Source organism: Carcharhinus amblyrhynchos, chromosome 9 (assembly GCF_965287045.1).
Source record: "Carcharhinus amblyrhynchos chromosome 9, sCarAmb.v2.hapA, whole genome shotgun sequence".
NCBI lineage: Eukaryota > Metazoa > Chordata > Chondrichthyes > Carcharhiniformes > Carcharhinidae > Carcharhinus > Carcharhinus amblyrhynchos.
In genome coordinates, this window is record NC_137332.1 from 89,067,520 (window position 1) to 89,139,608 (window position 72,089).

At 43.8% G+C, this 72,089-nt stretch overlaps 1 protein-coding gene across 1 annotated transcript; it reads right to left on the minus strand.

Annotated features, from left to right (window-relative positions):
- Positions 1–22,958: 22,958 nt before the first annotated feature.
- LOC145348468 (uncharacterized) lies at positions 22,959–25,418 on the minus strand. The gene is made up of 3 exons (XM_080196653.1): positions 24,784–25,418; positions 24,381–24,537; positions 22,959–24,280 (listed from the first exon to the last, which is right to left on the minus strand). The coding sequence occupies exons 1-3, from the start codon at positions 25,159–25,161 to the stop codon at positions 23,097–23,099; spliced, it is 1,719 nt and encodes a 572-aa protein (XP_080052779.1). The 5' UTR covers positions 25,162–25,418; the 3' UTR covers positions 22,959–23,096.
- Positions 25,419–72,089: the final 46,671 nt, after the last annotated feature.

A 72,089-nucleotide genomic window follows, 5' to 3' on the forward strand; every position in this document is an offset into this window, starting at 1 on the left:
GAGAGGTTGAAGATGTCTGTGAATAGCCCCGCCAGCTGATTTGCGTAGGATCTGAGTGCTCATCCGGGCCAGTCGCTTTTCAAGGGTTGACCTTTGAGAAAGCTGCTCTGACACCTGCAATGGTGACTCCAGGTTCATCTAGGGCTTCCTCAGTGGAGGGCATGCTCTTGCTGATCTCTTGCTTAAAGCAGGCTTAGAACATATTGAGCTCATCAGGGAGGGGTGCGTTGGAGCTGGCAATTTTACATGCCTTCATCTTGTACCCTGTTATGTCTTGCAGACCTTGCCATAGTTGGCAGGGGTCGGTCTGGCTAGCCTGGGACTCTAGTTTGGTGCAGTACCGTATTTTGGCATCTTTGATGGATCTCCTTAGACCATGTCTGGCTTTCTTGTATCGAGCTTCAGCAAGCAGTGGATATCCATGTTCATCCATGGTTTCGGGTTGAGGAACACACGGATTTGCTTCGTTGTCACACAATCTTTCACACACATACTAATGAGGTGAATTACTGTTGTGGTGTATTTGTTCAGGCAGGTCACAGAGTTTTTAAGTACTGACCAGTTCTACCTTTACGATTCCTCAACTCTACCCACAGAGATTCTATGCCTTCTCGCTATCGATAGGAGTAGGCCATTCGGAACATTAATCCTGTTGCACAATCCAATAAGATCATGGATTATCTGAATCTGGCCTCAACTCTATTTTCCTGCCTGTTCCCCACCTCAATTCACTTGGCAATCAACATGTTGTTTAAGTTAGCCTTGAACGTATTCAATGATCCAGCTTCCACTGTTAACTAAGAGTGAAAATTCCAAACAAATTCCTCCTCATCTCAGTCTTAAATGGGAGATTCCATTTTTTAAACTGTACTGCTAGTTCCTGATTACTCCATCAGAGGAAACATCCTCTCAGGAGTTACCCTATGAAATAAATTTTCCCTCACTGTCTGATTTCACAGGCAATGTCCTCCGAGATGTCCAATCTAAAAGGCTCCTCTGTGACAGGTTAGACACTGTCCAATCTCACTAGCTCTAGCCTCCCCTAGTTATATATGGACTGATCTCACTGGCTATATTGTCTCACAGAAATATAGACATAGAAACATAGAAGATGGAGCAGGAGGAGACTTTTTGGCCTTTTGATCCTGCTTCAGCATTCATTACGATAATGGCTGATTGTCCAACTCAGTAGCTGAATCCTGCTTTTCCCCCATAATCTTTGCTCCCATTCACTAAGTGCTATATCTCACCGCCTCTTGGATACATTCAATATTTTGGCATCAACTACTTCCTGTGCTAATGAATTCCACAGGCTCACTACTCTTTGGGTGAAGAAATGTCTCCTCACCTCTGTCCTAAATGCTCTACCCTGAATCCTCAGACTGTGACCCCTGGTTCTGGATTCCCCCACCATTGGGAACATCCCCCCTGCATCTACCCTGTCTAGTCCTGTTAGAATTTTATAAATCTCTGAGATTCCCCCCTCATTTGCCTAAACTCCAGCAAAAACAATCCTAACCGAGTCAATCTCTCCTCATACATCAGTTCTGCCATCCTTGGAATCAGCTCCCCTGCACTCCCTCGAGAGCAAGAATATCCTTCCTTAGAAAAGGAGACCAAAACTGCTCACCAAGGCCCTGTATAATTGCAAAACAACATCCCTACTTCTGTACTCATAACCTCTCGCAATGAAGGCCAACATGCTATTTGCCTTCTTTACCGCCTGCTGCACTTGTATGCTTACCTTCAGCAACTGGTGCACAAGGACACCCAGGTCCCATTGCACATTCCCCTGTCCCAATTTACAGCCATTCAGGTAATCTGTCTTCTTGTTTTTGCTCCCAAAGTGAAAAACCTCAGATCTATCCGAATTATACTGCATCTACCATTGATCTGCCCACACATCCAACCTGTCCAGATCATGCTGAAGGATCTCTGCATTCTCGTCAATTCATCCTTCCACCAAACTCAGTACCATCTTCAAATTTTGAGATGTTACATTTTGTTCCCTCATCCAAATCATTAATATATATTGTGAATGCCCCAGCACTGATCCCTGAGCATTCCACTTTGAAAAGGACACATTTGAAAAGGACACATTAATTCCCACTCTTTGTTTCCTCTCTGCCAACCAGTTTTCTATCCATCTCAATACACCTCCCCCAATCACATGCACTTTCATCTTGCATAATAATCTTACGCGTGGCTTTGTCAAACGCTTTCTGAAAGTCCAAATATACCACATCGACTGGCTCAACCTTGTCAACTCTATTTGTTCCATCTTAACCTTACACCTTACGTCTCGGGGTTACACAATGTCGCACGTTACTGACACCAGCCTCCCTGGGCTACAAACCGTATGATCCCACCAGTTCCACCTGTTAGACTCAAGAATTCGTCGACATCTCGTGATCAGGTACAAGCGTACAACTTTATTAGGAATTCTTTCTCTGTCTCTTACAAGGTGTTCACAGATGCTCTATTGTTCTCTCTTTTACAAGTATTATTGTACATCATCGGAGAAAACACCCATTCACATTCACTGATTAATTAAACACATCTGCAAAGGCGACTAACACTAATTGGTTCTGACCTCTGATCATGCACTGTTGGTGAGATAGTGGTCGCTGCCAGGTTTAGCTGATCATGAGCTGGGGATGTGCGCAACACATCTCAGCATCTTGTAACTTTGTAACATGCCCCAGTACTAGTGAAACCTGAAATCTTTGCAGGATTTATCACATGAGAATGTGTTACTACTGTTATGACGCGAGGTTGTTCCCCTTTTGACATAACACCAAATTCCCCAAAGAGGAATACCTTGCCTCGTAAACTGTTAAAAGTGTGTGGGAAGGTGAACTGTCCTTCAATACTGTTTAGTGGTTAACTAACAAATACCTGATACCCACTTCAAAATGAACATTTAACAATTTATTTATTTAACTAACGGGAAACTTTAACTAAATAAGTAACATTACCTAATAAAATAAGATTCTACTGGAATGCTGTTCAAATAAATTCATGAACCAAAAATATAATAGAATTCCATCACTCAAAAAAATACAACTGGGTTTTGTGGCTTTTGAAAACTTGAGTTCTTCTATGGATTCTCCCTGTCTGAGAGTTCTTTTTGAGTTGCTATCTTTTGCTGCTTAGATGGCACATTTTCTTCAGAGATATATACAGCTGGCAGGATGGAGAGCTGCTCTCTCTCCCTCTTGACTTGAGAGGTGGCAGTTGCTAACCCCTTTTTCCTCCCTGCACTTCTTTTATACCTGTGATGATTTGTCAATTTTCTTACAATAGGATGGCTCTGATTTTTCTCAGCACTATCAAATTCAAATCTTATAGGTTCTTGGTAGCCGAGTGCCTGCTTTAAATTGATTGGGTAAAATTCAAAACATTCAAATGCGTGAAGCCTGTTACCAAGGCAACCCTCATGTCTGGCCTTGAATGTGAATACAAATGTTTCAGTTTGGGTCTTTGGATGTACTTTGCATTTTAAACCACCAAGTACTAAAACAGAACACAAGCTTTTAAAGGGAACACACAATGTTTTGTCCCTCTCGCATCTTCTTTACATTCTTTACAACCCAACTTTGCAACAGTACAAATACATTGTGGAAAATGTTATAAAAATTATGAAGGAAAAATAAAACAGTTGGTTTCCCACATGCCCTTCTCCTGTGTTACACACTATTTAATCTCCTTGGCTACATTCAATCCCGGTTCACTACGGTTCGATTGCATTGGTGCTAATCGATTGATTTGGAGGGCAGTGGTATAATCAGACAAAGTCAGCATGGATTTACAAAAGAGCTGACAAATCTACTGGACTTTTTTGAGGATGTAACTAGTAGAATTAATCGAGAACGAGTGGATCTGGTTTATTTAGACTTTCAGAAGGCTTTTGACAAAATCTCACATAACAGACTACTATGTCAAATTAAAGCACATGGGATTGCAGGCAATGTCTTGAGATGGATAAGAAGCTGGTTAGCAGATAGGAAGCAAAGAGTTGGCATAAATGGGTCTTTTTCTGATTAGCAGTCAGTGACTAGTGGGGTTCTGCAGGGATCTGTGCTAGAACCCCAACTGTTCACATTATATATTAACGATTTGGAAGAGGGAACTGAATGTATTATCTCCAAATTTGCAGATGATATAAAGTTGGGTGGGAGGATGAGCGGTGAGGAGGATGCAGAGATGCTTCAGCGTGATTTGGACAGGTTGAGTATATGGGCATCTGCATAACAGATGCAATATAATGTAGATAAATGTGAGGTTATTCACTTTGGTAGCAATAATAGGAAGACAGATTATTACTTGAATGAGTGTACATTGAGAGGTGGATATACAACAAAACCTTGGAGTTCTTGTGCATCAGTCACTGAAAATAAGCTCACAGGTACAACAGGCAGTAGAGAGGGCAAATTATACGTTGGTCTTCATAGCAACAGGATTTGAGTATAGGAATAGGGATGTTTTGCTGCAACTGTATAGAGCATTGGTGAGGCCACATCTGGAGTGTTGTGTGCAGTTTTGCTGTCCTTTTCTGAAGAAGGATGTCCTTGCTATAGAGGGAATATAGCAAAGGTTTACATGGCTGACTCTTGGGATGGCATATCTATCATATGAGTAGAGACCAAGTTGGTCATATTCAATGGAATTTATTTCTAACAGGGTTAGACAGGGTAGAATCAGCAAGAATGTTCCCAATGGTGGGGGAATCCAGAACTAGGGGTCATAGGGTCAGCACAGTGGTTAGCAGGGCCCAGGTTTGAGAGTGGAGGATTCGATGCTAACTCAGCAGCATGTTCAACCAAATGGTCCATGAAGGCCCCTAAACAGAGACAGTTCCACCAATAACAGACCTGACGTTGAAATGGATATAACCAGTTTCATAATGGAGATAGAAGATGCACATGGGAGGATGATAAAAGACATTTAAACCAAAGAAATGGTAAAGGGATGGTGAATCACTGCTTCCAGTGCAATTCCCATATCATTTTAGTGAATTGCCCAAAAAGAAACCATGTCTTTGAAGCCACACATGAAACAGCTGTTATTTCAAGTGATAATTGGAAAGAATTTGAACATAAGAACATAAGAAATAGGAGCAGGAGTAGGCCATCTAGCCCTTCAAGCCTGCCCCGCCATTCAACAAGATCATGGCTGATCTGAAGTGGATCAGTTCCACTTTCCCGCTTTCTCCCCATAACCCTTAATTCCCTTGTCTATCAGAAATCTATCTACCGTGACTTAAATATATTCAACAAGGTAAGCTCCATCACTTCAATGGTCGGAGAATTCCAGAGATTCACCACCCTTTGAGTCAAGAAGTTCCTCCTCAACTCCGTTTTAAACTGCTCCCCCCCGCCCCCCCCTTATCTTGAGGCTGTGCCCTCTAGTTCTGCTATCCTTTCTAAGCGGGAAGAATCTCTCTACCTCTACCCTATCTAGCCCCTTCATTATCTTGTAAGTCTCTATAAGATCACCCCTCAGCCTTCTAAACTCTAATGAGTACAGGCCCAGTCTATTCAATTTCTCCTCAGAAGTTAACCCCCTCATCTCCGGTATCAGCCTGGTGAACCTTCTCTGTACTCCCTCCAAGGCTAATATATCCTTTCGCAAATACGGGGATCAAAACTGCACACAGTACTCCAGCTGCAGCCTCACCAGTGCCCTGTCCAGTTGCAGCAAGACCTCCCTGCTTTTATATTCTATCCCCCTCGCTATAAAGGCCAACATTCCATTCACCTTCTTAATCAACTGCTGCACCTGCAGACTGGGTTTTTGCGATTCGTGCACAAGGACCCCCAGGTCCCTCTGCACCGTAGCATGCTGCAGCTTTTCACCGTTTAAATAATAATCCCTCCTACCATTATTTCTACCAAAGAGGATAACTTCACATTTGCTAACTTTATACTCCATCTGCCAGGCTCTCGCCCACTCGCTCAGCCTATCCAGATCTCTCTGCAGAAGTTCCGCACCCTCCACACAATTTGCTTTTTCACTCATCATCGTGTCATCAGCAAATTTTGTCACCCTACACTCAGCCCCCTCCTCCAGATCGTCTATGTAAATGGTAAACAGTTGAGGCCCCAGCACCGATCCCTGTGGCACTCTACTAGTCACCAACTGCCAAGCAGAAAAGCACCCTTTGATTCCAACTCTCTGCTTCCTGTTAGATAACCAATCCTCAATCCATGCTAACACCTTACCCCCAACTCCGTGCACCCTAACCTTCTGCAGCAACCTTTTGTGAGGCACCTTATCGAATGCCTTCTGGAATTTGGGGTGTACATTGAGGTGTCAGGCAGAGGGCAGCGTGCGTGGTCCCATCGGTGGGTTTCAACAGAGAAACTTTTGCAAGATGGGACTTATAAAGCAAAGGTCAGATTAGTAGTAGCATGTGGGTATGAGGAAAATTTGGAGGGAGAGATATTTGGATTGATTCACCCAGTGGGGAAAGTGACACTGCAAAATTTTATCCCCATCCTAGCCCCTAATAATTGGAAATGTATAGTTGTTTGATATCAATGTAGCATTTCTGCAGCGCAAAACATTTCAAAGAAAAGTTTTTTTTGAAGCCAGGCAAACAGGCAGGTACTATACAGTTGTGGAAACTGAACAAATGTGTATACTGTTTGAGTGATACATCAAGGGTTTGATATTTTTCTGTATGATCCATACTGATGAAAACTAGCTGTGTCCAATTAAAACTGGATCCTGCAATGTTCTATTACAAGTCTGAAGGAAAAAAATCGCAGGAGTTTTCGTAATGCGTGTTGATGACCTTCTATGGGGTGGCACAGATGGACTTGAAAAGAGGGTGATTAATAGGTTCAAGATTAAATTTAAAATAAGGAGTGAAGCTTGGCCTTAATAATGCAAATCCGTGGTAATTGATGAATCAACAGGGATATCGAGACAGCATTGATTCCATTCCTGTAACCAGAAAAGAGCGGCACTCCCTTGGTTGAGGAAAAGGGGAACCAGCCAATGAAAATAAACTGAATTGCTGAGTACAAGACAGTTAAATTTGCTATGCCCGCAGGCAATACTGGATGGGAGCTATAATGTCCTAGAGTTATGTAATATTTGACGTGCTTCAGTCAGAGATCTTGCAGGCAAATAAGACTTTAAATAATCTGAAACTGGAGGAATGTGAATTAAATTCCTGGCACTGGAAGAACCAGGAGACATGAAGTTAATTGTGTTTACAGTACTTCATTATGTCAGTCCACCAGATGGATATTCGATCAGTGCCACTTTCATAACATTCTTGTGGTAATGAAGGAAAATGTTGCCTCTTGGCTAGGGAAACAAAGAAAATAAAAAGTGTGGTCAAAAGTACATTGGTGGCCAAACCCCAAGCTTTAATGGAGGCAATAGATTTGAGGGTATATCTGTCTGACACATTAGTAGAATTATTTCTTGAGGTAAGAAGATATCAAGAAAGAAGGTACCAATTGAATATTATGTGGTAATGTGTAACAGAAAAGTGACTGAGAACTGATTTGGCCAACATTAAACCAATTCTGGAAAACAAGAGGGTTTCAAAGCTAAACTGGGTTGGTGCAAATCTACAATTTATCCAACTGTTTTACTAAAAAGAGTGTGGGTACTGGAAAATTGTTGAGAATATTGAAGTGTGGTTACCTAAAATTAATTTGAAGATAAAGGGGAATCTGTTAAATTGTAAGCAATGATAAAAAACTGAGAGGGTCAATTGACAATCTGATGGAGATTGTGGACAGCATTTGTGGCACAGAGCATGGCCCAAGTGATGGTGTAATGAAGTTTCTTTCTTAAAACATTACTTAGTGAAATTAGTACTTTTATTGCTTGCTACTGGAGTATCCTTACTGTCTAATGAACAAATCCTTCCTGTGAAACATACTGACTGATTCCACTAGCTCCATCCTTCTCAGGTTACACACTAATTCATCTCCATCCAACCTGGGGTCTCATCTCACTGACTCCATCCACCCCAGGTTGCCCATAGTTCAAAATCCCCAGCTTACACTGTCTGATCTCACTGGTTCCATTCTCTTCAGGTTTCACACAATCCAATCTCTGGATCTGTTATCCTATTGAAATACATACAGTCTGATCTCACTGGCTCCATCTTCCCAGGTTTCATACTGTCCAATTTCTGGATCTGTGCTCCTCATAGAGGTTTACAGCATGGAAACAGGGCCTTCGGCCCAACTTTTCCATGCCATCCTGTTTTTTAAGCCACCAAACTAATCCCAGGAGCCCGCATTTGGCCCATATCCCTCTATATCCATCTTGCCCGGGATATAGGGGGATGTAAAAGGGATGTTGTGCTACTGATTAAGAAGCATATCATAGCTGTACTGCAGGACAACACCTCAGAATGCTCATACAGCGAGGCAATATGGGTAGAGCTCAGGAATAGGAAGGGTGTAGTCACAATGTCAAGGGCTTACTATAGGCCGCCCAACAGCCGGCGGGAGATAGAGGAACAGACATGTAGGCAGATTTTGGCAAGGTGTAAAAGTAACAGGGTTGTTGAGACTCACTTAATGCTAGGGGCGTGGATGAGGCAGAGTTTGTAAGGAGCATCCAGGAGGGCTTCTTGAAGCAGTATGTAGATAGTCCAATTAGGGAAGGGGCCAGACTGGACCTGGTACTGGGGAATGAGCCTGGCCAGGTGGTTGACAATTTAGTAGGGGAGCAGCTAGGGAACAGTGACCATAATTCAGAAAGCTTTAAGGTACTGATGGCTAAGGAAAAGTGTAGTCCTCAAGTTAAGGCCTGGGGGAAGACTAATTACAACAATATTAAGCAGAAACTGAAGAATGTAGATTAGGGGCAGATGTTTGAGGGCAAATCAACATCTGGCAATGTGAAGGGCTTTCAAGTGCAAGTTGATAAGGATTCAGGACTGGCACATTTCTGTAAGGATGAAGGGTATGGCATGCTTTGGGAACCTTGGATAACAAGAGATATTGTGAGCCTAGTCAAAGAGAAAAAGGACGCATTTGTCAAGGCTAGGATGGGATCATATGAAGCAAATGTATAATTTCTACAAATTAGAAGCTTAAGCAAGGAACAAGGTGGGCTAAAAGGGGTCAAGAAAAATCATTGGTCAGCAGGATTAAGGAAAATCCCAAGGCTTTTTATAGATATATAAAGAGCAATAGGGTAGCCAGGGAGAGGTTTGGCCCAGTCAAGGACAGGGGAGGGAATCTATGCATGAGCCAGAGAAAATGGACGCAGTATTAAATTAGTACTTTGTGTCAGTATTCACCAAAGAGAAGGACTTGGTGGATGATGACTCTGGAAAAGGGTTTGAGTCATGTTGAGATCAAAAAGAAGGTACTGGGGTTCTTGAGAAACATTAAGGTAGACAAGTCCCCAGGGCCTGATGGGATATACCCCAAAATACTGAGAGAGGCAAGGATGGAAATTGCTGGGGCCTTGAGAGAAATCTTTGTATCCTCACTGGCTACAGGGGAGTTCCCAGAGGATTGGAGAATAGCCAATGTTGTTCCTCTGTTTAAGAAAGGTAGCAAGAATAATCCAGGTAATTACACGCCAATGAGCCTTATGTCAGTGGTAGGGAAATTATTGGACAAGATTCTTCGAGACAGGATTTACTCCCACTTAGAAACAAGTGGACGTGTTAGCGAGAGGCAACATGGTTTTGTGAAGGGAAGGTCATGTCTCACTAACTTGATCGAGTTTCTTGAGGAAGTGACGAAGATGATTGATGAGGGTAGGGCAGTGGGTGTTGTCTACATGGACTTCAGTAAGGCCTTTGACAAGGACCCTCATGGCAGACAGCTGGAGAAGGTGAAGTCGCATGGGATCAGGGATGAGCTGGTAAGGTGGATACAGAATTGGCTTGGACAAAGAAGGTAGCAGTGGAAGGGTGCGTTTCTGAATGGAGGGCTGTGACAAGTGGCGTTCCTCAGGGATCAGCGCTAGGAACTTTGCTATTCGTAATATGTATAAATGATTTGGAAGAAAATGTAACTGGTTTGCTTAGTAAGTTTGCGGATGATACAAAGGGAGGATAGAGAAACAGAATTTTGTTTAGGAAGGAGATATAGGGAGAATGTTTCGGAGAGGAGGGAGAAATCGAGAATTGTTCAGAGAGGAGAAAGAAACAGAGTGAAGCTTTCCGGGAGGAGAGATTTAATCATAAATATATAAAGCCTGACGACACACCCTTCTTTGTGCCAGCTCCATTGGTTTCCATGGGGCTAGGGAAATGAAGAGTCCTTCCATTCCAAACATCCCATGACTGATTACTTCCCTATTTCATCAATCTCCCTAGCTATCACTGTTCACATTCTCCAGTGCTCTGACCAATGTTGTGGTACAAGTGTGTTCTAGCATCAAGGAACCACACCTCAGCTAACTTACAGGAGCAGAAATTGCCAGTCCCAAGTGTTTGATCTTCCATTCAATGAGATCATTGTTGATCCGTTACCAAACTTCATCTACTTGCCTTTTACTCCTAACCCATGATACATTAATTTAACATTAATCTACCAATCAGAATGACAAATGACCACATATACACTGTTCAGTTTGCACAAGATTATTACAAATTTTATGAACCACAAGTTTGTAGAATTTTTTTCTTCAACCTTCAATTAGTTCCACATTCTCCTCCTACCCTTCCCCCTCCTTGCCACTCACATATTTCCTCTCACCTACCATTCAACTGCATGTTAAACACTCAACCACTCTTTGGCATCAGTCTTCTCCACATTCCCACTTAGAGTCATAGAGGTTTGCAGCATGGAAACAGGCCTTTTGGCCCAACTTGTCCATGCTGCCTTTTTTTTTAAATCCCTAAATTAATCCCAATTGCCCGCATTTGGCCCATATCCCTCTATACCCATCGTATCCATGTAACTATCTAAATGCTTTTCAAAAGATGTACCCACCTCTACTACCTCTGGCAGCTTGTTCCAGACATTCACCACGCTCTGTGGGAAAAAATATTGCCCCTCTGGACACTTTTGTATCTGTCCCCTCTCACCTTAAACCGATGCCCTTTAGTTTTAGACTCCCCTACCTTTGGGAAAAGATATTGACTATCTACCTTGTCTATGCCCCTCATTATTTTATAGACCTCTATAAGGTCACCCCTCAGCCTCCTATGCTCCAGAGAAAAAAGTCCCAGTCTTTTCAGCCTCTCCTTATAACTCAATCCATCAAGTCTTGGTAGCATCCTATCAAAGGATATTATTAAACTCTTTCTAGTTTAATAATATCCTTTCGATAATACGGTGACCAGAATTGCACACACTTCTGCCAAGTTTGTACTCCTTGATTTGTCTCAGAGGCTTTAAGGTGACTTAGACAAGTTGAGAGAGTGGGCAAGTAGATGGCAGATGTAATATAATGTTGATAAATGTGAAGTTATCCACTTCGGACGGAAAAACAGAAGGGCAGAGTATTATTAAAATGGTGATAGTGGAAAGTGTTGTACCAAGGTATCTGGATATCTTTGCACACCAGTCACTCAAAACAATGAATATCTCTTGTATGATAAGTGAATCAAATTTAGTCTACATTTGTCATTATTTGCCATGAAAGGATAAGCATCCTCACTACCATTGAGTGGCACGGTGACACGGTGGTTAACATTGCTGCCTCACAGCACCAGGGACACAGGGTCAATTCCAGCCTCAAGTCATTGGCTGTGTGGAGTTTGCATGTTCTCCACATGCTTGCATGAGTTTCATAGAACATAGAATATAGAACATTACAGCGCAGAACAGGCCCTTCGGCCCACGATGTTGCGCCGACCAGTTACAAAAACAATGACCCACTAGCCTATACCAATCCCTTTTCGTCCATAAACCTATCCATAGATCTCTTAAACGCCCCCAAACTAGGCGCATTTACAACTGCAGCAGGCAGGGCATTCCAATCCCTCACCACCCGCTGGGTAAAGAACCTACCCCTGACATCCGTCCTGTAGCTACCCCCCCTTAATTTAAAGCCATGCCCCCTCGTGCTAGCTTTCTCCATCCGAGGAAAAAGGCTATCACTATCCACCCTATCTAAACCTCTAATCATCTTGTATGTTTCAATAAGATCCCCTCTTAGCCGCCTTCTTTCCAACGAAAACAACCCTAAATCCCTCAGTCTCTCCTCATAGGACCTCCCCACCATACCAGGCAACATCCTAGTAAACCTCCTCTGCACCCTCTCCAAAGCCTCCACATCCTTCTTGTAATGTGGGGACCAGAACTGCACACAGTACTCCAAGTGCGGCCGCACCAGAGTAGTGTACAGTTGCAACATGATGCTGCGACTCCTAAATTCAATCCCCCTACCAATAAACGCCAAGACACCGTACGCCTTCTTAACAACCTTATCTACTTGATTCCCAACTTTCAGGGATCTATGTACACATACACCTAGATCCCTCTGTTCATCCACACTATTCAAAGTCCTCCCGTTAGCCCTATACTCAACACATCTGTTGCTCCTACCAAAGTGAATTACCTCACACTTCTCCGCATTAAATTCCATCCGCCACCTCTCGGCCCAGCTCTGCAACCTATCTAAGTCTCCCTGCAGACTATGACACCCTTCCTCACAATCTACCACACCTCCGACTTTGGTGTCATCAGCAAATTTACTAATCCACCCAACTATACCCTCATCCAGATCATTAATAAAGATTACAAACAACAGTGGCCCCAAAACAGATCCCTGAGGCACACCACTCGTAACCGAACTCCATGATGAATATTTACCATCAACCACCACCCTCTGTCTCCTATCTGATAGCCAATTCCTGATCCAACTTCCTAGATTACCCACAATCCCATACATCTGCATTTTCTGCAGAAGCCTACCACGGTGAACCTTATCGAACGCCTTACTAAAATCCATATATACCACGTCAACTGCCTTGCCCCCATCCACCTCTTTGGTCACCTTCTCAAAAAACTCAATAAGGTTAGTAAGGCACGACCTACCTGCTACAAAACCATGCTGACTATTTCTAATCAATCTATTACACTCCAAATAACTATAAATCCTATCCCTAATAATTTTTTCTAAAACCTTGCCCACAACAGAAGTAAGACTCACCGGTCTATAATTCCCGGCAAAGTCTCTGTTCCCCTTCTTAAACAATGGGACAACATTCGCTATCCTCCAATCCTCCGGGACTATACCAGAGACCAATGGTCTTCAGGTTCTCTGGATTCCTCCCATAGTCCAAAGATGTGCAGGTTAGGTTAACAAGCCAATAACTTGCCCCTTGTCAGAGGAATCAGTAGGAAAAATATGTGGTGTTACAGGGATAAGGCCTGCTGTTGATTCATGTTGGATGGCACAAATGGCCTCCTTCTGAACTGCAGGGGTTTTATCACATAAATAATGTGACTACAAGAGTATGTCAGGTTCTATGAATCTTGTAGCATGTAATTCACCGGATTCATCAAAATCTGTTCACCATCTACAAAGCACAAGTCAGGAGTGTGAAGGAAGACAGTGCAGCTCCATCAGCACTCAAGAAGCTTCACGCCAAACAGGACAAAGAAGCTTGTTTGATTGTGACCACATTCAATTCCTCCACCATCGACAAACAATAACAGGCACGTGTATCATGTACAAGATGTCTCATCTCACTGGTATCATTCCCCACAGATTGCATAATGTCAAATCTCACTGGCTCCATCCTTCTAGGGTTACATGCTGTTTCATCTCACTGGATCCATCCTACCAGGGTTACACAGTCTGATTTTAATGGCTCATTCCTCCCCAAGTTACACTCTAATTGATTGCACTAAGTCCATCCTTTCCAGGTTGGACACTGTCTGATCTCACCGGCACATCCTCTCTGGATTGGACACTGTCCAACTCAATAGGGTCTATCCTCCCTGGGTTACACACTGTCTGATCTCACTGACTCCATTCCCCTGGGTTTCATTGTCAGATCACACTGGCTGCATTCTCCTCGGGTTAGACATTGTCCAGTCTCACTGGATCTATCCTCCCATTCGGTTACATGCTTACAATCACACTGGTTCTATCGTCTCTGGATTACAAACTGTCTGATCTCATCGGTTCCATCATCCCTCGGTTGCATACGATCCAACGAACTACATCCTCCCCGGGTTACGCTCAGTATGCTCTCACTAGAACATGCAAGGGAACATACCTTCCCCACAGTGCAGAAGGAGGCCATTTGGCCGAGAGACTGTAGCGACCCTCAGAACAGCATCCCACCCAAGCCAGTCTCCAGGCGTTGATCTACTAATCCCCCTAATGTACACATTTTGGGCACAGTGGTAAATTTAGCATGGCTAGTCCACCTACTCTGCATGCCTTTAGACAGTGGGAGGAAACCAATGTAGACACAGGGAGAATGTACAAACTGGCTCTGTTCTCCTGAGGTACATAGAACATAGAACACTACAGCACAAACAGGCCCTTCGACCCACAAGTTGCGCAGATCACATCAATACCTACCAATCCATAGACCTATCTATAACCCCCAATCCCATTAAATCCCATATACTCATCCAGAAGTCTTTTAAAAGACCCCAGTGAGTTCGCCTCCACCACCACTGACAGCAGCCGATTCCATTCACTCACCACCCTCTGAGTGAAAAACTTACCCCTAACATCACCTCTGTACTTGCTTCCCTGCACCTTAAATCTGTGTCCTCTTGTAGTGACCATTTCAACCTGGGGAAATAGCCTCTGAGAATCCACCCTATCTATTCCTCTCAACATTTTATAAACCTCTATCAGGTCGCCTCTCAACCTACACCTCTCCAGGGAGAAGAGTCCCAGCTCCCTCAACCTATCTTCATAAGGCATGCCTCCCAATCCAGGCAACATCCTTGTAAATCTCCTCTGCACCCTCTCAATAGCTTCCACGTCCTTCCTATAGTGAGGTGACCAGAACTGCGCACAGTACTCCAAGTGGGGCCTGACAAGGGACTTATAAAGTTGCAGCATTACCTCCCGACTCCTAAACTCAATCCCTCGATTAATGAAGGCCAGTACGCCATACGCCTTCTTGACCGCATCCTCCACCTGCGAGGCCGATTTAAGAGTCCTGTGGACCCGGACCCCAAGATCCTTCTGCTCTTCAACACTGCTAAGACTCCTGCCCTTGATAGTGTACTCGTTCATCCCATTGGTCCTGCCAAAATGGACCACTACACATTTATCCACGTTGAAGTCCATCTGCCACTTCTCCACCCAGTCTTGCATCCTATTTATGTCCTGCTGCAACTTCTGACATCCTTCCAGACCATCCACAACACCACCGACCTTCATGTCATCGGCGAACTTACTAACCCATCCCTCCACTTCCTCATCTAGGTCATTTATGAAAATGACAAACAGCAAGGGTCCTAGAACAAATCCCTGGGGCACTCCACTGGTGACTGACCTCCATGCAGAAAAAGACCCATCCACAACCACTCTCTGCCTTCTGCAGGCAAGCCAGTTCTGGATCCACAAGGCCCTCTCACCTTCTCAAGAAGTCTTGCATGGGGGACCTTACCAAACGCCTTGCTGAAGTCCATGTACACCACGTCCACTGCTCTTCCTTCGTCAATGTGTTCAGTCACATTTTCAAAAAACTCAACTAGGCTCGTAAGGCACGACCTGCCCTTGACAAAACCATGCTGACTATTTCTGATCATGTCAAACCTCTCCAAATGCTCATAAATCTTGTCCCTCAGAAGCCTCTCCATCAGCTTACCAACCACTGAGGTCAGACTCACCGGTCAGTAATTTCCTGGGCTATCTCTGTTCCCTTTCTTGAAAACAGGAACTACATCCGCAATCCTCCAATCCTCCGGAACCTCTCCCGTCTCCATCGACGACGCAAAGATCATCGCTAGGGGCTCTGCAATCACCTCCCTCACCTCCCACAGTAACCTGGGGTACATCCCATCTGGTCCCGGCGACTTGTCTATCTTGATAGAATTTAAAAGTTCTAACACATCCTCTTCCTTAATATCCACATACTCAATCTTTTCCATCTGCTGCAAACCTGTAGCAAGATCTCCCAGATCAGTTTCCACCGTGAATACTGAGGCAAAGTACTCATTAAGCACCTCTGCCATTTATTCTGGTTCCACACAGACCTTTCCCCCTTCACCTTTTATAGGTCCTATCCCTTCTCTTCTCATCCTTTTACTTTTCACATATTTGTAGAAGGCCTTGGGATTCTCCTTAATCTTACCCGCCAAGGCCTTCTCATGACCCCTTCTGGCTCTTCTAATTTCCCTTTTAAGCTCCTTTCTACAATCCTTATACTCCTCTAGATCCTTAACATCTCCTAGCTCCCTGAACCTTTTGTACACCTTCCTTTTCTTCCTGACTAGGTTCACCACAGCCTTCGTGCACCACGGTTCCTGCGACCTACCAAAACCTCCTTGTCTCATCGGAACGTTGTCGTGCAGAGCTCCAGACAAACATTCCTCGAATATCCACCACCCTCCTTCTGTACTTTTCCCCAAGAATGCCTCCTTCCAGTTTATTTGCCCAATTAACTGCCTGACGTCTTCATATTTCCCCTTACTCCAGAAACTGCCTGACGTCTTTGTATTTCCCCTTACTCCAGAGATACACTAATCTCTCTGACTCAATACTGCCTGGGTTTTAAACTGTTTGATCGCAGTAGCTTTACCCCAGGTGACATAGCGTATGATCTCCCCTAATTCTGCCCTTTCCAGGGATGCACACTGTCTGATCTCACTGGCTCCAGTCACCCCAGGTTATCCATATTTCGATCACATTGGCACTAAACTCCCCAGGTTAGACACAGTTTTGATCTCACTGGCTTCATACTTCAAGGGTTACACATTGTCTGATCTCACTAGCTCCATCCTCACCGAGTGACTAGGAACAAAGAACATTACAGCATAGGAACAGGCCCTTTGCCCTCCAAGCCTGCACTGGCAATGCTGCTCAACTGAACTAAAATCGCCTACCCTTCCGGGGACCATATCTCTCTATTCATGTAATTGTTCAGACACTCCTTAAAAGTCATTATTGTATCTGCTTCCACTACCTTCCCCGGCAACAAGTTCCTGGCACCCACCACCTTCTGTGTAAAAAAAAACTTGTCTTGTACATCTCCTTTAAACCTTGCCCCTCGCATCTTAAACTTATGTGCCCTAGTGATTGACTCTTCCATGCTTGGAAAAAGTTTCTAGGGAGTTTAGCAGCAGTGCGATCAAACTATGAACAACCTGGGGTGGATGGAGCCATGGAGATGAATAATTGTGTAACCTGGCAGATTAGGTGGATTTGCCATGCTAAATTTCCATTAGTGTCTAAACATGTGCAAATTAGGAGGATTAGAGGCTGCACTGCTCTATTCCATGTTCTAGTCAGAGCACAGTGTGTGTAACCCAGGGAGAATGGCGAGCATTGGATCATGCGGTGTGTAACCCAGGAATGATGGAGTCAGTGAGATCAAACAGTTTGTAATGCAGGGAGGATGGAGCCAGCAAGATTGGGTACAGTGTAATCTGGTGAGCTCTGAGGCGTTGAGGAAAGACACAGTGTAATTGAAGGACGATAGAGGAAACCGAAGGCAATGGAGTCAGTGAGATCACACAGTGTGTAACCTGGGGAATTTAGAGCCAGTGAGATTGGACATTGTGTAACCCATAGAATGGACCAGTGAGATCAATTAGTGGGTAACCAACGGAGGATGGATCCAGTGAGGATGGGGGCAATGAGATAGGACAATATGTAATGCAGGGAGGATGGAGTCGATTAGATTGGACAGTGTCCAATCTGTGAAGGGTACAGCCAATGAGATCACAATGTGTGACTCAGGGAGGATGGGATCTGTTGATGGGATAATGGTTAACCTAGGGAGAATGGAGCCAGTGAGATCAACCAATGTGTAATCTGTAGGGAATGGTATCAGTGAGATGAGACCTCTTGTAAATGATACACATGCCTGTCCCTGTTTGTCAGTGGTGGCGGGATTCATTTGGACTGCGGGAGGAAACCACAGGGCTCACGCAGACATGCGGAGAACATGCAAACTCGACACAGACAATGACCTGAGGCTGGAATTGAACCTAGATCGCTGGTGCTGTGAGGCAGCAGTGTTAACCACTGTGCTACCACGTTGGTCCCTTTCAGTCTCTGGTCAATGGTAATGAGGAAGTCTGTCCTTTTCTGGCAAAGAATGACAAATGTAGACCAAATTTGATTCACTTATCACACAAGAGATAATCATTGCTTGTTTTGAGTGACTGGTATACAAGGACATCCAGATCCCTTAGTATAACACTTTCCAGTCTATCACCATTTTAATAATCCTCTGCACTCTCTCCTTTAACATAGAACATAGAACATTACAACGCAGAACAGGCCCTTCGGCCCACGATGTTGCGCCGACCAGTTAAAAAACAATGACCCACTAACCTAAACCAATCCCTTTTCGTCCATAAACTTTCTTTCTCTATGAACTGTATGCTTTGTCTGCACTGCATGCAAGAAACAATATCATCTTGGTACTAAAGAAAAGCCAGACAGCATGCCTTAATGATGATTGCCCAGTGGCTCTGACATCCTTTACTATGAACTGTTTTGAAAGGTTGACCATGACAAAAACAATTCAGGCCTCCCATATCGCGTGGATCCACTACAATTTGCCTACTGCTGCAAAAGGTCCACAGCAGGTGCCATCTCCCTTGCCCTGACTCAACCCTGGAATACCTAGATAGCAAAGATGCCTATGTCAAACTCTTATTTATCAACTCCAGCTCAGCCTTCAACATCATTATTCCTATGAAACACATCTTCAAACTCCATGGCCTAGGGCTTGGCTCCATCCTCAATGACAGGGTCCTGAACTTCCTAACCCACAGAACGTAATCAGTAAGAATAAGCAACAATACTACTATTATCCTCAATACTGGTACCCCACAAGGCTGTGTCCTCAGCTCCTTACTGTACTCCTTATACATAGAACATAGAACACTACAGCACAAACAGGCCCTTCGGCCCACGAGTTGCGCCGATCACATCAACACCTATCTATAACCCCCAATCCCATAAAACCCCATATACTCATCCAGAAGTCTTTTAAAAGACCCCAGCGAGTTCGCCTCCACCACCACTGATGGCAGCCGATTCCACTCACTCACCACCCTCTGAGTGAAAAACTTACCCCTAACATCACTTCTGTACTTTCCTCCCCGCACCTTAAATCTGTGTCCTCTCGTAGCGACCATTTCAACCCAGGGAAATAGCCTCCGAGAATCCACCCTATCCATTCCTCTCAACATTTTATAAACCTCTATCAGGTTTATTATACACCTCTATTTTACACCTATAACCTCTATTATACACCTATGACTGTTTGGCCAAATTCCTCTCCAATTTGATTTTCACGTTTGTTGATGACACCAACGTAGTGCATCGGATCTCAAAAATTGAGAGACGGAGTACAGGGAAGAGACAGAACTAGTACAACAACATGGCAGCATGGTAGCGCAGTGGTTAGCACTGCTGCTTCACAGCTCCAGGGTCCTGGGTTCTATTCCCGGCTCGGGTCACTGTCTGTGTGGAGTTTGCACGTTCTCCTTGTGTCTGCATGGGTTTCCACTGGGTACTCCAGTTTCCTCCCACAGTCCAAAGATGTGCTGGTTAGGTTAATTGGCCATGCCAAGAAATTGCCCCTTAGTGTCCAGGGATGCATAGGTTAGAGTGATTAATGGGTATAATATGTAGGGATATGGGGTTAAGGCCTGGGTGGGATTGTGTTTGGTGCAGACTCGATGGGCCAAAGGGCCTCTTTCTGCACTGTAGGGCTCTATGATCTATGAATAATCTCTCTCTCAATGTCAATAAAATGGTCATCGACTTGAACAAAAGAACAAAGGAACAGGAACAGGCCCTTTGGCCCTTCAAGCATGACAAACTGTTTGATCTCACCAGCTCCATCATCCCTGGGTGACACACCGCACAATCCAATGTGCACCATCTTCCCTGGGTTAAACACAGTGTGCTCGGAACAGAACACAGAATTCCTACAGTGCAGGAAGATATCATTTGACCGATTGAGACAATGACCATCTGACAGCATCCCACTACCCAATCACATTTACCTAACTAAATCAATGACTTATATCCCTCTATTCCCTGTTTGCTCATATCCTATCAAGATAAGTCTTAAGTGTAGCTAATGTAACTGCCTCAACCACTTCACTTGATAGTGCATTCCAGAACCCCAGCACTCTGTGTAAAAAACCTCTCCTGCACATCTCCACTGAACCTTTTCCCCTTTATCTTGAACTTGTACCCCCTTGTAATTGGAATTTCTGCCCTGGGAAAATGCTTCCAACTGTTCACCCTATCTATACCTCTCACAATTTTATAAACTCGTGTCAGGTTGTCCCCCTCAGCCTCTGTCTTTCCACAGAGAACAATCCCAGTTTATTCAATCTCTCCTCGTAGCTAATACCCTCCATACCTTTTCTGTACTCTCTCCAAAGCCTCCATGTCCTTCTGGTATGTGGTGAGCAAAATTGGACACAGTATTCCATATGTGGCCGAATAAACATTTTATAAAACTGTAACATAATTTGCCAACTTTGATACATGATACATAAGACAAGCACGCTTTATGCTTTTTTCACCACCTTTTTCACCTGTGCTGCTACTTTTAAGGATCTGTGGACCTGTACTCCCAGATCTCTCTACGTGTCTTTGCTCAGGATTATTCTGCCATTTATTTTATAGCTCCCACTGAATTGGACCAACCAAAATATGTCACCAGGCACTTATCCGGATTAAATTCCATCTGCCATTTCTCTGCCCAATTTTCCAGTTTATCTATGTCCTGCTGTCTTCTGACAATCTTCATCACTCTCCACAAGTCCGCCAATCTTGGTATCATCAGCAAACTTGCTACTTTTTTTCCCAATTCATTTATAAATATTACAAACAGCAGAGATCCCAACACTGATGCTGTGGAACATCATTAGTTACATACCTCCATTCATAAAAATACCCTTCCACTGCTATTCTCTGTCTTCTATGGTCAAGCCAGTTCTGAATCCATCTAGCTAGTTCACTATTGATCCCATGAGATTTAATCTTTTGCTCCAGCCCATCACGAGGGACCTCGTGAAATGCTTCACTAAAGTCCATGTAGACAACATCCGCAACCTTTCCCTCATCAATCATTTTTGTCACCTACTCAAAAAACTCAGAGATTTAATCTTATACAACAACCTACCATGCAATATCTTATCAAAGGCCTTGCTAAAGTCCATGTATACAACGTCTACTGCACTGCCCTCATCTACCTTCTAGGTTACCTTTTCAAAAAACTCAATCAAATTCACGATACCTATGCCACCCCTGCGCACCTCATGGGGCAGGGCGACCCTCCACTCCCAGAGGCAGTGAAGGTCGTGGTGGTCCTCAGCTTCTATGCCACCCAAGCCTATTCCAGCCCCAATCTTCAGTATACAAGTGCGTCCATGAAGTCATGGAAGGCCAATAGGTCAGGTCATCACATCATCAACTTTGATGAAGCCAGGCCCAACAGGAAGTCCAGGTTGTCGGATTCACCACAATCATCAGGATGCCCCATGGGCAGAGGGCTAATGACAGCATGTACGATCAAGGAGTGCTCTTCATTAACTGGAGGGGATTCCACCCCTTAATGTCTGTGATGCATTGACTTAGTGTAGATGCAATTCCACGGCCAGACTGCTCTGGCAAGACCCTCCGGTCCAAATCTCTAAGGGCCTCCTGCATCATTGTGCGCTCCACATTCTGGCGCAGCAGCAGACGACTTCATGGAGGAGAATGGGAAACAGAGGCCCCAGGGATGGGGAGGGAGAACAGAACCAGGAGCATGTGAAGGACAAAGCTGAGGAGGGGTCGGTGGATGGAAAGAGTGGGGTGGGGGAGGTGGGGGCTGTTGAAGGCTCTGGAGGGCCCATTGGAGATATGGGGTCATGCAGCTAGCAGTTCCAACTGCCCCTTCCCGCTCCCACATCATCTCAACAGGTCCTCCAGAGCCTTCAACACACCACCCCCACTTCTCTACACCCACCCCTTCCCCTGCTAAGGGTCCCATTGGCATCACCTCAGGGTGATGGGCTGTACTGGCCGTGTAAGCAAGTTGCAGGGCCATGAAGGAGGGTGATGCCAACTCAATATGTGGCATGCAGTGGTGCTGCCCTACTGGATCACAAGTCTGACTCCTATCTTTTCTGTGACTGCACGCTGGTGCAGAGGCCCACATTTGAATGAAGGTCAGAGGCACCACTGTGCGGTCCAACCCCCCCAAGGGGGGAGGGGATTTCGTACACTGAGGGTCCAGTGGCTGATGAGGATGCCATTCCAGGCTGTCACTGTGGGCCTACATAGACCCCATTGCTGGGACTACTTGGGGCTGACTGGGACTGGAGCAGAGCAGCTCATGCCACGTTCAATGTGAGGGGAACAAAGTTCAAACACAGATGTCAGGGGGATGTATTTTACACAGAAGATGTTGGGGGCCTGGAATGCACTGCCAAGCAAAGTGGTTGAGGCGGACACGCTGGGATCGTTTAAGGCTTATCTAGATAGCCACATGGACAGACTGGGAATAGAGGGATACAAACGAATGGTCTAGTTGGGCGCGTGAGCGGCGCAGGGTTGGAGGGCCGAAGGGCTTGTTCCTGTGCTGTACTGTCCTTTACTCTTTGGATGCCCAGAGAAGAAGTTGGGCTGTCGACCTCATAACCCTTATGTGTTTTTGATTGATCACTTGGAGTAGAATGGTAGTCATGGGTCTGGTACAGGGGCTGGGAAGTGGGTTCGGTGGATCGAAGTGCCTCTCGTGCACCACGACACTCTGAGCCACTATGCTCACAAATCAGAAATCACTGTGGGAGGCAGATCATAGACAGATTAGTCACAGTTGTAGGGGGCAATAACATTTATTTGTGAATTTGGAAATTGATAATTATCAAAACCCTAACTAGTGCCTTCACCCTTGCCCTCTTGGTGATCCAACAGCCTAATCTTTCATGGCCTATCACTACATCTAAGTGAATCCCCAAGATGCACTTCAGAGGTGGAGACAGTCAGCTGTGTTCCACACCCCGTGTTGCCCTTGGAGGGCGTCCCCTGGAAGGTCGGGACCTGGAAGGCCCCGGCCGAGTTTCGGGTGTCACAGAAGGAGCTGTGCCGCCATGTTCTGCCCGCTGCCTGAGAGATGCACCTGTGTCAGGAAGGTGGGATTCGGAAGTCCTGGTGACGACCAGAGTATCCCGTGTGGAAGGCCCCAGCATGGGATCCAGCGCTCCCTCATATCTTGGGCTGCCATTGGGCCCCTGAGACACTCTATGAGACGGAAGGGTGGCTGGAGTGAGCTCTAGCGGTCTCTGCATTACTTGGCTCTGCCAGTCTTGGAAACCCAACTGTGTCAACCCCATGGTGTGCAAGCCCTCAGCGATGGCCCTCTGGGTCGGGACCAAGCTCTGGATCCCCTCAGCAGTAGCCCTCTGAGATTGGGACAAGCTCTGGATTCCCTCAGCTAGCGCCCTCTGAGACTGGGCCAAGCTCTGGAGCCCTTCAGCCATGGCCCGCTGTGACTGGGCCAAGCTCTCGAAGCCTGCGACCATGACCCTCTGTGTCTCGAGCATGCTCCCAGGACCCTCAACCATGCTCCTCAGTGACTCAGCCATGCCTTGGACTTTGCCACCCATGGTGACCATTTCCTGCCCCAGGCTTTCCACCGCAGAAGCTACCCTTGCAATGTTGGCCTGGGTACCACGCAATGCCGGCACTACCTCCTGCACCTGAAGGCTGTGGGATTCCTCCAAGAGGTCTTGCAGTTGTTGGAATGTCACTGACATGCCCTCCTGCAACCTCCGGCTCTGTGTCTGCATTTCAAACAGTTTCGGGAGAACTGATCCCAGCAATCCAGCACCTGGCTGGGGGCCAGCCGTTTCCTTGGTCCCAGCAGACCTCTGTGTGCCGGAATTCTTGGACCTTCCCATTTCCACGTGATGCAGATGTGCAGTTGTGCTGTGCGCACCAGAAAGTGACCCAGGAGTCTCACCGCTTACATGTCCCACCATGGTGACCGTAACTGCGCTGGTAGATTCTGTGAGTGATGCCTTTGGCGACGGTTGGGTGGTTTCCTCAAAACTTTCTTCAGTGCTTTCCTCCAAAGAATGTTCGGAGCTTCCCTCCGATGTCTCAGCTGGGGCTGCACTGAGGGGGGTCACAACCCCTGACGGCCCAGCCTCATTGTGATCGTTTCCTACAAAACAAGACATGTGGTTCAATGCAAAGAGGAATTAGTACCTCGGCAGATTGCAGTTTACTTGAGAAAGATCGTGAATAAAGGTGTGGCTCCTTACTTCCGTTCTGCACGTCGACCTGGCTATCTGTCCCAGCTATATCCTCAGCCTCGCCCGAAAGCTCCAGAGCACATTCCTCGAATTCAGTGAGGAGACGCAGCTCAGGGACCCCACCTCCGATCTTCTCCCGCTCTCGGCGATTATGGGCCATCTTCTCCTGCAGAGACAAAAAGGGGGGATTGAATGCCTGATGGCTGGGAGAGAGCAGGGTGTCAGGGGTACCAGGGTAGAGACAATTGGGTGGCAGCTATTGGCACCATGCCTCAGCAGACAAGGTTTGCGAAAGGTAGTGTCAGAGACATTACAGGCACGAGCTGGGAGGCCACAGCTGTCAGGGAGTGAATCCACATGAGCATTTAAGACACACCGATGGGACCAATGCTGGGACCGGATGGATACTCACCCTTGCTGCCCTAACGAGGTCATTCATTTTTTTTCGGCACTGGGCACTAGTCCTCTGGGTCAGTGCACGGGCATTGACTGCCGCTGCAACCGCTTCCCATGCCACATTGCCAGCCTGACCCCTGGGTCGACGACCATCTCGGGGATAAATTATCGCCCTCCTCTCCTCCACTGCATCTAGCAGACGGCCCAGCTCGCTCTCAGTAAAACGGGGGGCTGCTCTTCTGGGTGCCATCTTCCTGGCATGACTGGCACTGTAGGCACTGCTTGTGTTTAAATTCAGCTCCCCGTTGTTAACAGCATACACCTGCAGCCACTTTGGGCGATTCACGCGCCTGGAGACACCATAAGAGCGTGATTCGCATGGAGGCTCTTTCATTGCACGAAGTGTGGAGCCATCACGGTGCCGAGCTCGCCGAAAATACTGGCGCGGAGTACTCCCGTTTTCCCGCCGTTTGGGAAAATCTCACCCTATACTGCGGGTAAAATTGCCATTTGCTCCAGAACAATCTCTGTTTTAAACAACAACAAATAAAATCGGTGTTATAATCCTCTTAATTGTCCATATTTAGTCTGCAATGATCAATGTTCAAACACTTTCTCAGTCTTCACACAATCCGCTTCCGCTCGCGCCCAACAGGGAGACCAGCGCATGCGTCGAAAGCAGCGCCGTTCCCGGTCGGTTTCTCGCCGTGGTCCAAAGCCTGCGCATGCGCGCTGTGCCATTCTCCGCGGGTCCCGCCTCGCGGGCGGGAGGGACATCGGCCGAAGCGCGTGAACTTCAGGGTGGGGTTTCCATGGTACCGCCGGTGACTCGTGCACGTTTACGTCAATCAGATTGCAGCAGCCAATAGAAAACTCGATCGTAGGTTTGGTCTTGATTGACAGCGCGTTCAGCCCAGAGAGAAATAGAAGCGAGAAACAGAGAGAATAGTTCAGGGAGAGAGAGGAACAGGGAACTGGGAATGGTTCAGGGAGAGAGAGGAACAGGGAATAGGGAATGGTTCAGGGAGAGAGAGGAACAGGGAACAGGGAATGGTTCAGGGAGAGAGAGGAACAGGGAATAGGGAATGGTTCAGGGAGGGAGAGGAACAGGGAATAGGGAATGGTTCAGGGAGAGAGAGGAACAGGGAATAGGGAATGGTTCAGGGAGAGAGAGGAACAGGGAACAGGGAATGGTTCAGGGAGAGAGAGGAACAGGGAATAGGGAATGGTTCAGGGAGGGAGAGGAACAGGGAATAGGGAATGGTTCAGGGAGAGAGAGGAACAGGGAATAGGGAATGGTTCAGGGAGAGAGAGGAATAGGGAATGGTTCAGGGAGAGAGAGGAATAGGGAATGGTTCAGGGAGAGAGAGGAATAGGGAATGGTTCAGGGAGAGAGAGGAACAGGGAATGGTTCAGGGAGAGAGAGGAACAGGGAATGGTTCAGGGAGAGAGAGGAACAGGGAATGGTTCAGGGAGAGAGAGGAACAGGGAATGGTTCAGGGAGAGAGAGGAACAGGGAATAGGGAATGGTTCAGGGAGAGGGAGGAACAGGGAATAGGGAATGGTTCAGGGAGAGGGAGGAGCAGGGAATGGTTCAGGGAGAGAGAGGAACAGGGAATGGGGAATGGTTCAGGGAGAGAGAGAGAAAGAGGGAATGGTTCAGGGAGGAGAGAGGGGAACAGGGAATGGTTCAGGGAGAGAGAGAGAGAAACGGAATCGGGATTCTAAGGGCAATTTACCATGGTCTAACCATCTCTCGTACACACCTTGGGACACTAAGGAACAATTCAGCATAGCTAATCCACCCAACCTAAAGGGAACTTGGCATTACCAATCGACCTAATCTGCACATCTTGGGACATTAAGGGGCAATTTAGCATTTCCAATCTACCTAATGTATACATTTGGGACAGTAAGGGGTAACTTAGCATAGCCAATCCACTTAACCTACACATACTGGGACACGATGGAGCAATTTAGAGTGGCCAATGAACCAAACTTACACACCTTGGGATACTGTGGGGCAATTTAGCATGGCCAATCCACCTAACCTACATACCTTGGGACACTAAGGGGCAATATAGCATAGCCAATTAACCAAACCTACACATCTTTGGATGCAAAGGGCATTTTGCATGGTCAATCCATCTAACCTACATATCTTGGGACACTTAGGGGCAACTTAGCATAGCCAATCCACCTAACTTACACATCTTGTGATAGTAAGGGGCAATTTAGCATGGCCAATCCACCTAACCTCCACATTTTGGAGAGAGAGAAAAACAGGGAATGGCTCAGGGAGGGAGAGAGAGAGAGAGAGACAGAGAGAGTTCGTAGAACCCTACAGTGCAGAGGAGGCCCTTTGGCCCATCGAGTCTGCACCAACCACAATCCCACCCAGGCCCTACCCCCATATCCCTACATATTTTACCTGCTAATCCCTCTAAGCATCCTAGTACACTAAGGGGCAATTTTAGCATGGCCAATCAACCTAACCCGCACATCTTTGAGATAAAATGGGAATGGTTCAGGACGAGAGAGAGAGAAACGGAATGGTTCAGAGAGAGAGTTGGAGAGAGAAAACAAGAGGTAATAGTTAAGGGATAGACAGAAAGAGAGAGAAAACAGAGAATGGATCGGGGAGAGGGAGAAAAAATCAGGGAATGGTTCAGGGAGAGAAAGAAAGAGAAAAAGAGGGAATGGCTCAGGGAGAGAGAAGGAAAGAGGGAATGGCTCTGGGGGAGAGAGAGAGAGACAGGGAATGGCTCAGAGAGAGAGAGAAACAGGGAATGGTTCAGGGGAGAGAGAGAAACAGGGAATGGTTCAGGGGAGAGAGAGAAACGGAATGGTTCAGGGGAGAACAAAGAATAGTACAGCACAGGAACAGGCCCTTTGGCCCTCCAAGCCTGCGCCACTCATGCGCTCAACTAGACCATTTGTTTGTATCCCTCTATTCCCAGTGTTATCAGACAACAAATTTTATGAAATTGGGCACACAATATGGAAGCAGGCTAAAATTACACTCAGAGCCTCGCCACTAAAAATCACAAAGTAACAGGCAGGACATGCTTTTAGAATGCAAATGAGGGCTAGCACACAAGGGAAGCTGGACAGGATGGCACCTACAGGAACTAAATTAAAAAACACATCCCCACCCCACCAAATCAGCACTTCTAAACCAGTCAAACAACCTATGGAGACACCTAAAAATTAGCATAGCTAAGGAAACATCCCTGGCCCTTCAAAATCTTTGAGATCAATCACACACCCATTGTTCAAACCCCAGAGATTCTAGACCATTAATAACGAATCAGACAAAAACGATTAACACACACTTAAAGCAATCGTCCTAACACTCGAAAACATCAAGACAGTCGAATACTGTAAATAAATTATTAGCATTTGAATCACATACTACACCGAAGTTCAGGTATAACTATAGCCCGTTGCGGCGGACCTTTAGAGTGCTTTCGGGACAGTCCGATTGTATGCCCTGACTGCACCTCCGTTGACGTAAAAAAAAATAAAGCTGTGCTGTTATTGAACTACACCCTGAGTCCGTAGTGGTCGTTTTGCTCACCTAAGCTAACACCAGTCTATTCATGTGGCTGTCTAGATAAGCCTTAAACAATCCCAGCATGTCCCCCTCAACCACCTTGCTTGGCAGTGCATGCTAGGCCCTCACCACTTTCTGTGTAAAATACGTCCCCCTGACATCTGTGTTGAACCTTGCCCCCCCCACCTTGAACCTGTGACCCTTGTGTTCGTCACCTCCGACCTGGGAAAAAGCTTCCCACTGTTCACCCTATCTCTGCCCTTCATAATTTTATACACCTCTATTAGATCACCCCTCATCCTCCGTCTTTCCAGGGAGAACAACCCCAGTTTGCCCAATCTCTCCTCATAGCTAAGACCCTCCATACCAGGCAACATCCTGGTTACCCTTTTCTGTACTCTCTCCAAAGCCTCCACGTCCTTCTGGTAGTGTGGCGGAATGGTTCAGGGAGAGAGGGAAAGCAGGAAATGGTTCAGGAAGAGAGAGGGAAACAGGGAATAGTTCAGGAAGGGTGGGAGAAACAAGGAATGGTTCAGGAAGGGTGGAGGAAACAGGGAATGGTTCAGGAAGAGACAGAGAAATGGAATTATCAGGAAGGAAGAGAGAAACGGAATTATCAGGAAGAGAGAAAGAAACAGGGAATCGTTCAGGAAGAGAAAGAAGGAGACAGGGAATGGTTCAGGGAGAGAGAGAGCGAAACAGAATGGTTCAGGAAGAGAGAGAAACAGGGAATCGTTCAGGAAGAGAAAGAAGGAGACAGAGAATGGTTCAGGGAGACAGAGAGAGAAATGGAATGGTTCAGGGAGAGAGAGAAACAGGGAATAGTTCAGGAAGAGAGAGAGAGAGACACACGGGAATGGTTGAGGGAGACAGAGAGAAAGAAACTGGGAACGGTTCAGGGAAAGAAAGAGAAACAGGAAATGGTTCAGGATGGAGAGAGAGAACGATGGAATGGATCAGGAAGAGAGAGAGAAAAACAGGAAATGGTTCAGGGAGAGAGAGGCAAAGAGGGAATGGTTCAGGAAGAGAAAGAAAGAAACAAGGAATGGTTCAGTAGCGAGAGAGAGAGAGAAAAACAGGGAGTGGTGCAGGGGGAGACAAACGGAATTGGCCAGGGAGAGAGCGAAACAGGGAATGGTTCAGGAAGAGAGAGGGAAACAGGAAATGGTTCAGGAAAAGAGTGAGAGAAAAACAGGAAATGGTTCAGGGAGAGAGAGAAACAGGTAATGGTTCAGGGAGAGACAGAGAGAAACAAGGAATGGTTCAGGGAGAGAAAGAGAAACAAGGAATGATTGAGGAAAAGAGAGAGGGAGAGAAAAACAGAATGGTTCAGGAACAGAGAGAGGAAAACAGGAAATGGTTTAAGGAGAGGAGGAAACAGGGAATGGTTTCGGGAGAAAGAGAAACAGGAATGGTTCAGGAAGAGAGGGAGAAACAGGGAATGGTTCAGGGAGAGAGAGAAATGGGGAATGGTTCAGGAAGAAAGAGAGAAACAGAATGGTTCAAGAAAACAGAGAGGGAGAGAAAAACAGAATAGTTCAGGAACAGAGAGAAAAACAGGGAATGGCTTAGGGAGGGAATGAGAGACAGGGAATGGTTTAGGGAGAGAGAGAAAAACAGGGAATGGTTCAGGGTGAGAGAGACAGAAATGGCATGGTTCAGGAAGAGTAAGAAAGAGACAAGGATTGGTTCAGGAAGGGAGAGAGAGAGAGAGAAAACAGGGAATGGTTTAGGGAGAGAAAAAGAAATGGATGTTTCAGGGAGAGAGAGGAAAACGGAATGGTTCAGGAAGAGAGAGAAAAACAGGATGGTTCAAGAAGAGAATGAAAGAAACAGGGAGTGGATCAGGGAGAGAGAGAGAGGGAATGGTTCAGGCAGAGAGAGAGAAACAGGGAATGGTTCAGGGAGAAACAGAGAATGGTTCGGGGAAGAGAGAGAAAAGCACAATGGTTCAGGAAAAGAGAGAGAGCAACACAGGGAATGGTTCAGGGAGAGAGAGAAAAGGAATGGTTCGGAGATAGAGAGAGAAAAACAGGGAATGGCACAGGGAAAGAGAGAGAGACAGGGAATGGTTCAAGGAGAGAGAAAGAGGCAGGGAATGGTTCAAGGAGAGAGAAAGAGGCAGGGAATGGTTCAAGGAGAGAGAGAGAGACAGGGAATGGTTCCGGGAGAGAGAGAGGGGGAATGGTTTAGGGAGAGAGAGAAAAACAAGGAATGGTTTAGGGAGAGAAAGAGAAATGGGATGGCTCAGGGAGACAGAGAAGAACAGAATGCTTCAGAAAAAGAGAGAAAAATTAGATGGTTCAAGAAGAGAAAGAAAGAAACAAGGAATGGTTCAAGGAGAGAGAGAAAAACAGGGAATGGGTTAGGGAGGGAAAGAGAGGCGGAATAGTTCAGAGAGAGAGAGAAAAACAAGGAATGGTTTAGTTAGAGAAAAAGAAACAGAGGGAACAGAGGTTCAAGGCAGAGGGGAAAATGGAATGCTTCAGGAAGAGAGAAAAACGGGATGGTTCAAGAAGAGAAAGATGGGAATAGTTCAGGAAGAGAGGGAGAGGGAGAAAAACAGGAAATGCTTCAAGGAGAGAAAGAGAGAGAAATGGGATGGTTCCGGAAGAGAAAGAAAGACAGGGAACGGTTCAAGAAGAGAGAGAGATAGGGAGTGGTTCAGGAAGAGAGAGAGAGAAAAACGGGGAATGGTTTAGAGAGAGAAAGAGAAATGGTGTGGTTCAAGGAGAGAGAGAAGAACAGGGAATGCTTCTGGGTGAGGGAGAGAGAGTGAAAAATGGGATGGCTCAAGAAAAGGATGAAAGAAGCAGAATGGTTCAGGAAGAGAGTGAGGAAAAACAAGGAATGGTTCAGAAAGAGAGAAACAGGGAATGGTTCAGGGAGAGAGAGAAACTCGGAATAGAACTTAGAACATTACAGCGCAGTATAGGCCCTTCGGCCCTCAATGTTGCGTCGACCTGTGAAACCAATCTAAAGCCCATCTAACCTACACTATTCCAAAATCATCCATATGCTTATCCAATGACCATTTAAATGCCCTTAAAATTGGCGAGTCCACTACTGTTGCAGGCATGGCATTCCACGCCTTTACTACTCTGAGTAAAGAACCTGCTTCTGACATCTGTCCTATATCTATCACTCCTCAATTTAAAGCTATGTCCTCTCGTGCTAGCCATCACCATCCAAGGAAAAAGGTTCTCACTGTCCACCCTATCTAATTCTCTGATCTTCTTGTATGCCTCTATTAAGTCACCTCTTAACCTCTCTAACGAAAACAGCGTCAAGTCCCTCAGCCTTTCCTCATAAGATCTTCCCACCATACCTGGCAATATCCTGGTAAATCTCCTCTGCACCCTTTTCAATGCTTCCACATCCTTCCTATAATGTGGCGACCAGAACTGTACGCAATACTCCAAGTTGGGCCGCACCAAAGTTTTGTACAGTTGCAACATGACTGCATGGCTCCAAAATTCAGTCCCTCTACCAATAAAAGCTAACACACTGTACGCCTTCTAAACAACCCTATCAATCTGGTTGCCAACTTTCAGGGATCTATGCACATGGACACCGAGATCTCTCTGCTTATCCACACTACCAAGTAACTTACCATTAGCCCAGTACTCTATATTCCTGTTACTCCTTCCAAAGTGAATCTTTTCACAATTTTCTGCATTAGACTCCAGTTGCCACCTCTCAGCTCAGCTCTGCAGCTTATCTATGTCCCTCTGTAACCTGCAACACGCTTCCGCACTGTCCACAACTCCACTGACTTTAGTGTCTTCCGCAAATTTACTAACCCATCCTTCTACGCCCTCATCCAGGTAATTTATAAAAATAACAAACAGCAGTGGCCCCAAAAGAGATCCTTGTGGTACACCATTAGTAACTGAATACAACGATGAACATTTCCCATCAACCACCTCCCTCTGTCTTCTTACAGCTAGCCAATTTCTGATCCAAACTGCTAAATTACCCTCAATCCCATGCCTCCGTATCTTCTGCAGTAACTTACTATGGGGAACCTTATCAAATGCTTTATTGAAATCCACTGCTTTACCCACCTCTTTGGTCACTTTCTCAAAGAACTCAATAAGGTTTGTGAGGCACGATCTATTCTTCACAAAACCGTGTTGACTATCCCTAATCAAGTTATTCCTTTCTAGATGATTATAAATCCTATCCACCTTCCTCTTGAACATGCCTAAGAAACTTGCTCCAACAGCTTTCTGTGGTAGAGAATTCCATAGGTTCACAACTCTCCAAATGAAGAAGTTCTTCCTCATATCAACCCTGAATGGCTTACTCCTTATTCTTCGCCTGTGACCCCTAATTCTGGACTTCCTGAACAGTGGGAACATCCAGTCCAGTCTTCTCATTCGTCTAAATTCCAGTGAATACAAAGCCCAGTCGATCTCATCTTTCATCATATGTCAGTCCTACCATTCTCGGAATCAATCTGGTGAACCTTCACTGGATTCCCTCAATATCATGAATGTCTTACCTCAGACCAGGAGACCAAAACTGCACACAATTCTGGAGGTGTGGCCTCACCCAGGCCCTGTGTAACTGCAGCAAGACATCCCTATTCCTACACTCAAATCCTCTTGCTATAAAGGCCAACATGCTTTCCTCACTGCCTGCTATACCTGCATGCCAATCTTCAGCAACTGTTCCACCATGACACCAAAGTCCCCTTTTCCTAGACTGCCACCATTCAGATAATCTTCCTTCCTATTTTTGCCACCAAAGTGGATAACCTCATACTTATCCACATTATAGTGCATTTGTCAAATATTTGCCCATTTAGTTAGCCTGTCCAAGTCACCCTGAAGCCTTCTCACAGAATACACGGCACCCAGCTTAGTGTCATCTGCAAATTTGGAGATACTGCATTCACTGGTCACTGCCTGTCACTCTGAAAAGAACCCATTTATCCCCACTCTCTGCTTCCTGTCTGGCATGATATGGAGATGCCAGTGTTGGACTGGGGTAAACACAGTAAGAAGTCTCACAATACCGGATTAAAGTCCAGCAGATTTATTTGGTAGCAAAATCCACCAGCTTTCAGAGCACTGCTCCTTTGTCAGGTAAGTAGGAGTTTTGTTCACAAACAGGGCATATAAAGACACTAACTTAATTTACAAAATAACCATTGATGTTAGGCTAACTAATTTCCTGTTTTCTGTCCTTCCTTTTTTAAAACGTGGGGTTAGATTTGCCCCCTCCAATCCATTGGAACTCTTTCAGGGTCGATAGAATGCTGAAAAATGATCACCAATGTGTCCAATATTTCTAGGACCACTTCCTTAAGTACTCTGGAATGAAGACCATCAGGCCCTGGATTTTAATGTCAGTAATTTCGCAATACAATTTCCTGACTAATAAGTTCCTCTGTCATGCTAGATCCTCTGTCTCCTAGTATTTCTGGAAATTTATTTGTGTCCTCCTTAGTGAAGACAGATCCAAAGTATTTGCTCAGCTGGTCTGCCACCTCTTTGCCTATTATGAATTCGCTTGATTCTAACTGTAAGGGACCTACATTTGTCTTTACTAGTCTTTTTCTCTTCACGTACCTATAGAGTCAAGGGCAAGAACCCCAGACTACTTCATTGGAGTCACAGAGTCATGAAGATTTACAGGATGGAAAGAGGCTCTTCGGTCCAACTTGTCCATGCCATCCTTTTTTTAACCACTAAGATAGTCCCAATTGCCTGCAGTTGGCCCATTTCCCTCTATACCCATCTTACCTATGTAACTATCTACATGCTTTTTGAAAAACAAAATTGCACCTGCCTCTACTCCTACCTTTGGCAGCTTGTTCCAGACACTCACCACCCTCAGTGTGAAAAAAATGGTCCCTTTTTGTTTCTCTCCCCTTTCACCTTAAATCTATGTCCTCTAGTTTTAGACTCCCCTATCTTTGGGAAAAGATGTTGGATATCTAGCTGATCTATGCCCCTTATTATTTTATAGACTTCTATAAGGTTACCCCTGGAGTGTCTCCTATGCTCCAGGGAAAAATGTCCCAGTCCATCCAACCTCTCCTTGTAACTCAAACCATCAAGTCTTATGTTACAAGCATATAATTTATAGATTGTACATGTTGTGGGTCATGGAAATGTTATTGCAGATGCTCTATCATGAATTCAAAATTAAAAAAATGAAATCATCTTTTCATAATGATTGTTCATTTCTTTTTCTTTGGGGGAGGTGTTGCAAAGTTGGTGTTTATAAAATTGTCTGTGAAAGGGTGATTTTTTTTATGCTTAGATTTTTTTAGAGATGCGGTTGCATTTGCTGTCATTGACTGAAACATTGTATCAAGAGACCAGGCAATAGTATTGCCAAGACAAAAGACTGTTGTTGAATTTTAACCATTCAATTTAGAGTTGGCATTTGAATAACAGCAGCCTATCAGATTTCAATTTGACGTTTTGGTAACCTGAAAACCAATTCTACTGTGGGGATGTTGTATGTCATCAGGGGTATGAGAGACAGCTCTCAGCTCAAAAGAGTCAGCCAGCAACTACTCTTGGACGCAGCAACTGCCTCTGCCACAGCTCATTAATGTCTTAAAAGAAAGTCTCATCCTGAAAGCGAAGATACCATAGAAGAAAGAAGACAAAAGATTCCCGAAGATAAAACCTGGTTGTATTTTGAGAGTGGCTAAAAAAGCTATATTTTTTTTGTCAACAAGTGAGAATTGTGTTAATCAAAATGGTATTCTATTAGAATGGTGTTTTATTTGATTTATTAATAGTTTGGTTAACCTGTTCTCTATTAGTTAGATAAATAAAGTGTTACTTGTTGATTTTATAGAGTCTCAAGCAGTTATTTTGACTTAACCATTAAAAGTTGCTGAGATCACACTATTTCTCACATTTTTAGCAGATTACAAAGCATGTATTAGTTGTCAGAGAGGGATTAACCTCCCCTTTATAACACTGAATTCTGAAATAAACTTTGTTTAGTAAAAGCTCCCTAGTTGGTCTTTTGATTCATACCCGAAGAGAAACATATCATGCCTATCCTAGCCAAATCCAAAATGCAAAACTTACGATTCAAGTGGGCTTCAGAAAACGCTTTGGAGTTTCTAACCTGAATTGAGTAGTTCCAATATTTGTTTTTTCTATCCAGATTCTCAGCACCACTGTGCTTTGCTTGTGTAACATTTAAGACGATTGTGACGCCCCAAACCATCTTTGTTTGCATTTCCACCATACCACAAAAGCCGTCCTGGCTTTGGTTATGTATGACCATATAAGCATGCAATAATTAAGATTCTAATCCTTGGACATTCTACACTTAGCACTGTGAAACTGCAGCAGGCGACGGTGCAGAGGGACCTCGGGGTCCTTGTGCATGAGTCGCAAAAACCCAGCTTGCAGGTGCAGCAGGTGGTCAGGAAGGCGAATGGGATGCTGGCCTTCATAGCGAGGGGGATTGAATATAAAAGTAGGGAGGTCTTGCTGCAGCTGTATAGGGCATTGGTGAGGCCGCAGCTGGAGTACTGTGTGCAGTTTTGGGCGCCGCACCTGCGCAAGGATATTTTGGCCCTGGAGGGAGTGCAGAGGAGGTTTACTAGGCTGATACCGGAGTTGAGGGGATTGAGCTATGAGGAGAGGCTGAATAAACTAGGCTTGTACTCGTTAGAGTTTAGAAGAATGAGGGGAGATCTCATTGAGACGTATAAGATGATGAATGGGATGGATAGGATAGAGGTGGAGAGACTCTTCCCGCTCAAAAAAGACAGTAGGACTAGGGGGCACAGCCTCAAGATAAGGGGGAGGCGGTTTAGAACGGAGTTGAGGAGGAACTTCTTCACTCAAAGGGTGGTGAATCTCTGGAATTCTCTGCCCGTTGAAGTGGTGGAGGCTGCCTCGCTAAATATTTTTAAGACGCGGGTTGATGGGTTCTTGATAAGAGAGGGGATTAAGGGTTATGGGGAGAGGGCGGGAAAGTGGAACTGAGCCACGACAGATCAGCCATGATCTTATTGAATGGTGGGGCAGGCTCGAAGGGCTAGATGGCCTACTCCTGCTCCTATTTCTTATGTTCTTATGTTCTTATGTTCATTATGCCTTTGCATGCAGCCATTTTCATTGCATCTGAATGAACACAAATACTACCATATGAAAATATTGTGAATAAGGCTGTTCCCAGAAACGTGCAATTGAGTAACTCTTACAAAAGGAGCTCTTCACCACTCCCCACAGATCCCTCCCTCCCCACCCGCCCCCCCACTGCCAAAAAAGCCAAATGTTCCTGGGACTGTGCAACAATGAAACAAAGCAAAATGGTAAGTGACATTGCTGATCTAAGCTCGCATCGTGGAACACAGCAAACATAATTGGAATTCACTTTTTGAACATATTTCAAGTAAATATGAAGTTGTTTTTGATTTTAATATTCATAGTTATTTTAGGACACAGAACTCCTTTGTGTGAAAACAATCCAAGAAGTCAATTTATTTATTTGGGTGTTACAAATTGCCCTGTTCATATTCACTAGATGACTTTTTTCTGAAGAATCTTGGGTTATAAATAACTGTTCCTTTGCATTCACTTAGTTGGAGCTTAATAGAGCAAACATTCATGCTTCCCACTAGAAATGGAATTTCTGGTAATTTATCAGAAAAATCTTATTTTCTACTTGGTTCTTGCAGCAGTTGGTACTCTGGTAAATCAGTAGACAACAACTACAAAGGTTAAATCTTAATGTGCAACTGCTCATTTTAGATTTTCCCTGTTTTATGTTCACATGCCTGTTACTCAGTTTTGTACAAAGTGTTAAAAAAATTATTGCTTTCGTTGTTTGCAATAGAAATTCTTCCTTATAGGAGGTAGTGGTATAAATCAGTAATACGTTTGTAACTGTTGAACATCATTATGTTGCAAACTTGTTAATAAGTGTGAAGTGTGAATGTGAGTAATACTGGCTGTTTAAAATTATAGCTCATTTACAGCTGCTTTGGATACATTTTTTAAAAAATCTATTCAATATGATTCCAGCTTCATAAGAACATAAGAACATAAGAAATAGGAGCAGGAGTAGACCATCTAGCCCTTCGAGCCTGCCCCGCCATTCAACAAGATCATGGCTGATCTGAAGTGGATCAGTTCCCCTTTCCTGCTTTCTCCCCATAACCCTTAATTCCCTTGTCTATCAGAAACCTATCTACCTGTGACTCAAATATATTCAACAAGGTAGCCTCCACCACTTCAATGGGCAGAGAATTCCAGAGACTCACCACCCTTTGAGTGAAGAAGTTCCTTCTCAGCTCCGATCTAAACTGCCCCCCTTATTTTGAGGCTGTGCCCCCTAGTCCTGCTATCCTTTCTAAGCGGGAAGAATCTCACTACCTCTACCCTATCTATCCCCTTCATTATCTTATATGTCTCTATAAGATCCCCTCTCAGTCTTCTAAACTCCAACAAGTACAGACCCAGCCTATTCAATCTCTCCTCATAGGCTAACCCCCTCATCTCCAGTATCAGCCTAGTGAACCTCCTCTGCACTCCCTCCAAGGCCAATATATCCTTCCGCAAATGTGGTGACCAAAACTGCACACAGTACTCCAGTTGCGGCCTCATCAATACCCTGTACAGTTGCAGCAAGACCTCCCTGCTTTTATATTCTATCCCCCTCGCTATAAAGGCCAACATTCCATTCACCTTCTTGATCACCTGCTGCACCTGCAGACTGGGTTTTTGTGATTCGTGCACAAGGACCCCCAGGTCCCTCTGCACCGTAGCATGCTGCAGCTTTTTGCCTTTTAAATAATAATCCCTCCTACTATTATTTCTACCAAAGTGGATAACCTCACATTTGCTAACATTATACTCCATCTGCCAGGTCCTCGCCCACTCGCTCAGCGTATCCAGATCTCTCTGCAGACTTTCCGCACCTTCCACGCAATTTGCTTTTCCACTCATCTTCGTGTCATCAACAAATTTTGTTACCCTACACTCAGCCCCGTCCTCCGGATCATCTATGTAAATGGTAAACAGTTGAGGCCCCAACACTGATCCCTGCGGCACTCCACTAGTCACCAACCAGAATAGCACCCATTGATTCCAACTCTCTGCTTCCTATTAGACAAACAATCCTGTATCCACGCTAACACCTTACCCCCAACTCCGTGCACCCTAACCTTCTATGGCAACCTTTTGTGAGGCACCTTATCAAACGCCTTCTGGAAATCTAAAAACACCACATCCACCAGTTCCCCTCTGTCTACCACACTAGTCACATCCTCATAGAAATCCAATAAATTCGTTAAACACGACTTCCCCTTAACGAATTTGTGCTGCGTCTGCTTGATCAAACTGTTCTTTTCTAGGTGCCTCGCTATTTCTTTTTTGATGACGGATTCTAGCATTTTTCCAACAACAGACGTTAAACTAACCGGACTATAATTCCCTGCCTTTTGTCTGCTACCAATTTTAAACAGCGGCGTAACATTAGCCGTTTTACAATCTTCTGGCACTTCCCCAGAGTCCAGCGAATTTTGATAAATAATTACTAAGGCATCCGCTATCACTCTGCCATTTCTTTCAGAACCCTGGGTTGCATTCCATCCTGTCCTGGGGACTTGTCCACCTTCAGTCCCGTTAGCCTATCAAGCACTGCCTCTCTAGTGGCAGTAATTGCATTAAGGGCCTCATCTCCTACCATCCTTCTATCTTTAATATCTGGCAAGCTATTTGTGTCCTCCTCCGTGAAGACCAACACAAAAAGCTTATTTAAAGCCTCAGCCATTTCCTCATCGTCCGCTGCTAAATCCCTCCACTCGTCCTCCAAGGGTCCAACATTCACTCTAGCCAGTCTCTTCTTCTTTATATATTTGTAAAAACTTTTACTATCATTTTTTATATTTAGAGCTAGTTTAGCTTCATACTCTATCTTTCCTTTCTTTATCACCTTCTCAGTCATTCTTTGTTGTTTTTTTAAATCTTTCCCAATCTTCTAATCGCTCACTATTTTTTGCCGCTCTGAACGCATCAGCTTTTAATTTAACATTCTCCTTTATTTCCTTCGATAACCACGGCTGGTTATCCCTTCTCCTGCAGTCCTTCTTTACCATCAGAATATATTTCTGCTGAGTACCGAAAAAGATCTCCTTAAAAATCCTCCACTGTTCCTCAGCCTTCCTACCAACCAACCTGCGCCCTCAATCTACATTCGCCAATTCCGCTCTCATCCTATCATACTCCCCTCTGTTCAAACAGAGTTCACAGGTTCAGGACCTTACTTTCTCATCCTTCATCTGCATCAGAAATTCAACCATACTATGATCACTCGTCCCAAGAGGATCCCTCACAAGAAGATCCCTAATTCTACCTGCCTCGTTACACAGTACCAGATATAAGATAGCTCGCTCCCTCGTAGGTTCCGTTATGTACTGTTCAAGGAAACTATCCTGACAGCATTCCAAGAACTCTTCCTCAAGCCCACCACGTCCGACTTGGGTCATCCAATCAATATGCAGATTAAAATCCCCCATAATTATCACTGTTCCGTTTCCACACGCAACAATTATTTGTTTGTTTGTAGCCCGCCCCACCTCAAAGTTATTATTTGGGGCCCTATAGACCTCACCCACCAGCGTCTTTCTCCCCTTACTGTTCCTTATCTCCACCCAGAACGATTCCACGATTTGCTCTTTGGAGCTTATATCTTCCCTTACTACCGCCCTGATATTATCCTTAATTAACAGAGATACCCCACTCCCTTTTTCCTCCCGTCTATCCTTCTGAAACACCTGATACCTCTAGATATTCAGCTCCCAGTCCCTGTCACCCTGCAACCACATTTCCGTAATGGCCAGTAGATCATATCCATTTGTGCTGATTTGCGCCATTAGCTCATTCACTTTGTTCCGAATGCTTCGTGCATTCAGGTGAAGTGTCTTTATCCCAGCCTTTATCTGGACCTTATTTGTAGAAACGCTACTAACTTCTCTCATGCCCCCTACTCCTTTAATTAGTGGAACATCCTCGACATTTACCTGTACATGTACCCTCTCCTTTGCTTTAGATTTTGTAATTTCCCCCTACTCCTGCACCCCCCCATCCCCCAAATAGTTTAAAGCCCCATCTACAGTCCTAGTTATACGATTCGCCAGGACTCTGGTCCCAGCATGATTCAGACGAAGACCATCCCATCTGAACAGGTCCCATCTTCCCCAATACTGGTGCCAATGCCCCATAAATTCAAACCCATTCCTCCCACACCAATCCCTGAGCCACCCATTCATCTCTTTAATCCTATTTACCCTGCACCAATTTGCGCGTGGTTCAGGTAGTAATCCAGAGATAACCACCTTGTCGGTTCTGCTTTTTAATTTGGTTCCCAGATTATCATACTCCCACGGCAGATCCTTAGTTCCCATTTTGCCTATGTCGTTGGCATCCACATGAACCACAACGACCAGATTCTCACCCTCCCACTCCAGCTTCCTCGGTATTCTTTATCCTTGTTACTAAGGACAGTGTCTATGCCCCTAACTACACTATCCCCAATTACCACTACATTCCTCTTTACTTCTGCTTTGACCTCTGTCTGCACCACTGTACCGTGGGCAGTTTACTCGTCCACCTTGCAGTCCTCATTCTTGTCCACACTGGGAACAAAAATCTCATATCTGTTGTGCTTCAATAATATTTGGCATTGGTTTGAGTGGAATGGAAATCCTGCCCACTTATTTTCATATTGCGCAAGCAACATGACGATTTTTATTCTATTCTCTACTCAAACATTGTTAATACAAAGAGTGCAAGATGGAGCTTTACTCCTTTTTAACAATGCAATAATCTACATTCATTTGTCATTGTTCTCGAAGAGTCATATCTAATTGAACAAAATATTTCTGCAAATAGAAAACATTATGCACGATGACTATCTTGTTTTGTCACTGATTCCGGATAAAGAAATTTTCGTGTATTTTGGCAAACAAACTTTTCAGAAATACTGCAGTAGTTTTTCGTCTTTGACCTCAGCAAACAAGTGCCCATCTCAAAACTACGAATCTTATTGTATTTGATTTATGTCAAGTCTCCATTTCCTAAATTTCCCACAGGTGTTTCTGGCCATTATTAATTGTTTCTCCAGATTGAGTCAAGTTTACTTGTCAGCTAGTAAAGCGACATTTCAATATTAGCTCCATTAGCTATGACATTTTAAAGTATGTTTTAAGACATTTTTCTGCTTTCCTCTGAATAAGATCACAATGGCCACCAAATTAACTGGAAAGTGTGGCCTCTCCAAATGCGTCACTCGTTACCTGATGGCCATGGCTGTGGCCAACCTAACTGTCATTATCATCGATGTGGAACTACATCGAATTAATAGCATATATTTACCAATGATTTCCTGTCTCTGACTCCTGTGCACACTGTAGCATTGTAGCTTTAGACTGTTCTGTCTGGTTTACTATTGCTTTCACTTTTGATCATTTTGTAGCAATCTGCTGTCAAAAGCTGAGATCAAAATATTGCACTGAAAGAGACACAACAATAATTATTGCCAAGGTTTTTATAATGAGTTGTTTGAGAAGCATTCCCTATTATTATATAGTTGAAGCTGCCTTTGAAATTGACAACATTCCATGGCATTATGCTGTGGCTATTGGATATATCACTTCTCCATGATGGAAGGCGTTCGGCTAGGTTGACAACATCATGATCCCTCTAATTACCAATTCTTTCAATTTTGTTGTTTAAGTGTCTTACCATCCGATACATTATAATGACAAATAGAGTTTGAACAGGACTAAGGAGCTCCGGCAAGCTTGAAAATGACAAAGGGAAGAAAAATCGTTGGAAAACGATGATTTTGCTATTCACTATTTTTCTGAATTTTATACTATTGTGGATATTTCATCTTGTTCATTTGATGAACTAGCCAGTGATAAACTTCTTTTACATCAACAGTATTACAACAACTTGATATATATTTCTCAAGAAGTTAGGTTCGTGATGCAAATCCTCAGTTCTTGTATCAACACTTGATACAACACTTGATACAAGACTTGATACAACACTTGATACTCGCACAGTGAAAATTCAGAGAGGAGCTGAAGAATGGGGTGAACTATGTGTTTACCCTCAACAGGAAACTGTTTAACAGTGGATCACTAATATCAAAGTGGAACAGGGCCTATGAGTTAACATGTCATTATTTTGAAACATGTGTGGACAAGTAATTGACAAATATATTTATTTCTCCAACAAGTTTGTTTTCGTTAATTGCTGGCAATGTACAAAAATTTGACAGAGAGGGCCCTATTTCACTATTTTGATTCTAAGTGCTGGGCAGACTTGAAACTGGGAATGTTTCAGATCTAACTTTTAGACCCGTTCTCAGGTGTCCCCATATGCACTCTTCCTGCAAAAATATCAGCAATTCCAAATTGTGCTGCACAAGCCTGTGGGCGGGGCTTAATGTGCCCAAAATCCTGCAGCTCTGATTGGAGAATCTAGCTGCGCATGCACAGAATGCCACTCCCTACCACATTACTCCCAGTTATGTTGTGGAGATGCCAGCGTTGGACTGGGGTAAACACAGTAAGAAGTTTGACAACACCAGGTTGGAGTCCAACCGATTTATTTGATAGTAAACTCGCTAGCTTTCGGGGTTTGCTCCTTCTTCAGGTGAATGGAGAGTTCTGGCCTCAGACAGAGCATATAAAGCACAGACAGTTTACAGATTACTGATTAGAATGCGAGTCTTTACACCTGACCTGCTGTTCAAGTGGCCGACAATGAGAGTGGAAGGAGCACTGATCACAGTTTAAAGAGATGTGCATTGTCTCCAGACAGTACAGTAAGTGAGGTTTAGCAAACTCAGGCAAGTCATGGGGGTTACAGATAGTGCGAAATGAACCCAAGATTCCTGTTGAGACCAACCTCGCGTGTGCAGAACTTGGCTATCAGTCTCTGCTCAGCGACTCTGCGCTGTCGTGTGTCGTGAAGGCCGCCTTGGAGAACGCTTATCCGAAGGTCAGAGGCCGAATGCCCGTGACCACTGAAGTGTTCGCCAACAAGAAGGGAACAGTCTTGCTTGGTGATTGTTGAGCGATGTTCATTCATCCATTGTCGTAGCGTCTGCATGGTCTCCCCAATGTACCATGCTTCGAGACATCCTTTCCTGCAGCATATTAGGTAGGCAACGTTGGCCGAATTGCAAGAGTATGTACCATGTACCTGGTGGATGGTATTCTCACGTGTGATGATGTAATCCATGTTGATGATCCAGCATGTCTTGCAGAGATTGCTGTGACAGGGTTGTGTGGTGTTGTGGTAACTGTTCTCCTGAAGGCTGGGTAGTTTGCTGCGAACAATGGTCTGTTTGAGGTTGTGCGGTTGTCTGAAGGCAAGAAGTGGAGGTGTGGGGATGGCCCTGGCCTGACGAAGGGGCAAACCCCGAAAGCTTGCGAGTTTACTATCAAATAAATCGATTGGACTTAAACCTGGTGTTAAGGACATAGAACATAGAACATAGAACATTACAGCGCAGAACAGGCCCTTCGGCCCACGATGTTGCGCCGACCAGTTACAAAAACAATGACCCACTAGCCTATACCAATCCCTTTTCGTCCATAAACCTATCCATAGATCTCTTAAACGCCCCCAAACTAGGTGCATTTGCAACTGCAGCAGGCAGGGCATTCCAATCCCTCACCACCCGCTGGGTAAAGAACCTACCCCTGACATCCGTCCTGTAGCTACCCCCCCCTTAATTTAAAGCCATGCCCCCTCGTGCTAGCTTTCTCCATCCGAGGAAAAAGGCTATCACTATCCACCCTATCTAAACCTCTAATCATCTTATATGTTTCAATAAGATCCCCTCTTAGCCGCCTTCTTTCCAACGAAAACAACCCTAAATCCCTCAGTCTCTCCTCATCGGACCTCCCCACCATACCAGGCAACATCCTGGTAAACCTCCTCTGCACCCTCTCCAAAGCCTCCACATCCTTCTTGTAATGTGGGGACCAGAACTGCACACAGTACTCCAAGTGCGGCCGCACCAGAGTAGTGTACAGTTGCAACATGACGCTGCGACTCCTAAATTCAATCCCCCTACCAATAAACGCCAAGACACCGTACGCCTTCTTAACAACCTTATCTACTTGATTCCCAACTTTCAGGGATCTATGTACACATACACCTAGATCCCTCTGTTCATCCACACTATTCAAAGTCCTCCCGTTAGCCCTATACTCGACACATCTGTTGCTCCTAACAAAGTGTTGTCAGACTTCTTACTGACATTACTCCCAGGCCAGGTAATACCACTCCCTAACTTCCATAGACATTGCTCCACCCCCACATTTCTGAACCTCTGCCACCCAGACTGATCACCTACCTCTTTGCCTTCCCCGTTACCAATCACAGGCAGAGTGGCAACCGACTCCCCTTCCCCTTCACTGATCACAGGCAGACTGGCAGCATACCCTCTTTCCCCCTCACTGATCACAGGCAGAGTGGCAGCAGACCCCCTTCCCTTGTCCTCAAGCAAAGAGCCATTGAGCCCACCTCCCCCATCCCCACCGATCTCAAGCAGAGAGCTGTTGGATGCTTGATACTTACCTCCTCACTAGCTAGGGTGCCCAAATTGGACTTTTTTAGAGCATGTCTGTTTTGCACCAAATCTGGATTGTGAACGAGGTGGTAAAGGGGGGACTGCCGGCAAGGTTGGGTGTACAGCCCATTAAGTCAATTTAAATGCATTTAAATGGCTGTCACGCCCATTTCGGACACAGTCCCGATTGCAGCCATTTTCCGGTCTTGGTAAAGGGGGAACCGACAAGGAGGCGAGTGCTGATCGCGCTAGTCGCCTCATGCCCAACTTTACTAAGTTTTTGCACCCAAAAATGGGCACAACTTGATGGCAAAATACTGTCCAGGGAGTTTCAACTGGGAAGGTGAAGGCTGTTAGGAAAGAGTAATACATGTATAACATGGAGCATTCAGAATTGATTCTGCACTTAGGTACATGTAATAAGAGCAAGCAGATGACAATAAATTAAACTAATTTAATTTCATCTCATTGGGTGATACCAGAAAATATGATAAAATCATTGTTTGCAGTTAAAGCCTGTACACATTCTAAAATACATTCAGTATAGAAACGTTATTATCTGCTCTTCTTCCTTTCAATTATGAATTTCAGTGAGTGTGATTTGTTTATATTATGATACAATTATTGCAGTTCACTGAGATTGAAATGAGATCACATTGAATGTTTTTGTATTTTTCGCGTGAAACTGTGAGGAATATGTCCATAGAACTTCAAACCCTACAATTGACGACTGGGTCAATCGCAGTAAGCCTTTCTTTTGCATGACATCGTCATACTTTTTGAAGAGCACGCAGCTGAGAGGAAATAAAGAGAGTGGAATTAGTGTTCTCAGTTGTCTTTTTTATTCTTTCATGGGGCTGGCTGAACCAGCATTTATCATCCATCTCTAATTGCCTTTGATTTCAGAGTCAATCGCATTTTTGTGGATTTGGAGCCATATGGTAAGGATGGTAGATTTCCTTCCGTCAATGAAATTAGTGAATCTGATGTTTAACTTAATGTCAGTCGACAATGGGTTCAAGATCATCATTAAAATTTTAATTCCAAATTTTTATCGGGTATTAATGTTACCACTGCTGTGGTGGGATTCAAAGCCAGATTCCCAGATCATCATCGTGAGTCATGGGATTACGTGCCGAGTGACAATAATACTATGGTACTCCCTCCCCAACATCCCTTGAGTTTTTTCATTGCAATGAGCTGGTACTGTCTCATATTTCACACCAGTTGTGCTGAGCACATAGCTGAATGTAATTGCTGCCCAATCAGACCACACAGGACCGCTAGATGGGTTTCAATATTCTCTTATTTCTTTATTGCTGCAAAATGTCTCATCCAGCACTTTCCCTTGACTCTTTCTCCATCACCTCTTACTATGTGTATGAATGATGTGGAGATGCTGGCGTTGTATTGGGGTGGAAACAGTAAGAGGTTTCACGCTAGGTTAAATCATTAGCTTTCCGAGCACTTCTGCTTCATCAGGCCAACATGGGTGAGGGTTTAACCCAATCTAGCATCTTCCCTCACCTCCAGTACCCTGCATGCTTCCAGCCCCTGACCCCAAAGCATCTCCTTCCTCTCCCTGAATAGTTTCACGGTGCTTGCCCTCTGATGGCCACGATCTGATAATCTGCAGGAGTAACGCCATCATTTTTTTCATGGCTACTTCTGTTCTCACAGGAGAAGAATGCCCATAACTGTCGGGAGAGGGCAAAGACAGGGGACGGTGAGCCTGACCTCCAAGTCTTCATCCCTTTTGAGGAATGGGTGCTGGAGCTGTCAGGGGAGGAGGACATCCGGGCTATCAGCGACAGCATGGTCAGGCTGGGGTTGAGAAGTGGGCACCTGTTATCCTCCACTCAATTACTATGAGGCACAGGTTTAAGATGCAAAGGGAAAGGTTTAAAGGAGATGTACGAGGCAAGATTTTTACATACAGACAGGGGAAAGGGATACGATAGTGACTTTTAAGGGGCATCTTGTATGAATGGAATGGGAATAGAGGGATACGGTCCCCGTAAAGGTAAGGGTTTTAATTCAGATGGGCAGCATGGTCGTACAGGCTTGGAGTTCCAAAGGGCCTAATCCTGTGATGTAATTTTCTTTGTTTTTTGTTTTATGTTCAATGGAGAAAAATCAAACAATTTTCTTGCATCCCAGGTTCCTGTCCCTCTCTTGCACTTAATCTTGCGTCCTGTGTTGCAGGAAGGGGCACCTAGAGCCATCTGACATCATGGCCCCCACGGCTCCAGACCATCCAGTCTTGATAGCTCTGAAGACTCCTTGGACGAAGCGGATGAAGGCACCTCTGAGAGTGGCACCTTTTTGCCGTCAACTTCCATTTCACAATTCACCATATCAGACACCCTCACATTGGTGGGTTTAGTTAGTGCTGAGGCTTCTGGCTCACTCTCGGGCAAGCACGACATATCTGATAATGTACATTGAGTGAAGAAGGGAACATCCGATGCGGGGCATGTGGGGGCCTGTCAGAGTCAAGGCCTCAGCTGGCTCAGGCTACATGCGGGTCCTCTGAGATCACTTCTCCCTCAGCTGCTGGAAATGTATTAAAAGAGCCAGGGAATGCAGGAGGGACTGATAGTCACATCAGACCAACTGTAATGCTGTTGGGGAGGAGTTCCAAAATTTTCAGGTGGACAAACTATTGCCCGTCTTGTGTGGTTACCAGGCCAACTCTGCAGAGGTAGCTTCTGCAGTCGAAAGCCTGGGGCATGGGATCCTCACCATAAGTGGCTGAGTCACAGCAGGCCAGGATGGAGCCCCAGAGGGCCACAGCCGAGGAACTAAACAGGCTTCTGGAGGTTCTACGGCCCATGGCTGAGAGGCTTGAGAGTTTGCACGAGAGCCAGGGGACAGTGTTGAGGCACAGTAGGCTACGGCTATTGCCCTTGAGAGCATGACCCAGTCTCAGAAAGCACTTGCTGCGGCCATTGACTGGTGGCCCCCAATTTGTTTAGAATCATAGAACCCTACAGTGCAGAAAGAGGCCCTTCGGCCCATCGAGTCTGCACCGAACACAATCCCACCCAGGCCCTACCTCCATATCCCTACATATTATACCCACTAATCCCTCTAACCTACGCATCCCTGGACACTAAGGGGCAGTTTCTTAGCACAGCCAATCAACCTAACCTGCACATCTTTGGACTGGTAGCAATCGCAGATGGCTTGATGTCCATAGGTAGAATGCAGGTGGTCCTCCAGGACTGGCAGGGTCAGGTGACACCGAAGCTTCTAGAGTTCACTGCAGAAGCATGGAGTGACTCAGGGGCCAACAGGAACCCAAGGGAGGAGGAAGGGCTCAAGTCCAAGCCGGGATCTTTCAGCCAGGAGACTGGGGCTGTGGCTACAGCTTCTGAACCCTCCCTTCCTGACACCAGGGCATCTCAGGGGCAGTAGGATGAAGAGGGTGTCATGAATGCATCCCATACACCTGGAAGCCGGCCAGTGCCCTCAAGATCCAGGGCCTCAAGAGTACACCCGCCAAGCGCATCACAGGCCACAGGGCGTCGTAGGCAGCTGACACCTTCCACCACCGATGTACATTCTAGAGAGACACCAAAACATAAGGGCCGCATAAGGTTAGGAAATTGTAGTTGTACTTTGATGGCACAAGTAAAGGGCTGCACTCATTAGATAGATATTTAAGTACTTTAACATTTTCTGTTCACATATTTTATGTTAGCACATATTATTTAGACACTTTTTTTGTTAACAATAAATGTTTTTTCACCACCCACCTGTGACAAATTTGTTTCAGATTTGTCTCAAATAGGAATCCATTTCCCTTGACAGTCACCAGAGGGATCATCTGGTGAGCCTCCTCAACATTGTGTCACTGAGGAAATGAAGCCATTGATTCCTCAGAACCCATGAGAGATTCCCTCCCCCCACCTCGAAACCCACCCTGGGACCCTGTATGGGGGCTTATAGATCCCTTACCCACTACACAGATGTGGGCTCAAGTGCCAGCATGTCTGTGGAGCTCAGGGAGATTGCACAAGGGCATCATCATAATGGTGCTTAGCAAGTTGTCATCACCCTCCTGCCTGCCAAAGAAACTCACTAACACCCCATACCCAGGTCAACCACTCTGGTGTTATAATGTTCCAGGAGATAGTAGAACTTGGGGGGGGGGGGGGGGGGGGGGGGGGGCGGGTGTGGAGGCGGGGGTGGGGGGGGTTGGAAATGGAACCCATGTGCAGAAACACAGGCCCCTAGTGAGCAAAGCATGATGATCAGGGCTTCACTTGCCGCCACCACATGCCTGATCCTTGCTGCCAGCCTTCCAGCGCTTTGGGTGGTGTTGCCCAGCATTCTCCTCGTACTCTTCCTCTTCCTCATCCTCCTCCTGGATGGCCTCCCCCCCAGCGATGTCCGGCTGGTCATCCTCCATGTCCTTCTTCTCCTCCTCCAAAAGGTCTCCTCGCTGCTGCACCAGGTTGTGCACACGATCATAAAGCAGGAAGAAATCAGGAGTCAAAATTGTAGGGCCCCACCAGGCACCTGAACCACATTTTGAGGAGACCTATGCAACTCTCCACTATTGAACGGGTAGCAACACAGGCCTCATTATATTGGGTCTCCTCATCAGTCTCAGACCTCTGCACAAATGTCAACAGCCAAATCCAAAATGGATACCCATGTCACCCATGAGCCATTCCTGTACTCTGGGCTTCTCTTCAAAGACCTCTGGTACGTCTGAGCTCCTCAATATAAAGTTGTCATGCACACTGCCAGAGTGCCTGGTGCAGATGTGTATGATGCCCATCTTGTTGTCACAAACCAATTGCACATTTAGGGAATGGAACCCCTTTCTTCATGGATTCTGAAGCAGGGCTTTGAGGGTGATGTGGGTGCAGTCTATATCCCCCTGCACGTTAGGCATCCCTGCAATAGCGGTGAATCGTGCAGCCCAGGCTTCCTGCTGGGTCCAGGTCAAAGTGGATATTCTGGCCAGCACGGTCAGACAGTGCATTCGTGACCTCCCTCACACAGTTGTGGACAGTGACTGGGAAATGCCACATACATCTCCACTTGGGGCCTGGAAGGACCTGGTGATGTAAAAGTGGCTGTCAATTTCAAAGTCACCTAGAGTGGATGCGCCCACCCCCCGGTCTGCCCCAAGGTGCCTGTTCCTGCAACAAATGGCGCAGGTGTTGCACTGTCTCCACTCGGAGCCGGAGCACACGCGCGTGTCCAACAATTGTTCAAATGACACTCAAAGAACAATGAAAATTACAGCACAGGAACAGGCCCTTCAGCCATCCAAGCCTGCACTGGCCATGCTACCTGACTGAACTAAAACCCCCTACCCTCATGGTACCTTATCCTTCTATTCCCATCCTATTCATGTATTTGTCAAGATGCCACTTCAAAGTCACTATTGTATCTGCTTTCCCTACCTCCCCTGGCAGTGAGTTCCAGGCACCCACCATCCTCTGTGTAAAAAACTTTCCTGGTACACCTCCTTTAACGCTCTCCCTCTTATCTTAAACCTATGCCTCCTAGTAATTGACTCTGCCACCCTGGGAAAAAGCTTCTGACTGTGTACTCTGTAATTGTCCCTCATAATGCGTGGAAGTGCCAGTGCTCCCTCTTTTCCCTCCTCCCCGCGCCCCCCCCCCACCCCCCCTCCCAGGGTGAGTGGCAGCCACCTCCTGCCTCTGGTGGCCATCTTCCTCTACTCCTGTGATTGGTAAGGCTTGGGCTTCCTCTGCCCACAATTCATCCTCTAGCTCCTCCTCCTGAGCTCTAGCAGCAATCAAAAGAATAGCAAGGTCAATCGGTTGTATTGCAAAAGCCATTGCGGGGTGGGTGGGGGGGCAGGGTAGTGTGGCAGATTTGGAGAAGGGGAGAGACAGATGGAGAGGTTAAGGAATGCTGCTTGTCCCTGGCCCAGCAGCACACACACACACTGCCCAACCCCCCTCCACAGCCCCCCAGCAACTCAGCCCTCCATCCCACCCATTGCCTCCAGAAAACATAGCCTCCATCCACGTTCCAAAGCCCCCAGTAACACAGCCCCCATGGCCCCTCCACTGTCCCCCCCCCAGCAACACAACCCTCCCCCATCCTCTCCCCGAGTATCACACTGCCTGAATTCATTCAATAGTGACCACAAACAGTACTGCTTAAAATGTCCTCAGGCTGCAGCATTGACACTTCAAAAGGTTTCCAGCACATCCCCCACCTGCAACAGTGCTGCATGAACTAAGACCCATCAGCATCCCCAAGACCCATTGCAGATGTCTGGGTCCATGCTGAAATGATGTGGAGATGCCGGCGTTGGACTGGGGTAAACACAGTAAGAAGTCTCACAACACCAGGTTTAAGTCCAACCACTGAGATAAATTGGTTGGACTTAAACCTGGTGTTGTGAGACTTCTTTCCGTGCTGAAAATCAGACATTGGGCACTCTGATCAGCAACGGCCTCCTCACTCTCCTATACACTTGCAGAGCCCTCCCGACCTGAAATGCAACATGGCTGCCATGAAATCACTTGCTGTGAGCTCCATGGAGCAATTCGATGGTAGGCACTTACCTCCACACCCTCATGGATGGTGCACCAGAAGCCAACCTTTAAAGAGGAGGTGTTTTACAGGTGAATGAGGTCGTAAAGGCAGGCAGCCTCGTAAATTGGGGCATGCAGCTTGTTAATTGCATTTAGATGAATGCAAAAATATTTAAATTGACATCATCCTCATTTTGTGTGGGTTCATGATTGTGCCAATTTTTTTTCCCTTGGTAAAGTGGGAACTGGTGCGAAAATAGGCGCAGATCATGCTAATCGCCTCACGTCTGACTTTACCAATTTTTGCGCCCAAGTACAGGTGCAATACAATAGTAAAATTCTGCCCAATATGCTCCGTTAAAAGGCCACCATCAGCAACATCCTTAGTGATAATCACCACCATTTACATTCCCTTTTTCTTTTTGTCTGTGATGTCTTTGTCAATCTCTCCTGTCCGCTCCAACCACTGGCTCTCTGTCGAGTCCAGAACATCTCCTATTTATCACAAAAGTATAAATCTCATTCTACTTTTTATTGTCTTTATTTGATGAAGGGTCACTCAGACTAAAAATATTAACTTTATTCAATCTGCAAGGTGCTATCAGACATGCTTCGATTTTGCAGCATTTTTTGCTTTTGCTTAAGATTCTAACAACCACAGCAAGTTGCTTTCCCCGAGAGCAGTCTGAGGGTTGTTTCCTCTTTTTGCATTATTGTACCATTCAATAAACTGATGCTTGTTTCAAATTAGAACTGATGCATGTTGAATGTCATTAGATATTCCACAACAGAGGAAATTAGATTGGCTGACGGCTTAGTCAAATATTTCATCAGGAATATGTGTGGATGCAAATACCCTAGCTTTGGACTATGTGCGGAATGAATGTCACATGATTCACAATCTATTTTAATCTAAGTGTTGCATTGAGATATATTCAAAATGTATTTGCAAGGCATAATTTCAACTCTTTGCCAAATATAAAAATAAATAATTATGAGATTCACCTTTTCTTGACTAAATTTTGGGGGGGAAAAACGTCATGCGTCTCCAAATTGATATCAGTGTGAGGACAATGGCAGAGATAAATTGGAATAGAGTAGTTCTATGTGAAACTACAGAGTGGCAAAGACAGAGCACTGTCAGAGAATGTTAAATTTAGGACTTTTGTTAAGGGGAAAAAAGAGGAATCAAGTTTGAGCTTCTATTTACTGAGCCATCAGGCCTTGATGGACAACAGTGATGTGAAATTGCCCAAACCATGTGTTCAAAGCTTCAGCTTCCCTATTGAATTGTTTACTCTGACATATTTAACAATTTATTTCCTCAGTAATCCCTTGCGTGTTGCTTGTCACTCTGCACGTACCCAAGAAAATTAGCTTTATTCGAGCATGTCTTATTAATTCTAATAAACCCATTCGTTATAGTTTCATAGAAACATAGGAAATAGGAGCAGGAGGAGGCCATTCAGCTCTTCTAGTCTGCTCCGCCATGCATCATGATCATTGCTGATCATCCAACTCAAAAGCCTAATCCTGTTTTCTCGTCATAACCTTTGATCCCATTTGCCCCAGGTGCTATATTCAGCCGTCTTGTGAATGCATTCAATGTTTTGGCATCAACTACTTCCTTTGGCAATGAATTCCACAAGCTCACCACTCTTTGGTGAAGAAATGAACATTCCTCCAATGCTAGAATAGGTATTCAAGATGTGAAGTATTCAAGATTCAAGTATTGTGGGTGGCATGGTAGCACAGTAGTTAGCACTGTTGCTTCACAGCTCCAGGGACCTGGGTTTGATTCCTGGCTTGGTCACTGTCTGTGTGGAGTTTGCACATTCTCCTCATGTCTGCATGGGTTTCCTCCGGATGCTCTGGTTTCCTCCCACAGTCCAAAGATGTGTGTGTTAGGTTGATTGGCCATGCTAAATTGCCCCTTAGTGTCCTAGGATGTGTAGGTTAGTGGGATTAGTGGGTAAATGCGTGGGGTTAGGGCCTGGGTGGGATTGTGGTCGATGCAGACTTGATGGGCCGAAGGGACTGTTTCTGCACTGTAGGGTTCTATGTTCTATGATGCTACTTCGATTATCAATTGTGGTTTTCCTATTCTCTGGCATGTGTGACATGTATGCTAAATTTCCACTACATCTTTATGTCATAAAAATGTTTTTGTGTTCTTGCTTTAGTGTTCCATTCTGCTAAATGGCCTTCTAACTTCATGTGTTGCTCACAGTACCTCCTTTCTGTAATACACCAGTAATACAACTTGATGAATTTCTACCAAATTTTCATCTGTCTGAATAAGTAAAGATTTCTACTTCCTCATCAGGACATCATTTTTAATGTAATAACACTTCTACGCATGCTTTCTGATATGACTTCATCTCTATGTCTTTCTGTTCTAATTCTGCCAACTTTCCCTGTTGACAGATATCTGCATTACCCTCCAAATGTTTTCGTTTTTTTCTCAACCATCAGGTGAAAAATGGTTTTTCATAACTGAACCTCAGTTTCCTTATCTTTACTCTTTGATTTCTCCTCCTGTCTCAACGTGTGACTTTGTGACTTTGTTACCGAACATCAGGAATAATCCCATGATATAAATCCTGCAACACCTAAGTTTAATTTTCCCCTGACTTTTCAATTAAAGTTGGCATTGTGATATACTACATTATTACACAGAATAGACTTATACACAAAAATGTAAATTTCTCTATTATTCCTTCCATCATTTCACCACTATTCACTGGATTCTCTAAATCACCCTACATAATGGAACTCTACTCTTTTCACCATGAATTCCACATACTGCCACCTTTTCTGACAATACTCCATCCAAATTATATATTTCTCAATTCTCACCATTAAAAATTGACTTAGTCCTGTATCTGTCAAAATCTTACCCTGTTTTTCAACTCCTCATGCTTGAAATGATTAAACCTTACCCATACATGTAAATTATTTAGTTCTTTGAGGAAGTGACCAGAAAAGTTGGTCAGGATGGGGCAGTGGATGTTGTATACATGGATTTTAGTAAAGCCTTTGAAAAGTTTCCCATGGCAGGCTGATACAGAAGGTGAAGTCATATGGGATCCAAGATGAGCTGATAAGATGGATACAAAACTGGCTTGGACATAAAAAGCACACAGGAGCAGTGGAAGGGTACTTTCCTGACTGGAGGTCTGTGACAAGTGGTGTTCCACAAGGATCAGGGCTGGGGCCTCTGTTGTTTGTCATATATATTAATGATTTGATGGAAAATGTAAATTTAATAAATTTGCAGATGGTATAAAAAATTGGGGAGTAGCGGATAGTGAGGAGGATTGTCAGAGGATACAGCAGGATATAAATCGGCTGAAGACCTGGGGCGAAAGATGGCAAATGGAACTTAACCCGGCCAAATGCGAGGTGATGTGATTTGGAATGTCTATTGCCGAAGGAAGATATATAGTAAATGGTAGAGCCCATATCAGCACATGGACGGATCTAGATGTGCAGATCCACAGTTCCCTGAAGGTGGCAACTCATGTGGAAAGCTGGTCAAGAAGGCATATGACATGCTGGCTTTCATCAGTCGGGATGTTGAGTATAGGAATTGGAAAATTGTGTTGCAGCTATTTAAGACTTTGGTTAGGCTATATTTGGAGTATCATGTACAATTCTAGTTGCCACACCATCAGGAGGATGTTGATGCATTGGAAATGGTGCAGAAATGATTTATCAGGATGTTACCTGGTTTGGAGGATATGGACTATGGAGAAAGGTTGAATAAACTTGGATTGTTTTCATTGGAATGTCAGAGGATGAGGGGGACCCGATAAGAGGTTTACAAGATTATTTCAGCCTTGGATAGAGTGGATAGTCAGAGTCTTTCCCCAGGGTCAAAGGGTCAATTATTCCAGCCACAGTGATGTAAAGTAAAATTATTAAAAAAATACAAAATTCTATGAGTTGTAAAATTTCATGGTTCTGTTTTAAAAAAAATGTTTTTTGCTATGCTTAGAGAGTTAAAAGAAATGCTGGTGCAAATGCAATACACAGAGAGCATAGAGTGAAACATTGTATTGAGGCTGCGAACAACAACAGGTTGTTTTTGAATCTTAATCAATCAGTTTAAGCTAGGTATTTGAATAATAGCAACCTATCAGATTTGAATTTGATGTTTTGGTAACTTGTAACTGATCCTATTGTGGGGATTTTGTTATGTCATCAGGGGTATAAAAGCCAGTTCCCAGCTCCAGAGAGCCAGGTAGCAACTGCCTCTGCCAACCGGCCTCTACCACACCTCACAGCTTGTGAGAGAGAGAGAGACATATCCAGCAACTGTCTCTACCAGTGTAACAGCCATATTTATGTCTTAAAAGAAAGCCTTATCTCGACAGTGAAGACAGAAGAAATCAGCAAAGAAGACAAGATTCCAGAAAACGACAATCTTGGTGAAATTTTAAGATAGACTAAAAATTCCAGTTATAATTCCACTGGCGTACCTGAGTCCATTATGTTACATTTGTGTTAGCCAGAATGAATGAAATATTCGGTTTTAGCCTTTAATCAGTGTGATGAGCTTCCCAAGTGAAGCTATTGAATTAACAAAGTGTAATTTTGAATTAAAACCTTTATTGGTGGCAATGGGATAATGTCCACTCAATAAACCAAATGGCAATGGCATAATATCCACTTGATAAGCTAAATGGCCTCTTCTGTACTGTAGGGATTCTATGATTCTGTTGTTACTTTCCAATGGGCGCCGAAGGAGTTGATGGAAGCAGATTCCACAACAGCGACCAAGAGGCACCTGGATAGATACATGAATAGGCAGGGAGTAGAGTGATATGGACCATGTAAAGGCAAGAATTAGATTAGAGAGACATGTATGTTGGCACAGACTTGGTGGGCTGAAGGGCTTGTGCCTATGTTGTACTGTTCTTTGTTCTTTTTTTATTTAAAGAGATCTGATACTGCTGGTTAACCAACCACTGAACAGGCTTTGGATCATTTATCACCTAATTCGCTTTAACCCATAGTTTCCTTCACTACTTTACCATTCACCACTGACTTATTCTATTTAGCCATGTCTGTCTTCCTCATGTTTTTCTTAAGCAACCAACACTGTGACTTTGTGTGTCCAATTTTATTAAAATGAAAACATCTATGGTTTCTTATTTCTGTTCCACCCTCATAAATTTCCTTTTTAATCTGAGATAAACTTTCCTATCTCCAGCAGGATCTCACTTGCCTTTACAACCTGAGGATTTCTCTTTCCTCCAGTTTTTATCCCTCATGGATTGAAATCCAAACCTTGATTAATAATCTAACTCATTGTCATCTGCTGTTTCTGCTGCCAATAGGGTAATTTTAACCTTCCACATGAGTTCTCACAATCTCAGGAATGGATTTTTAAACTGCTTCAAATTAACTGTTTCTGTCAGAGTGTTATACATCAAGTTTAATGTCAATGCTCATACCACCTGCCCTGCTACTTTCAGCTTAGTCTCAAGTCATCCTAAATTCCTCTAACATGTCTCTATGACTGTATGCTCAGGATGTCAATGCTCATGGAGTTAATGACAGAAATGTAAATGACTACCAATGTTGGTGATTATGTTCTTTCATGCTGGAACTGGATATATATTTCCTCAAGTTTTTATTCAGTCAATTGATCATAATTCTGGCAGTGACAAAGAATGACAAGAAAAATTACATTTTTCCTTACAGCAGGGAATGGGAAGGAGAGATCAGCTAGAATTGTTTTATATTGTGAAGTTTCTTGGAACAATAACAAGGAGAAAATCTTTTGCTGGCTGTCATGTCATTATTTATATAACGGATAGGCAATAATTATTAAATTATTAAACTTGTCTGCTGGATGGTTGCTGGATGAGAATGGTGTGGAATGTGGGGGTGAATGATTTTCATCCATGGCTTTCATATGATCTACAATTAATTATCTGTGAAAATGGTGGACATGCTTTACAATAATTTTCCAAATGAATCATAAGTATACGTGAAAATAAAATGGATTTTGAAACTGCATTCACTACTGCATGTAGCAGAATAACAGAATTCTGATCTTATCCCATGGTTTTGATGTAATACTGTGGCTTTACTCTGCCTATTATTCCCACTGAACACCTGAATAGTGCGATGTAATACTGCACATGTTTCCTTCCATGTGAGCGCAAATGTCATATTCCATGAAGTGATGCAGTGGTCTTCTCTGTCAATATGAATGTTGGCAGATGAATCTGTGATGGTTCATTTTGTAGGAATGAGGTCTAGTAGGCTGTCCTCTTATGCTGGTTTCCTCCCGCCTATTATAAGCCTCTTCATACAACCGTGTTCTCCAGTGCTTGACCTACTCAAGAAAAAGTAAAATGACAGTGCCCATCTTGGCAATAGGCACTTAAACTCCAGAAATGTGGGGCCTGTGAGTTATTGCCAGTGTTATTGGTTTCACCAAGTATTGCAGATATGAAGGACGTTGGTCAATAGTGTGTCTCCTTGCCATTGATGTATCTGAATCAATCATGTTACATTTGTGTTAGCTGGAATGAATGAAATATTCCAATTTTAACATTTAATCAGCAAGATGAGCCTCCCAAATGATGCTACTGAATTAACAAAGTATCATTTTGAATTAAAACCTTTATAGGTGGCAATGGCATAATGTCCAGAAGGTCAATAGTTTGATGCGGTTATTTCTCACTTACAGCAGCCAATTGCACATTTTTTTTATTTTCAGTTTTTATTCAGGACAGGTAGAGAACTACCCACCCCCCCACCCCACTCCCAAACCAAACCCATCCACAGGCCCCATTCTTTCATAATTATTTTATTGTTGTATGGAGTGATTTCTGGCAACCAGTATTAATTTGTATATGCAAAAAGTTGAAATAACTTATCTTGTAAGGAGAGTTGTGTTGTAACATTTAATTAATCTATTTGCTCAGTGCATGTAATTAATGTGAAACACCACAAGGCTGTATAGGTCACATGGGGATTTCTTTCTGCTCTACCTAATTTATTCCCATCAACGTTTAAACTTAAAAGATCACCGAGTTGTCTTCAGCACATCTATCTTCAGCAGCACTTGCAGAATTAAAGCCATGGATTTGACTATTTTAATTGACGAATTTCGTGAAGAGCTACGGATGCAAAAACTATTTCAGGATATACAGCAAGTTTACTATCCTCTGCTTGCTGCAGTTGGTGTGCCCAGTAAGTAGATTAGCTGTTGTGCTTATGTTGGGATAATTAGAAAGTTACAATATTCAATGTTACAAATTCTTTCTACTGTCTTAAAGTGTAGGACATTGTATAAACAGGTTAGCAATCTTTACCTGCTGATTATGTTCCTGGTAAGTTTCTATAGCTAACAACTAATGACATAAACCATATGTAAATATGTTCCTCTCCCTTTAATTTCATACTCCATGCCCAGAATCAATATTCTTTTTATTATGTAAATAATAGACTATTACAAAGATCAATGTACTTCATCCAGCATAAAAAAATGATAATATATATTCTTCTTCATTTAAGGATTTCAGTCTGGTATTTAAAGTGATCTTTTAAACAGATCAATTTGATATTTCATTATTTCAGGAAATCTTCACTTAATATTGAAAGTTCAACATTAATACTGTTTAGCTCATGACAACATAACCTGCCCTCCACTTGTCATAATTTGTACTCTTATTTTTAACATCCAACATTTTGCTCTTCTTGACACTTTAGGCTGGGATATTTTGTTAAGAATAAGTACAAGTTGGTGGCACTCACATCACTAATTCCTGGAGAATTCACTAGTCACTCTGATGCCATCCATAGCAGATATAAAATTTCTGATCAAGAAAAAAGCCTGTCATGGGGTAGTTGTCTGACTATAAAGGAGCTTGTAGCTGGACACTTTGCAAAAGTGAAAGTATTTGGGAGAGTGAGAATGGTTTTTTATTAAATTGTAAAACATGTTTACCAATTTATTAGAGTTTGTTGAAGGAATGCCATACATTGAAAATAAAGATGAACCTGCAGCTGTAACGCATCTGGATTTCTAGAATACACTTGATACGGTGCCACAACAAAATTATTGAGGAAAATACCGTCACATCTATGGTGGCACAGTGAAACAGTGGCTAGCACTGCTCTCTCAAAGCTTGAGAGACTGAGGTTCGATTCTGGCTTTGGATGATTGTCTGTGTTGACTTTACACATTCCCTCCGTGTGTGCTTGTTCTTTGGGTGATCCAGTTTTGTCCCACAGTGCAAAGATTTGCAGGTTGGGTGTATTGGCCATGCTATATTGCCCCTTAGTTCCCCATGATGTCTCCATTAGATGGATTATCCATGTGGGTTACAGGTGATATAGCCAGGGTGACACCGGGTAAGACACTCTGTCAGTGTGTTGGTGCAGACTCGATAAGCCAAATGGCCTCTTCTACACTGTTAGATTTTTTTGATTCTTTGGTCCAGGAGAAAATTGATTAGCATGGATATAAGAAGTGGTGGTTAGCAGCAAATAAATAATTAAATGATGCATCTTTGCCTGATTGCAATGATGTAATGCCTGGAATTTTGGATGAGTCTCTGCTGCATTTTATAATTCATCCCAGTGGCTCAGGTGATTGCAGTAAAGACACAGTCACTTAATTTGCTGAGGACACAAAAATAGGTAGGTGACTATATTGTGATGAAAGCATAAGGAGTTTTCAGATAGACATATGTAGAATGAGTGGCGGAAAGAAATCTGGCAGATGGAGCAAGTTGTTCATTTTGTCAAGAAAATTTAAAAAAAATGGAACAGTACCTAAACAGAAAACAGTCTACGAAGTTCTGAGATGTTCTAGTGCATAATTCATAAAAGGTTAGTACAAGGCAGGGCACAACCAAGAGGGCTAATGAGATGTTCGCTTTTATTACAAGAGGAATACTAAATTGCAAATGAATTGAAAAGTACGGATGATATCCTTCAGTTATGCAGACATTATTGATACTACATCTTGGATGTTGAGTGCAGTTTTTATTTCATTGTCTAAGAAAAGATAAACATACGTTGAAGGCTGATCGAAGGTGTACTTGACTGATACAAGAAATAAGTGGACTATTTATGTGGATAGGTATACGTGATTCTGAATGGTCTTGGTTCAGTGAATGTGGAAAGGATACTTCCTCTTTTAGGTGAATTCAGAGCTGGGGTATTGTTTTAATATTAGCTATTGTGCTTAGAGGACAGAGATGAGAAGAAGCTTTTTTTCTTAGACAGTTTTGATAACTTGGAATTTTCTGCCTCAGAAGATTGTGAGAGTAAAACTAAATGTTTTAAGTGAGTGGTACACAGAGTACTTTTATGTAAGATAATCAAAATTATAAGTATGAGAAGGGAATGTGTAATGCAAAACACAAAAAGATTAGCCATAACCTCATGGAATGACACAGGATGTCAAAGTCAAAAGGCTTACATCTGCTCTATTTTGTATGTTTGCATGTTTGTATATTCGCCCTTTGTCAAACAGCTCCAGTTGTACAATAGAGCTACTGTTTCTGAGAGTTTGAATAGGAATACAAGGCTAATGTATCTGCTCCCAATATATTTCCTCAATTAACTATAAGCAACTTCCTGTTATTGTTCTGAATTGATATTTCTTATTTCAGTATTTCTGAAAAAAAATGCATCCTGTTGAAACTTTTAACCTGGTAAACATTAGCATGATCATAAAAATGCCAATTTCGGGGAAGTAAAAAAGTATAGTATATGGAAATGTATTTGGTGGCAAGCGAATTCTGATTGTTAGAGGCGTGACCATGCTGAATGCACCAGTTAATGGTGACTGACAATAAACTGCCAAGTATTATTTGAAAAATGTAACCAGGAAACTGGGTGTTATTGGTCCAGCATTCATCTAACATTGGGTAATACCTTGGCTAGTCAGAGGTAAGCTGCTTGGTTTAAAGCTTCAACAAATACTTGACAACCATCATGGTCACACCTTCAGATAAAGTAGTCTACAATCTTACAAAGAACAAAAAAATCAGCCCGGGAAACAGGCCCTTCGGCCCAACGAGCCCGCGCTGCCATCTCAACACCACCAGTCCCCCTCTCCACCCACAACCCCTGTCTAATGTTTTATGGCCATCCAGATTGAGGGAATCTGATTTAGGGACAATTTATTCCTGCCAATCAGCCTAACAGCACATCTTGGGGTGTGGGAGGAAACCGGAGCACCCGGAGAAAACCCACGCAACCACGGGGAGAATGCGCAAACTCCCACAGACACCGGCCCAAATCCATGTGTCTGCACAGCAATCAGTGATAGTCACTGAGCTGTCGTCTTGCCCAGTATCTTGTCCAGTTTAGGCACACACTAACAACATGAAGCACTAGGCCAATCTCAAACAACCAAGAGCAGCCCCAGTATAACCCACCGCGTGTATGCCCCTCGTTGGACATGAGGTGGACCAACTTAAAACCTGTGAATGAAAAGAGAAAAAACATTATTATCACACCATATCCATTTACATTACCAGGGACGCCCCAATGCTAATGACCCTTATTTAAAACAATCTCCTATATCCACCCATCTCCAACCCAGTCATGTGCCTGTCTAAGTTACTCTTAAATGACTCTAGCGCGTTTGCCTCCACCATCTTACTTGGCAGAGCATTCCATACCCCCACTACCCTCTGTGTGAAAAACCTCCCTCTAATATCTGTGTTGTACCTCTCCCCGCTCACCTTAAGTCCATGGCCCCTTGTCCTACGTGTCTCTATCATAGGAAATAGCTTACCTCTGTTTACTCTATCTATATGCTTCATAATCTTATATACCTCTATTAGATCCCCCCCTCAGTCGGCATCTTTCAAGGGAAAAGAGCCCCAATTTCTTCAATCTTTCCTCATAACCCAGTCCTTCCATACCAGGCAACATCCTGGTACACCTCCTCTGCACTCTCCCCAGAGTCTCCACGTCCTTTCGTTAGCAAGGCGACCAGAACTGGACGCAGTACTCCAAATGCGGCCTAACCAACGTTCTGTACAACCGCAACATTAGACTCCAGCTCTTATGTTCTTATATTCTTATATACAGTATCAAGTTATTGTTGCCCCAGGCATTGGTTATCTTGCTATTGTCCTGATGAGTGCAAGACCAAACACTTTGACAAAACATTCATTTTCAGCAGTGCACAATTTTGTGCTGCCAAAAGACTTTTTAAAAAAATTTCTGTCAGATATAGATTGACAAACCTTTCACTCAGATTGGGAATGTTTCCTTTTTGCCATTTGAGATAATTAAAGATAAGCAGTACCAGCTTATAAGACTTGAAGTGAAGTGAGAAAATACTTCATATTTTGTTATTAAAGGTTTCCTACACAACCTGAAAACAACAAGTGAAAATACACAATTATGTACTACTTCCAATTGATGCTAACACATCCCAAAAGGTTTGCAGACAAATTGTTTCTTGCATTTGACATCATAGCATGTTGAAAATAAACACATTTAGAGGTATTCTACGCCCACAATAATATCAGAACCGCTTGATGCCGATTTCATTCTTAATGATTTAATTTGAATGTCATTTAGAGTTATTTTCTCCAATGTTTTGCAAGTTTTGTTTTATCAGAAATTCGGAATGCTTAAGCTTCCCAAAGCTGCTTACAGACTGATTATCTTCATAACTGAAGTCTCCTTCTGTTTATGAGCTACAAATTTGCATATCATTTGATATCCGCAATACTGTTTGATGTACATTTTATGTAATTATGCATCTGAGGTTGATCAATGCAATCCCCTCATATATATGATTCTTGCATATTGAGTGCTTATTTTCTGCACTTCCCTGTAATATATAATTTATGTTTGCTGTCAAATAGATATTCCCAGCTGCATCAGAATTCCAAGCCCCATTCCATTCCCTGAATGCAGGACAACCCAAACTAACTGTGCTGCATGAGACACTGATCAGTTATGTAACATAGAGTCTTATTGAGAGATTCTGGCACCTTTGCACTAGCTCACTTGGCCAATGCTTGAACCCATTGGATTAATGATAGAGCTATTTTTAAATTCTCATTGATCAACTCTTTTGCATGGTTATAGAGTCATACAAGTATACAGCATGGAAACAAGCCCTTCAGCCCAACTTGTCTATGCCATCCTTATTTTTTTTAAAACCCCCAAGCTAATCCCAATTGCCTGCATTTGGCCCATATCCCTCTATACCCATCATACCCATGCAACTATCTAAATGCTTTTTGAAAGATAAAATTGTACCCGCCTCTACTACTACCTCTGGCAGCTTGTTCCAGAAACTCACTATACTCCGTGTGAAAAAAATTGCCCTTCTGGACACTTTTGTATCTCTCCCCTCTCACCTTAAACCTTTGCCCCCTAGTTTTAGACTCCCCTACCTTTGGGAAAACATATTGACTATCTACCATGTCTATGCCCCTCATTATTCTATAGACCTCTATAAGATCACCCCTCAGCCTCCTACGCTCCAGAGAAAAAAGTCCCAGTCTCTTCAGCCTCTCCTTATAACTCAATCCATCAAGTCCCAGTAGCATCCTAGTAAATCTTTTCTGCACTCTTTCTAGTTTAATAATACCCTTTCTATAATAGAGTGCCCAGAATTGCAAACAGTATTCCAAGTGTGGCCTTATCAATGTCTTGTACACTTCAATAAGACATCCCAACTCCTGTATTCAATGTTCTGACCGATGAAACCAAGCATGCCGATTGCCTTCTTCACCACTCTGTTCATATGCGGCTCCACTTTCAAGGAGCTATGAACATGTATCCCGAGATCTATTTGTTCTGTAACCCTCCCCAGTGCCCTACTTTTAACTGAGTAAGTCCTGCCCTGGTTCAATCTACCAAAATGCATTACCTTGCGTTTGTCTGAATTAAACTCCATCTGCCATTCGTTATGTTTAATCACATTAATTAGTCCTATTTTATAATGTAGCATTTTTTAATGAGTCAGTTTATTAAATTAGGAATTGTGTTCTGGTAAAGTATTGCAGAATTAAATTGAAATGCGATGGAAGTGATCCTTTTCTCTCGCAGCCATGTGTATAATTTCCATTTTTGTGTTCTCTCATTCTAGTTAACATCCTAACACTTTTAACACTGTCATGGGGAAAGTGTGGTCTCTCCAAATGTGTGTCCCGTTATCTTATGGTCATGGCAATGTCGGATCTCTTCGTCATCATAATTGATTTGGTATTGAGACAGATTCCGATTGCTTTTCGGGAAGAATTTACATTTGTGAAATCAATCTCCATTTGTAATATCCATGCTGTCCTTCTTTATGCAGTGACAGATTGTTCTGTCTGGTTCACCGTCGCTTTCACATTTGATAGATTTGTGGCTATTTGTTGCCAGAAGCTGAAAACTAAATATTGCACTGAGAAAACTGCAGTCATTATTCTAGGAACAATAACTGCACTAAACTTTTTAAAGGATGTCACCTGGTATTTTATGCTGACAGGATTGTACCACCTTGACAATCACCCCTGGTTTTGTGCTGTAAAACTCATTGTTAGTGTATCACAGGCATGGGGAGCAATTGAACTCATTCATTATATTCTCACACCAGGGATTCCATTTGTTCTGATCATGCTTCTCAATGTTTTAACTGTCAAGCATATTTTATCGGCTAGCAGAGCCCGCAGGAGATTCCGAGCTCACAACAATGGAGAGAATCCCAAAGACCCAGAGATGGAGAGCAGAAGGAAATCCATAATTTTACTGTTTTTTATCTCGGGTAATTTCATACTGTTATGGGCGCTCTTTATGTTTAATTTAATGTGTTTCCGAATGCGAATTTTGGGTTATAGGTCTGTGTATCCACCTAGTTTTGTACGCGAAATGGGGTTCATGCTCCAGCTTTTGAGTTGTTGCACCAACACCTGCATCTATGCAATCACCCAGACTAAATTCAGAGAGCAATTCAAAAATACAGTGATATATCCCTTTACTCTAATAGCAAAATGTATTAAATTTTGAGAGGCACAGAAGAATTATCTGTAACCCCAATCAATCAGTTCCTCGCCGTAATCTCAGTGAAAAGCTCCAAAAACAGTTCACAATACACAGGAAATGGAAGCAGTTTCATGTCCTTACCTGTTTAGAATGGGGATGTGAACAAAAGCTCTCTCCACAAACCAACACCCCGTTCCCCCACCAGCACCACCACCACCACCACAACCTCTCCTGATTTGCAGTCTATACAGTGATCTTACCTACTCTTCCTGTTGGTCAATAAGACTTGCAACTGTAATAACACATTTTTAAATTTTGATCCCTGATTCATGATTACAATGACATCGACCCAGGTGCTTCAGCTAACATCTGAACTTCTCGACTATTGCAACTTGATACGTACAACACATCATTAGTCATGCAATGGATCACACAAATATATGGAATTGCAGGGAGTGTATACCTATAAGTCACCCACAACAAGAAGGACTTATATTGATTATAGGTTTCAGGGATTTATCGGATCACCTCTTTCCAGGCGCATAACCAATGCCTGTTGCACAATTGAAGGATTTCAACGTATTTTTTTTGTGAGGCTTCTAACTTCGCAATGTGCTTCGGCAGAACTTGGTTAAAGACGGAAAATAAATATTTGAGCTGATAGAAAACCTGAATATTCTGTTTATTGGCTGCTGATTACTTACGCATATGTTGTTAAATTTCAGACCTGACTGATTGACACACATCTTTTTTTCCAGATTTATCAAGCCTGCTTTGGAAATTTTTAAAATGACCCCACTTTGAAAAGGTCTGTTTAATTCTGCTATGAGACAGAAAGAAATGTATTTGCATAGTTCTGAAGTTGCAACGAGGTCACTAAGTTTCTCATTAGCCCTCCACCATCTGGTGAAAGAGCAATTGCATTTTATATTACATACAAGTCATCTAGCATTAGACATTCACTTCCAGTTTGTAGATTCTTCTGGGTCAGTGTTGAATCGGTGGCAAATCGCTAATTTATCAAGGTTTTTGTCTACGGATGAAATGTCATGTCCAAGAATTGAGGTACATCTTGACAAACATTCTGTAATTCATTAACACTAATAGCTAATTGCTAATGTGATTATACATTTAATGAATCATAGTGTCAAATCCTTAAGGACTGTACTTTTATAAAATAAATTGTTTTCCAGATGCCTTTGGTCTTGGGTGACTGGCTGCATGGCGTTTGTGTGTTCTCCCTGTATCTTCATGAGTTTCATTTGGGTGCTCTGGTTTCCTCCCACAGTTGCAGGATGTGCAGACTATGTGGAGTGGCCATGCTAAATTTCCCCTTAATGTCCGAAGATATGCAGGTTAAGTTGCTTAGCCAAAAAGAGCGTGGTTGTGGCTCTTCTTGGCTAAGCAACTTATACCAGTAAGTTGGTGCATATGATGGAGGGGAGGGCCAAGACTCTTTTGGAGAGTCTGTGCAGACTCTTACTGCACATTAGGGATTCTATGGTGCTATAGTTCTATGCAGCAGGGCAACTCTTGCTACCGTATTAGTGTGTTTGAAGTAGTGACACAAAATTCACCTCTTCGCCTACATGGTGCTTCATGTGCGCGTGTCACCGCAGAGTGAACTTCAGATGGGAATGAAGTTCCATTTAAATCCATTGGTTAGATAGGCGTGCTGGAATAGCAATAGGGTTAGTAAATTTTGTCTAGGTACATGCCATGGCATTAGCAGATGCACAGGTTGAGCTGGGTTCTGTAGACACAATAGCATAGTCTCCCTAGTTCACAATGTAGATAGATCATGCTACATGAAATAGGCAATTCGGTGCCAGATGTGATATTACAACACCATGCAGAATGATAATTCCACGTAATATTCCAGTTTTAATAGCTACACCTATATCAGTGCTCTGACCTGATGCTGATTCAAATGTGACTTGTGGGTGGACAATTGTAAGTGGCCACTTGTCATGCTGGAAGAATCTACAGTCAGCAATGTGTTGTAGGTATCCTTGTTCAACTAAACATTGTCCATGTACTATACAGTTTTTATGCAGCATTAGTAACAGACCTGTGGGTTGCATTGGGCCTTTTTAACCCCATTTTATAGATGAATTGTTATGATTTGTCTTCTTGCATTTTTATTTCCTTCATAGAGCATTCATTTCATTGAATGTTCCTTGTAGGTAATTTTTATCCACCGGCTTTATGCTTTGCAGATCTATCATATCAATGGTGTTAACCATAGATGTATTGTTGCTAAAAGAGAATGGAAATATCATTCAATATGCCATGCTGACTTCTGCTATTCTCTTTAAAAGCATTATTTGTTTTTGACTTATAATTGAATCTATTATGCCCACCATTTTGGCACACAGCTTAGGAATCCCGTTTTTCCTATATATCTTCATTGTATTTCCCCCAAGATAATGGATATTTTTCAGTATTTACCAAACTCTGGCATTCCTCATCCCATTAAAGTTGCTGGGGAAGCTTCACAGTCATCATTATGATCCATTAACTTCTGTGTTTGTATTATCCATTAGCTGATCTTTGAGCATGTTTAGCAAAATCCTTCCGAGTGTATTTGATGATGCAGAATTTTTTGCCTCTTTCAGTGCAAATCCATAGATGGCTGCAAACCAAATTTGATTCACTGAATGCATTCAATCCATATCAATGTGCTAATATTCCAGACTCAGTGTTTGCTCAGATGTGATACGCTTATACCAATGCGCTGCTTTCTATGTTTAAACACCATAAATAACTTAGATTCATAGAATCATTGAATCTTATAGTACTGAAAGAGGCCAGTTGGCCCATCGAGTCTGCACTAACCACAATCCCACTAGGCCTTATCCCCATAACCACATGCATTTACCCTAGCTCATCCCCCTGACAATAAGGGTCAATTTAGTATGGCCAATCAATCTAACCTGCACATCTTTGGGCTTAAATATTTCATCATCATCTTAATTGATTTTTGTGTTCAAATAAAGTTTGTCCTTATCCTTTAACAGAATGTGGGCATTGCTTACAACACTGATATTTGTTCTCTATTCCTAATTGTTCTTGAATTATGCACTTGTGCAAGTAATTGAGAAAGATGGTTTGGGAGTGGCAGTTCAGATTCAACTTCATTGGTTCTGAAGTTTGATGTAGGTCAGATCATATAAGGTCTTTCTTCCCTAAATGATAATAAACCATCAATATAACATCCTTTGCTATTCCCTGTTCGGCAATTGTAGTCCGGGACAAAAATTCCAGCATTGCAGGCAGTATTTTGTTTTACAGTGGTATGTGCCTTATAGGAAAAAAATCAAGATATACATTTTCAACCTAGGTCTTGGAAGTATAGTTGGCCAAGTAGATCAATTGTCGCTGGGGGAAGATTTAGGAGACAGTGGTTATTGTATTTCAACATTTAGGATGAAGGCAGAGAAGGAAAATAGCAATCCAATGTAAAAGTATTTAAATGGGGGAGAGTTAACTTTGATGAGGCAAGAAGGAGCTGGATTGATTTGACTGAAGTGAAAGGTTGACAGGGAAGACAGTAATTGAACAATGGGTTACTTTTAAAACCTAAATGGTCCAGACCCATGGAAAGACCAAACAATGATATCCGGAACTCCTTAGTTGAAAGTTAGACAGAAATTAAGATAATAAAGAAAATGTGCTTCTGACAGGCATCAGGTAGAAAATATAGTTGAGAACCAAGAGTCAGACAAAGGTTTCAGAGGGAAAGTGAAAAAGCACATTGAAGAAATGAAGATGGATTATGAGACAAGATTCACAGGCAATATAAAGGGGAATGTCAAAGTATCCTATAGGCACGTGAATATAATAGACTATAGGATGGTGTGTTCCCTCCCTGGTACTAGGGTCAAGGACGTCTCTGAGCGATTGCAGGACATTCTTCAGGGGAAGGGAGAGCAGCCAGAGGTCAATGTATATGTTGCTACCAACGACAGAGGTGAGAAAAGGGATGAGGTCCTGAAGTGTGAATATAGAGAGTTAGGCAGAAGGCTAACGTACAGGAACTCGAAGGTAGTAATTTCCATGTGCTAGTGAGAGTAGGAATAGGAAGATTAAGCAGATGAATGCATGGCTTGAGAGCTGGTGCAGGGGCCAGGGATTTAGATTTTTGGAACATTGGGATCTTTTCTGGGGAAGGGCTGATCTGTTCAAGAGGGATGGGTTACATTTAAACTGGGGGGGGACTAACATCCTGACGGACTAGAGCCACTCGGGAGGGTTTAAACTAGTTTGGCTGGGGGGTGGGATCAAAGCAGTAGGGAGACAGAAGAGAAGTTTGAGGGCAGCATGGAAGTTAAAGAGAGCACATTAATTAGTAAAGGCAGTGTCAGTAATCCTAGATCAGACATAAGCAAGACGCAGAGCAAGGGAAGTCCAGATTAAACTGCATTTATTTCAATGAAAGAGGCCTGATGGGCAAGGCAGATGAACTCAGGGCATGGATAGACACGTGACACTGGGATATTATAGCAATGAGTGAAACATGGTTAAGGGAAGGACAAGACTGGCAGTTCAATGTCGCAGGGTACAGAAGCTATAGGAAAGATAGAACAGGAGGTACGAGAGGAGGGGGAGTTGCACTTTTGATTAGGGAAAGCATTGCAGCCGTACTGAGGGGGGATATATCCAAGGGTTTGGCTATTGAGTCTATATGGGTAGAACTGAGAAATAAGAAGGGGGAAATCACTTTGATAGGGTTGTACTATAGGCCCCAAACAGTCAGTGGGAAAATGATGAGGAAATATGTAAGGATCTTGCAGATAGCTCCAAGAAAAATAGGGTGGTAATAGTTAGAGATTTTAATTTTCCCAATGTTGACTGGGACAGCCATAGGCAGCCATAGGGTTGGATGGAGAGAAACTTGTTGAGTGTATTCAAGGGGAATTTCTCATTTAGTATGTGGATGGCCTGACTAGAGACGGGGCAAAACTTGACTTCCTCTTGGGAAAGAAGGAAGGGCAGGTGACAGAAGTATTAGTGAGGGATCACTTTGGGACCAGTGACCAGTGACTATTAGTTTTAAGATAACTATGGAGAATGTTGGGTCTGTCCCAAAAGTTAATATTCTAAATTGGGGCAAGGTCAATTTTGATGGTATCAGGCAGGAACTTTCAAAAGTTAATTAGAGGAGTCTGTGGGAAAGGATATCTGGCAAGTGGCATACTTTGAAAAGTGTGTTGACCAGGGTTCATGGTAAATATATTCCTCTTAGAGTGAAGGGCAAGGCTGGCAGAAGTCGGGAACTCTGGAAGACTTGGGATATTGAGGCCCTGGTCAAGAAGAAGAAAGAGGCACATAACATGCATAGGCAGCTGGAATCAAGTGAATCTCTTGAAGAGTATAAGGAGTGTAGGAGTAGAGTTAAGAGAGAAATCAGGAGGGCAAAAAGGGGACATGAAATTTTTTGGCAGGTAAGGTAAAGGAGAATCCAAAGAGCTTCTACAAATACATAAAGGGCAAAAGAGTAACAAGGGAGAGAGTAGGGCCTGTTAAGGATCAACAAAGTAACTTATCTGTGGATCCACAAGGTGAAATCCTAAATGAATATTTCTCATCATTATTTACTGTTGAGAAAAGCATGGATGTTAGGGAACGTGGGGAATTAAATATTGATTTCTTGAGGAGTGCACATATTACAGAGAAGGAGGTGCTGGAAGTCTTAAAGCGCATCAAGGGAGGTAAATCTGCGGGACCTGATGAGGTATATCCCAGGATGTTGTGGGAAGCCAGGGAGGAAATTGCGGGTCCCCTAGCTGAGATATTTAAATCATTGATAGTCACGTGAGGTGCCTGAAGATTGAAGAGTGGCAAATACTGTGCCTTTGTTTAAGAAGGGCTGCAGGGAAAAGCCTGGGAGCTACAGGCCATTTTGCCTTATGTCTGTGATGGTAAATTGTTGGAAGGTATTTTGAGAGACAGGATCTACAGGTATTTAGAGGTGCAAGGGCTGATTAGCAACAGTCAGCATGGCTTTGTGATTGGAAAATCATGTCTTCCAAATTTAATTGAGCTTTTTGAAGGGTAACCAAGACGATAGATGAGGGCAGTGCAGTTAATGTTGTCTACATGGACTTTAGCAAGGCCTTTGACAAGGTACCGCATGGTAGGCTGTTGCATAAAGTTAAATCTCACGGGATCTAGGTTGCGATTATCTCAATGAATACGAAATTGGCTTCTTTACAGAAGCCAGTGGGTTGTTGTAGAGAGTTGGAGGCCTGTGACAAGTGGTGTGAGTGCTGAGCCCAATGTTATTTGTCAATTATATTAATGATTTGGATGAGAACATAGGGGGCATGGTTAGTAAATTTGCAGATGAGATTAAGATTGGTGGCATGGTGGACAGTGAGGAAGATTACTGCCAATTGTGGGATCTTGATCAATTGGGCCAATGGGCTGACAAATGGCAGATGGACTTTAATTTAGACAAATGCGAGGTAATGCATTTTGGTAGATTGAACCAGGACAGGACTTACTCAGTTAATAGAACATAGAACATAGAACAGTACAGCACAGTACAGGCCCTTCGGCCCTCAATGTTGTGCTGAGTTATGTCCAATTCCAAGATCAAGTTATTCCACTCCCTATATCTCTGGTGTGCAGAATGTGCAAACTCCACATGTGCCA

Coding starts and splice junctions, on each gene's coding strand:
- LOC145348468 (XM_080196653.1), bottom strand. CDS start 25,161: ATGAAAGAGCCTCCATGCGAATCACGCTCTTATGGTGTCTCCAGGCGC. Junction 24,538..24,783: donor ACCTCGTTAGGGCAGCAAGG/GTGAGTATCCAT, acceptor TTGTCTCTGCAG/GAGAAGATGGCCCATAATCG. Junction 24,281..24,380: donor GGTCGACGTGCAGAACGGAA/GTAAGGAGCCAC, acceptor CTTGTTTTGTAG/GAAACGATCACAATGAGGCT.